Consider the following 72,089-nt stretch of genomic DNA (forward strand, 5'->3'; position numbering starts at 1 on the left):
GACCAGTATCAGGAATCGGACAACAAACCAACACATGAGCTCATGGCCTGTATAGGATTAGGCATGCATCATACTTGTTTGTTCATATTTATTTGTGAGTGTGTTTCCTATGATTGTGCTAAATGACTGTTTGAATTCTGTGTTCTATAATTGTTGAATTGGATTGTCCCTTATTGACTGTTATTGCTAATCATGTATATATAAAATGAACTAAACTTCTAACCCTGATCCTACTTAGAACTCCCCAGTTCTTACCCCTTATTTCCACCCCCTTTCAGCTACAGGTGCGAAGGTTTAGTGCGGAACTACAGGAGCATAGCAGATTATATTCACAAGTTGAGTTATTAGAATTTATTTTTCCCTCATCGTTTATTGTTTTTAGTTTTTAGAGGGGTAGGATTTGTAATTGAGGTTCTTTGATGTAAGTCTATGTATATAAAGCTATGTGAACATATACTTTTATGGTTAAGTGATTTAAAATAAAGTCTCCTTTCGAGTTCTTAATTAAAGTATCAGTTCGTATTTGCGAAGGTTCAATATTAAATAAAGATAGTATAGAATAAAAAAATTTAGAGGTACATGACGCCTAGGCTTTTAGTACGATCTTGAGGTGCTAAAAGTTAGGATGTTACAAGTGTCATCATAGCTTTGATATTTATAACTGTTAGTTGTTATCCTTGTGAATCTCTAAATATTTTTTAATCTTTGACCATTTTAAAATTATTATTTTTGCTTTTGAGTAATGGTGCTATTTTAGAAGGTAAAAGTAAGGTTGAAAAGACTGAACTTGCACACATGAGAGACAGAGCCACAATTCAGTAGGTAAAGAAGGGTCATCAAACCATGGTACTTGAACCCAGAGATTGGATTTTGATTCTTTGGAGGGAAGAAAAGATTCCCATTCTGAGAAAAATAGCACTAGTTGTTAGAGAAGATGGTCCATTTCAAGTGTTACAGATTATTAAGGACAATTCCAACAATAATAATTTTCTTGGTAGGTATGATAGTCTAATTGTGTTTACTATCTCTAATTTTTCTCCTTTTGATATATATACAAATTTAAGTGCGATTTTTTTTAAGACAGAGAGGATGATACGTGTTCAGGAGGACATTTTCATCATTTTAGAGACAAGGGATAGAATGGTAATTTTGTCATGTTCAAGAATCTGAATACTAGAAGAATTATACTATGCCGGTCTTGGACATCAAAGAGACCAAGAGTTTGTCTCAAAAATAGTGGTACTAAAATGGCGGTAACTCATAAAACTCATTGGGCTAAGAGAGGATAGTAAAGAGCCCAATAGTGTTTTTTGTAACACTCTTACTTTTAACACCTCATGATTGTACTAAAAGTTCAGGCGTTATTTACCTCTAATCCTTTAATTCAATACTATATTTATTTAATATTGAGCCTTCACAAATTTGAACCGGATCTTTAATTATGAAAGCCAAAATTCTTTATTTTAAAATCACATAATCACAAATCATATCCGCGTAATAATAAATACATATACTTATTCGAAACTTCTTAATATATAAGTCTTGTCTCTCTAAAATCTCAAAATGAAAAATGACGAGGGGTAAAATAAAATCTAAGAAGAAATAAAATATAGAAAATGAAAAAAAAAAAAATATATATATATATATATATATATATATATATATATATATATATATATATATATATAAAGATCTGTAGTTCGATCACGGCTTCGTGTCAAAGCTTCCTGAACCTGTCACTAAAAAAGAAATTCTGTAGGGGAGTGAGAACATCATCCTCGAAAGGATTCTCAGTAGAGGGTTTAAGAATTGTTATAAGAAGATATATATAAAGAGAAGAATTGATTTCAAGGCAGTGATTATTATTCGTCCTATGAATCTTTTAAAAAACCAATAACTAATCATCCAAAACCTTTTCAAAGAAAAAATATTTAATTTTCTAGAAATCCAAAATCTTTCTTTTTTTATAAGAAAATTTTAATTAGTTTTCTAGACTATATGAATGACCAATCTGTTCTAAACATAGGTTTATTAAGTCTATGCTGAAATAGCTTAATTTTTCATATTTTACTACTATTCCAATCAGAAACCAATCACAGCCCCTAACCCAAGCAACTCAACCAAATCAGTAATCAAATCATCACATTAGGAAAATAACCCTCAACTTCATCACCATCAGCATGAGAGATCTCTCAGTTGCACACACATACAATACAAACAAAAAAAAAATACAGATAGAATACAAATACAGCAAATAGGCCAAATAGCGTATAAACATAGTTAAATAGATAGGCAAACCAAAACAATGCATACCAAAATAAACAAACAAATTCATATGATGTATGTCTGTCCTATAGCTAATGAGCTCATATGTCAGTTATATAGCCAAACCCGACATGTCCGATAGCGAACCCTAGACAGAACACCAAACACAGAGCAAGTGGGAAAATGCCACAATCCTTGCATCTTACCCGCATACCCGGAGCAGGGGACAACTTCACCCTGCCTCTTACCCAAGTGGTGTTACAGCTCTCAACCCAGAGCAAGCAGCGACAGAACTCAACCCTTGCATCTTACCCAGAGTCTCGAACTCTTATTCGGAGCAAGTGGATAACACCACTGCATCTTACCCGGTCACATATATCTCAATCGAAATTCAATTTCATTTTCAAATCCATTCTCAATATCATTTAATTCAATTTCATAATTCAAACTCAATTTTCATCATTCTTATTCCTTATCTCCTTCCCGGAGAAAGTGGACAACGTCACTGTCTCTTACCCGGGGTCACATGTCTCATTCATTTACAAATTATCATTTCTACACTTCTTCAACCACAATTCATTCTTTTCTAAATAAAGAAAAACTCAAAACGTAATTCTTTTATGAATAACTAAAAATCAAATTATAAAATCCTTTAAAAATCTAAAACGTTCTAATAAGCACTTCAAACGAAATCTCCAATTTTATAAATATTTGGACAGCATCTTCTCTAAAACTGAGACTCTGTCACCCTTCTCGGGTCTCATCCAAACATTCCTCAAACCCTTGTCAATCATTTCCTAATAGCAAATTATTTTCAATAATCAAACCATTTCTAAATATCAAATCCTTTTCAAATTTGTTCTAAACCAAATTCTGATATCAAATCGGGTTCAATATCAAACCAAATTTCATACTAAATTCCTTCTAAATCAAACCAATTTCCAATATTAAATTCTTTCTAAAATCAAATCATATCCAGAATTAAACTAAATTTCGATATTAAATCTTTTCAAAAGTCAACTCATTTTCAATAACGAAACATTTTCAAATCTTAAGAAAAGTAATTCGGCAACTGCCAATTTAACAAAACCAATAACTCACAATATACAACCTTTGCAAACAGTCAATAATTTCACCAGGCATACAATTACAATTATCCAAAGCATCTCAATTCAACCCATAAGACTTACGAAATCACAAAAACATATTTTTCACATTATTATTGACTTATAACAACTCTTGAAAGTACAAATAAGTTTAACAAAAGTGCCCCTACCTCGTTCGCGACTCAAATATGTGACAAACTGGGTTTCTATTCTTATCTCGCAGCAACGACATCAATATTGATCATCCCCACAGCAACCACAGCCTCTAAACACAGCACGCAAGGACCACAGCTCAATCCTAAGATATTAACACTGCGTAAAACTCAATAATCTATAATAGAACAGCGACAAAGATGGGTTTTTGGAGCCAAAATAATTTACCGCACGAAAAGGAACCAAGAGCGATGCAGCGGCAGCTCCGACGGTAACTCCCGGTGGCAAGAGTTACGATGAAAAGCTCCAACAGTGGTAGAAACCCTTCTCCGGCGTCACCTTCGCTTGCTTTCCCCTTTTCGGTGACGGCGACGGCCTCCAACAACATCAGCGATAGCAAATCGATGATGATTAAGGCATGGCAGTGATGAGCTCAACCCTCCTCCACGATTCTCTCTCTCCTCGGGCATTCTTGCTCGACGGCGCTGGGTGGCACGAGTCCGGCGACGACCAAATCTCCAGTGACGGTGATGGCTTCACGTAGCTCCAGTGGTGGCGACGGCTACAGTGTGGTGACGGCGCGACGGTTCCAGGCTCGCGACTTTCGCCCTCCACGTTGCGCTCTCCCTCTCGCTCGTGAACTCTCTCTCTTCGCGACTCAGTTCCACGACAGTGACTCGACAACCGCAGTAACGGGATGGCGGTGGCTCGTGGACGGACTGGCGGCGATGGCAAGGCATGAGACAGCCACGCTCGTCTCTCCCTCCCTCTTGCACCAGCGCTCTCTCCCTTTCTCGGATCTCCTCTCCCCTCCATACACCCTCTTCTCCCTTCCCCTTTCTTTCTTCCTTCCTTTCTTTCTTTTTTTCTGACCATGTAAGTGAGTGAGCGAAGGTGAGGCGGCGAGTGTGAATGGCAGTGAGGAATTAGGGTTAGTGGGTTCCAATTTGGAGATTTAGGGTATAATGTATAAATTTAAAATATAATTTAATCCTTTGAATTTTTTTTAAATATTACTTAATTATCAATTTTTTTAATTGACTTTTAATCAAGTATTCTAATTTAAAATTAGAGATATTATAATTAATTTTCTTTGTTTATAAAAATTAAAGTATAAAATTCTAAAATATCAATTATTTAAACTAAATCATATAAAATTTTTATTCTTTTATAAATGTTAAGTTTTATAATTTAAAGATAAATAATTATTCAATATTATAAGATTAAGTAAAATTTTTAATTTAATTATCAAAACTTGATTTAATTACTTTTAATAAAATAATTTTCTAAAATAAAATCTTTAATGAATAAATAAATTAAAATTAGCCCATAATAAGATTTTTCGAAAATTCTGGATCTTACATTTTTTCAAGTCTAATGAAAAACACAAGTTTAATATTAATCTTTGAAATTATTAAACCTATATTTTAGTTTATTTTGTTGTTAAAGATTTGATTTAGTTCTGATTTGTTTAGTACTACTTTTAGGAATTTTAAATTTAAATTAAATTTGATCTAATTTAATAAGATCAAATCTGATTTAAATTAATTATCTCATCTTTAGAATTTTAAAATTTAAATCAAATCTGATTTAATCCAATAAGATCAAATCTGATTTAAATTAGTTATCTTATCGTTAGGAGATTTAAATTAAGTTATCTTATCTTATCTTTTAGCTAGTTTGTTGGGGACCTATTTAAACACTTTTGGTGATACAATTTATACAACTTTTAGTGAATAAAATTTTTAGTTGCTTTTATATACGTTTTTATTGTGTGATTAAGTAAGGTGAGTGGTTTTCTTCGCTCGTTACATGAAGAAAATTGAAGGATTCAATCTAAGATAATTCTTTAGTGTTAGTTCTTTCAATTTTATTCCCTCTGGCCTAAGTTGTCAAGGACATGTTCTTTGAAGGTCTAATAGGAAAAATTCCTTTCGCTGACCTAAGTTGCGAAGAACAAGTTTTTGAGAGGTCTAGTAGAAAAATCCTTCTAGTGACCTAGGTTGTTAAGAATAGGTTTCTTAGAAGTATAATAAAAAAAAAATTTCCTTTATCTATCTTTTTATGTTTTCGCTATGTTTTTTTATATCGTATTTTTTCTTATTCTTTCGTTTTTGTCCCTATTTTTTTTTTATCATTTTTCTTTTCAATTCTTCTACTGGAACTTTAATATTTTTCTTTATTAAACTCCCTAAATCACATATTATCTTATCAAAAATAGTATTAATCAGTTAAAAAAATTATTACGACATAATAAAATAATATTAACTAAATTAAATTAAATCAGTTAAATTTTGAATTTATTAATCATTTATGACTGATCCTTTATTGATTAGTTATCATTTCTTATTTCTTATCCAATGAAAGAGAAAGAAAACAATGATGATGGAATTGGAGGATTTGCCTTAATTTTTTATTTGATAATGCTAAAAAAATAAAAAATAAAAAATTTATTTTATTTATTATTTATTAATTATTATTAAAATTAATAAATATTAAATAAAATAAATTTTAATTTTTTTTAGTTAAATTTTGTTTGTTATTAAATATTTTCATTTTGATTTGGACTATAAAACATATATTTTACTGAATTGTCATGTGTTTATATCGGACACATTTAAGATACTCATCAACATTCGTCTGACACGTGTCTGCTGTATCCAATTGTGTCTTAATAAGAAATAAAAAAAATTTTGGACACACCTAAATACTATAATGTATTTAACGTGTCTAGCCTTATTCTTAACGTATATTTTTAAAATGAGTTTAAAAATAATATATATTATTATTTATTAAAATAAAAAATATTTTAAATACTTTTAATAATTAAAAAATATTATAAAAATAATTTTAAAATATTTATATTTTAATATTAATAAAATATTAAAACATCATTATAATTTATCTAAAAGAATTTTACATTTTATATATATGTTATATTTTTATATCTTATAAAATTTTAAAATTTGCATATCTATATATTTTATATCGTGTCGTATTTTAAATCCGTTTCAAGTGTCCGTGCAATCATAAAATTTAAAGACTGAAAGATACGTATGTAAATTTATCTCAAAGAAACGAGTGAAGATAGGCCTCACGTGGGCAATGAAAAGACTTAAAAATTTATCAAAAAATATTTTTTATATTTTTAATATATTAAATACATAAAAAAATTAATTATTTTATCCATATACTATTAAAATATATTTTTTTAAAAACACAAAATATTTAAATTCTAAGAAGAATTTTTAAAATTTATATATTCAGTATAATTTAAAATAAAGTATGTCTTTTTATTTTTAATGTTTGTAATTTTTTTAAAAAATATTTAAACGTTTAATTGTATTTAATTTTATTTTTACCATTTTCAGTTTATATTAGAATTAGAGTAAATACCTAATTTAGTCTATATCCATTTTCACGAAGGACAAAACGATCTCTGTAAAAAAAGGATACTTTAACCCTCAACCTTTTTATTTTGGTATAATACGATCCCTCAATAATAACAAAAATTAATTTTGTGGGATTTTAGTTGTATTTTGTGGGGGTTTTAAATCTACACAAACTATTAATAAATTTGTTTTTGAAAACTTTCTTTACCAATGGGGTTAAGCAAAAAAAAAAAAATCATTGATAAAAATGATACCACAAAGAAAAAATAATTGTAGTATAAATTAAATACCTTTTAAAAGAAAAAAATAACATCTAATAAAAAAGAAAAGAAGAAAACTTTAATGTTGATAATATTGGTATTGGTGATGATGATGGTAGAAAAGATAATGATGATAAAGTAATAAAAATAATAGAGATTGAAGTAATAATAATGAGGATGAAGAAAGTAGTGGTAGTAATTGGTTACATTATTGAAAAGAATTTTGTGGAGGTTTAAAACTCCCATAAAATACAAATAAAATCCTCATAAAATTAATTTTTATTATTTTTTAACAGAGGAATTGTATTGTCCCAAAATAAAAAGGTTGAGAAGCGAAGTGTCTGTTTTTTTTTTTTTGGACAGGGATCGTATTGTCTTTCGTAAAAATGGATAAGGACTGAATTGGATCTTTACTCTTAAAATTATCTTTAAATGTTAATTCTATCTAAAATATTAGAGACAAAATTAAAAACGTTTAAAGATAATTTTAAAACAAATAAAAAATATTAAAAATATAATTAAATAAATAAAAAATATTAAAGATAAAATTGAATAAATTAAATAAGAGAGATATTTAAAAAAATTATAAATTTTAGACAAAAAAAAATATATTTATTCGTAAATTTATTTGATGTGGGCGACGCTCCTTTCGATTCCCACGTGTGGAGTATGTACCATCGTCCTTGCATGATTGCATCCTCTTTCTTCCCTGTTAATCAATCAATTTACAATTCATTATTATTACACCATTTGGATTGGATTAGATCGGATGCTTCCCATTTTCTTCCCAAGAATAAATTCTCTCATTAATCATGTTAACTAAGTACTGCATAAATTTTATATATCACTAATGTTATAACTTTGTTATACCCAGTGGCGGAACTTGAAACAAAATTTTGGGGGCCAGATAGAAAATAATTGTCAAAATATTTTTGATATGGACCCATTTAAGATAAGCTCGTCTAATCTCATCTCTTTGGTTTGGGTAATATTGCCAAATTTAAAGTCGTTTTTCAAGATTTCGTTCCAAAAAGTTAAGGTTAAAGTCATCAGATATAATTTTTTAAACTTTTGAAGGTTATATCTCACTTTCTTCGTGATTCATTAAAGTAGAAGAACTATCTACAAGTGTTAATATTGTAAAAGTTATATGTTCTCCTTCTTAAATATTAGCCTTCCTCTTAAAAAATGTATCAATTTTTTTATTTTTTATTATTATTTTATATAAAAATTTGAACATATATCCTCTAAAATATGTAAAGAAGAAGTTAGAAAGACAAATATTAAAATTTATAATATTTATTAAATTTTTTTATCAATTTATACAAATACAATAATATTAATACTTATTGAATATTTTATTATTTTTTATCATATAAAAAATTAAATTAAATAAATAGTAAAATATAAAATAATATTAAATTAAATAAATAAAAAATATCTAATTTTTTATATTTGAACTTAAAGATAGAGAGAGTGTTGTTTATTGAACTTATTAGATACTTTAAGTCATAGTAAAGTATTTAAGTTAATTGAATTATTTTTTATCTTTTTGAAAAAGTACTACTAAATTTTTTATAAAAAGTTTGGGGGGCCATGGCCCCCCCTTATCTGAACTAAGCTCCGCTACTGATTATATGTATCCTTAATTGATCTTATAAATCAATATGGCAACAATGTACTTATGACAAGCTTAATTAATTGTTTTACTAAGAGAATTTACTCTCATTATTATAAAGTGACAAACTAAAAAAAATCAATTATTTTTTAATTAATATTTTTATTGGACAGATAGACGAATTTAGAGGTGGACAAATAGTGATTTCAGTTTCTCAAAATTTTAAAAAATTATATTTATATATTAGATATGTGTTTAAAAAAATATTATATAATTTAATAATTTTATATGTATTATTTTTTATTATGTAATAGATTTACGTCTTAATTATTTAATTCATTATATTTTTCTTTAACAAATTTCATATCATACTCTCAAGTCTTTGTATATTTTAAATTAATTTTTATATAATAATTTTTATATTTATTTAAAAAAATTGTTTGTTTTTTATATTAACATATTTAATATTTATATTATTGTATAGAATATTAATAATGACTTACGTAGTTATATTTTGGTAATCACATTATGTACTTTATGTAAGTTTCTAGATTTTTTTTAAATTAAATAAATAAGTTATTTTATAATTTATTTTTTATATTGATTGGAAAATTTTTAGTATTCAAAATTTAAAACTTTAGCAATTGAAAAATAATACAAATTTTATATAATTTAATTTAAAATAATTGAGATTTTGGAATTTAATATTTTAAAAAAAAGCAGTCGCCTCGGCTGTTTCCGCCACCGTTGGTCTCATTGCATGCATTGTCGTCTGAGGAGCGCCACCGACCCATCATCGCTGCTGCTGGGTTGTCGTCATCGTCGACTTTGCCGGGATGAGAAGACGCGCGAGGGAGAGGAGACGTCGAGGGAGAAGCAGGTCACACAGAGGAGGAAACCTGCACTGCTGTCGAGCTACTGGAGGCTGCGCCACCATGCCTCTAGCCATTGGAGAGCATCACTAATGTCGCCGTTTTGCTGCTGCCGCCGCTGCCGGAGTTTCTGGACAATGGGTATGGCGCTATTTTTGCTAGAACCACCGCTAGAGTTGCTATTGCTCGGCTCAGTCGATTCTTTTCAGTTTCAGTAAGCGTTTTTGTTCCAAAAACCCTTTTAGTAACTGTTTCGTTATATATGAGGTTTTTTGTGGCATTATTGCGATAGAGTTGAGTTACGGTTATTGCATGTCGCGATTGAAGTTGGTGTTGTTGCCGCGAAAGTGGTTTGGAGCTGTGGTTGTGGCTACCGCTGTTGCAGACCAAGAGAAAAGGGAGTTCATCGCGTAGTTAAGTCGCGATCGAGGTAGGAGCGCTTTTTTTAAACTTATTTTACTTTCAAGAATTGTTATAAGTTGATATGCGAAAAATGTATTTTTATGATTACATAAGTCTTATGGATTGAATTGAATTATTTTGGACGAATAAAATTATTTGCTAGATTGGAGCTATTGATTGGTTGAGGTGGTTGACAATTGTAATTCTTAATTGATTATGTGGAAGTTAGTTTAAATTGTGATTTACTAGATTGGTTGGTTGAATTCTGGATTTTGTTAATTTTCTTGAGTTGAGTTGTTGTTGTGATAATAGTATATGAAAATTGATTTGATTTTGGAAGTGATTTGAGATTTTGAAAATGATTTGGTTTTGAAATTGTTTGGATGGGATCCTTAAAGGGTGGCAAAGTCTAAGTTTTAGGCGAGGTGCTGCCGAAATTTTTACAAGTATTCAAGAATAACAATTTTGAGCCTTTGAGAAAAACTTTCGAGCTTGAAAAGGGTTGATTTATTCAATTGAAACATTCTGTTTTGAGGAGTTAAAGTATTTAGAACTTGATTTAGTTAAAATGAAATGGATTTCGAGACTTTTAAAATGTCTTAAACTTGAAATAGTTTTGAAGTAGTTTGGGTTGGGTTGAATAAAAATGAGAATTTAACTTACTTTTCAAAAAAATAAATTTGGTTTGGTTAATTACAAAAAGAATTATGTTTTGGGTACTTGATTGAACGAAAATGAGTTTTATTGAAATGATATGAATTAAAACGTTATGATTTAAGAATTTTAATGAATTTAAAAAAATGAGAATTGGTTGTCGTTCCCCTAAAGTTTAGAGACTTTGCCGTAGAGTTCAATTTAATAAATTTTGATCTAAGGTAATTTAATCTAATTAATAACTTATTTTAGCTTGGATTGATTTTAAGAAAAGAATTATGTTTTGGGACCTTGGGAAAAGGCTTTTGAAAGTTTTTAGTGGTTTTCAAAAGCAATTAAATTCAAATATTTAAACTTGAGATGAATTACTAAAGTTAATTTGAGACTTTCAATTTGGTGAAAAATATGGGATTTTGAAAGAGATATACAAGGTACTCAACCTTGCGAGGTGTACAGCACACTCACCCTCCGAGTATACAGGCAATTCTGCTTATGAGGTGCATAGGGCACTCAACCCTACGAGGTGCACAAGGTACTTAATCATGTGAAGGCCTCCTTGATGGTGAGGTGTACAGGGCACTCACCTTTTGAGTATACAAAAAATTTTGCCTATAAAGTGTACAGGACACTCAACCTGCAAGGCATATAGTGTACATATATGCGAGAAACCTCAGAGGAAAAATATCTGAGTTAGTTATCGGATGTGTCGGGTTATGGCAGTTTAACCGACATGTGAGCTCATGGCCAGTAGGACAGGCATGCATCATACTGCATTTGTTTGCTATATTTGGGTGTGCTTAAGGGTTTTTGTTTGCCTATTTGATTAATCCTGTTTAACTGTTAATTGTGGTACTTACTGTAACTATTCTTTGACTATGTTTGCCTTGTATTGTTTGCGCCTGTGATTGATTCTATTTTGAGATTGAGTGAAGATTGTTTGTATGTTGGGTCAGAGGCCGAGATTTGTTTATATGTTGGGCTGGAGGCCGAGATTTATTTATATGTTGGGGCAGAGGCCAAGATTTGTATATATGTTGGGCGGGAGGCCGAGAATCATTTATATGTTAGGCTGGAGGCCGAGAGTTGTTTGTATGTTGGGCTGGAAGTCATGAGTTGATTTTTTATTTGACTAGAGACCGTGCTTGATTATGTTATGGGATATTATTTGAGCTTTGAAATTCTTATGTTAAAGAAGAGAACTTTGAATCTTTGATAAGTAAATGTTGTGGCTTTGAAAAGGTTCATAAGACGAACGATGATCTGTGCTTTTAAAATCCATCCTTCTTTTTATACATATCATCTTATGATAATTCTTAAACCCTGTACTGAGAACCTGCGAGGATGATATTCTCACCCCCTACAGACTTCTCTTTTAAGGACGGACGAGAAAACTTACGGAGTTTTTCTAAGTTCTTAGCTATGCTATTTCTTTTTGTATACATATGTTATAGATTTCCCTCGCCTTTATTATTATATTCTTGTAAGAGGGATAGGAGTCGTGATTGCAATGATATATATGTATATGATATTTGTAAGTTACTTGTGTAAGATGTCTTGTATGTCTGTATATGCATGATTGTAAGAAGAAAAAATAACTTTTGGTTTTTCAAAGAAAAATAGTGATGCGGATTAGAGTTAAAGACTCCTATTTTAATATTAAATATATGTAGAAGTCGTCGTAATATCCTCGCTATCAGAGTGGCGCAGGCGGAAGCATGACATTCTGATAGTAAGGATATTACATTATGGTATCAGAGTAATCTTTCTTGTAGAGCCTGAGAAATGGACTGAGTATGCTTCAATTGCATACTCTGAGCGTCAGTCATGTTGTAGGTCTTGTTTGGATGATGAGAATTAGAGTTTTATGCACATAACAGTCTATTAATTAATGCCATTAGTCTATTATTGTATACTTCATGGTATTAAGTTTGGCCAGTTTAACACTAATGGTTTATGCATATGAGAATACTAATGGATTATCATAGACGATAAACGAGTTATAGGTAACGCAAATCGTGGGTTTTAGAAATGTTAGAAGTTGTTTCTCAAGGTTACTCAGTTATGTGTCTTGAACTCTGCTGGTGTCATGTGACTTGTTCTTTCATGGTTTGTCTTGAAGCTCTTGTTTGAATTTTCTTTTTGAAAAGTAAATTGATTATTTTTTTTAACCCTATTCTTTTGTTCATGCATTCTCGTTTGATCTTAACTGCATATGTCCACTTATATTCCTAGGAATATCTGCCTTATCTATTTAAACTCTTTTTCTTGACTCATACACTCTTTTATGTAACTTTGAACTTGTTTGAAGCATCAAGGTAATCTTTGAAATCTTTAAAAAATTTCTATTGATTGAGTTGCCTTTTTTAATGGGTTTTGTTTTTCTTTAGATTAGCTGAAAAATTGTTTGACTTGTCATGCTTTGCGAATCTTAATCAAATTCCTTTTATTTAAGCTTCTTTCTCAAAATGTGAATTTATTTCCTTCTTTAGCATATCTCAATACTCTTGAATATCTTTATAGGGTTGTAATTTTAAGTATTCTCTCTGAGTTTTGTTTTAAGCCTTTTTAAAGAAATTTGGTTTATTCTTATACAATGTTATCCTTGACTTTGCATTACTTTATCTGAGCTGTGTGACTCATTGTTGTGTTTTGGATTCGTTTTGATGCAACGCATCATCCCTTGTAATTTTGTTTTAAAGTTCTTGTATTGGATTCTTTTTTAAGAAATTTTAACTCAATTCTTATCTTGCCTAACTATATCCACAACTATTTGAATTTTTTATAGAATTGCTTTACTTTTGCATGCACTTCTTTATACGAACTTTGAAAACTCATGTATTTTAGAATCTTACCTCAGATTTTCTTTTTTTTTAACAAAATGTGATTCCCTTCCAACCTTGCCGTGATTTCACCACATACCTTTATTTGATTAAGTGTCTAAATGTCTTTTGAGATTTCGAGAGTAATATTTTTTATCCTTAGCTCAATTCATTTTCATTTTACAAACCTCACGCGTTCTATCTTTAACTTGGAAAGTATTTGGTGTAATGCAACTTAATAGGGGTGTACGCGGATCAGATATGGCCGAAAATTCGATCCGATCCGCACAATTCCCATTGGATCGGATCGGATATGATATCCGCGTTTTTTTATGTCGAATCCGATCCGATCCGATCCAATCCGAAAATGTGTGGATCGGATCGGATCGGATATCGGATATATTCGCATAATTGAACCTTCTCTTTTTAATCATATTTCTATGTAAAAAATTCAATAAAATATTTCTTTCACACTTTTAAACTTATTTATCCTAAAATATTTTTAATCAAACTTTTCCTAAATAACAAAAATAAAATAATACAATATATGAATAATAATTACTAACTAAAATATACAAACAAGTAAATATAATACCAAACATATATATATTTATTTACTTTTAATTATTATTGTGCGGATCGGATATACGGATGTAGAGCAGATATCCACGATCCGATCCGTAAAGGGTGCGGATTGAATCGTATCCACAATTTTCGGATCGGATGCGAATATTTATCACGGATCTGCGGATACGATCCGATCCATGAACACCCCTACAACTTAATCTATTTCCAGCCATATTGCAGCCTTAACACATGTTTTTATTTAATTATACACCTAAACATCTTTCAAGATATTTAAGAAAAAAATTTTGCTTTTAGCCAAAGTAATTTTCATTTTTCAACCTTTGCATAATCTATTTCAACTTGAATTTGTATTAAAGTAATGCCACATTTATGTTTTTGTCATTCTTTTACAAAATATTTGTTGTACACTTTTTCGAGATGTGAAATAATTTTTCCTTAAATTTTTCATTCTTTATATATAGTGTATTAGAAGATGTTTCTAATCATACTTTTAAACTTTGTAATCATTAGCATTGACTTTAGTTATTCTGCATCTATAAATTTCATACTCCTCGACTCAACTTGAAATTATTTCAAACTAATGCACTATTTTTTTCTTATTATTTCTATTGAAATTCTTTGATTCGAGATCCTTTATTAAACCTGTGATTTGATTTTTCTTCCAGCACTCTTCATTGTTTATGCATCCTTATTTACCTGTAATATCTTTCATTCTTTCAAACTCTTGCAAACACTGTCTTTATCGCTTGTTCTTTTTTTCAGAGATCTTATGTCCTTTTGAAAAAACTCGAGATCTGTTTTAGTGTCACGTGCGACCTTTAGATATAGCAAGTGATATGTTAGTTCTATGAGACACGGTTCGTGGACGCAGAAGATAAAGTTTGCAAGTGTGTGACGTCACAGGAAGTAGTGACGCTTTGTTTCTCGCAAAATAGTTTGTGGATGTTAGGCTTGTGACCGGTTATGGGATTGCGAAGTGATTGATGAGGTGGGAATGGTGAAGATATGTCATGATAGAGTTGGAAAGTTGCAGCTCTAAAGTTGGTACGAGATCAGTGTACGGATGTTATACCCGTCGTTTTAATATCAGCATGCTTTGTAACCTTTTGTCACATTAACTACCGCTTTGCTTTTGCGAACGCCTATCTTGAAAAACTTATACCGTATTCTGTTTCTCCAAGTTTTGGTAAAGTCTTAAAATCATGTAACATTTTTGCATCGAGCCTATCTTGTATCCTCTGTTTTGTACCACACTTTTTCCCTTATATGTATACTCAAGTCATAAGGCTTATCCGGTATTTTCTTACTTTTTCTAAAGTATTCAAAAGTAAAGTAATAGAAATATGCAATGTTTTGTGTATTACATTAATATTCGAAGACAAAAATTTTTATAAGTGGGGTAAGATGTAAGATCCCAAATTTTTTTGAAATTAAATAATAAGTTATTTTATGATTTATTATATTTACTCAAAATTATATTTTAAAGAGATTTTTATATTGATTGAAAAATTTTAGTATTCAAAATTTAAAACTTTAGCAATTGAAAAATAATAAGAATTTTATATGATTTGATTTAAAAAAATTGAGATTTTGAAATTTAATACTTTAAGTTTTACGAATAAAAAAAATTAATTATGTTATCTTATATTTTAAATTAGAGTACTTGATTGAAACCCAATTAGTAAATTGATAAATAATAGTATTCTTAAAGTAATTTTAAAGATTAAATTAGGTTTCAAATTAATACTCTATCCCCTAATTTTATTAAAATTACCCTAACTCTAACCCTAACCCTACTCTAACCCTAACCCTAAGTCTATTACACACACACTTCCCCCAAACCCTAGCCACCCATTTCCCCCTTTCCCAAACACAACACAGCAACAGCAGAAAAAAACAAAGAAAAGAGAACCAAAGAGAGAATAGAGGGAGCTACGATCAGAAGAGAGGAGCAGTCACACTGGTGTCGTTGTCCAGCCTGCCACGCTGCCGCTGTCGCATCACCGTCGAGCCATCGCGTGCGCGCGTGCGCGAGAGAGAGAGAGAGAGAGAGAGAGCTGCTACGAGCTCGCCAATAGGGGAACCCGCGTCGCCATCGCCTCGACTGTTTCTACTGTCGTAGGGCCCATCACATGCATCGTCGTCTGAGGAGTGCCACCGACCCATCATCGCTGCTGCTGGGTTGTTGTCACCATCAACTTTGCCGGGAGGAGAAGACGCGTGAGGGAGAGGAGACGTTAAGGGAGAAGCAGGTCGCGCGGAGGAGGAAACCTGAACTACCGTCGAGCTGCTAGAGGCTGTGCCGCCGCTGCTGTCGGAGTTTTTGGGCGCTGGGTATGGCGCTGTTGTCGCCGGAACCACCGCTGGAGTAGCTACTGCACGGCTCAGTCGTTTCTTCTTAGTTACGGAAAGCGTTTTCGTTCTGAAAATCCTTTTAGTCGCTATTCTGTTATATGTTGCTGAGGTTTTTGCGGCGTTATTGCGTTAAGGTTAAGTTGCGGTTATTGCATGTCGCAATTAAAATCGTTGTTGTTGCTGCGAAAGTGGTCTGGAGCTGTGGTTGTGGCTGTCACTGTTGCGGGCCGAGAGAAGAGAGACTTTGTCACGTAGTTAAGTCGCGATTGGGGTAGGGGCGCTTTTCTTAAACTTATTTTACTTTCAAGAATTGTTACAAGTCGATATTAATGCGAAAAATATATTTTTATGATTATGTAAGTCTTATGGATTGAATTGAATTATTTTGGATGAATGTAATTGTTTTCTCAATTGAGTTATTGATTGGTTGAGGTGGATGGAAATTGTGATTCTTAATTGATTATGTGAAAGTTGGTTTAAATTGGATTTACTGGATTGGTTGGTTGAATTTTAGATTTTGTTGATTTTCTTGAGTTGAGTTGCTATTGTTGTGATAATGATTTATGGGAAATGATTTGATATTGAAAATAATTTGATTTTGGAAATGATTTTAGATTTTGGAAATGATTTGATTTTGAACTCGTTAGAAAGGGTTGAGAAATGGTTTGGTTGGGACTCTTAAAGGGTGGCAAAGTCTAAGTTTTAGGGGAGGTATTGCCGAAATCATTTGTAAATCTTACTACTTTAATCTAATTTGAAGGGGATTAGATTCACTTGTGTAGAATTTAATTTAATAAATCTTGATTTAAGGTAATTTAATCTAAATTAATAATTTATTTTGGCTTGAATTGATTTTAAGAAAAGAATTATGTTTTGGGACCTTGAAAAAATACTTTGAAAGTTTTTAGTGATTTTTCAAAAGCAATTGAATTCAAATGTTTAAACTTGAGATGGATTATTGAAGTTAATTTGAGATTTTCGAGCTGGTGAAAAATATGGGTTTTTGTAAAAGATATACAGGGTACTCAATCCTGCGAGGTGTACAGGGCACTCACCCTGCGAATATACAGACAATTCTGCCTGCGAGGTGCATAGGGCACTTAACCTTGCAAGGTGCATAAAGTACTCAATCCTATGAGGGTCTCTCTAATGACAAGGTGTACAGGATACTCATCCTGCGAGTATACAGGAAATTCTGTTTGCGAGATGTACAGTGGTCAACCCTGCGAGGTATATAGTGTACATATATGTGAGAAACCTCAGAGAAAAAATGTCTAGATTAGCTGCCGGATGTGTCGGGTTCTGGAAGTTTAACCGACACGTAAGCTCATGGCCAGTAGGACAAACATGCATCATATTACATTTGTTTGCTATTGTGTTGGGTGTGCTTAAGTGTTTTGGTTTGTCTATCTGATGAATCATGTTTAACTGTTAGTTATGGTACTTGCTGTAACTGTTCTTTGATTGTGTTTGCCTTGTATTGTTTGTGCTTGTGATTGATTCTATTTTGAGACCGTGCGGAGATTTGTTTGTATGTTGGGCCGAAGGCCGAGATTTGTTACATGTTGGGCCGGAGGCCAAGATTTGTATATATGTTGGGTCAAAGGCCGAGAGTCGTTTGTATGTTGGGCCGGAAGCTGTGACTTGATTTTGTATTAGACCGGAGGCCGTACTTGATTATGTTATGAGATATTATTTGACCTTTGAAATTCTTATATTAAAAAAGAGATTTGAATCTTGGATAAGTAAATGTCGGGACTTTGAAAAGGTTCATAAGACGAACGATGATCTTTGCTTTTGAAATTCATTCTTCTTTTCATACATATCATCTTATGACAATTCTTAAACCCTCTACTGAGAACCTGCGATGACGATGTTCTCACCCCTACAGACTTCTCTTTTCAGGACAAACGAAGAAGCTTACGAAATTTTGCTAAGTTCTTAGCTATGTGTTTCTGTTTATTTACATGTGTTACATATTTTCCTCGCCTTTATTATTATATTCTTGTAAGAGGGATATGAGTCGTTATTGTAATGATATGTATGTATATGATATTTGTAAGTTATTTGTGTAAGAAGTTTTGTATGTCTGTATATGCATGTTTGTAAGAAAGAAAAAGAACTTTCGATTTTTCAAAGAAAAACAGTGATATGATTTAAAGTTAAAAGCTCTTATTTTAATATTAAATATATATAGAAATCGTCATAATATTCTCGCTATTAGAGTGGCACAGCCGAAAACATGACATTCAAATAGTAAGGATGTTACACTTTAGATATTCTTTTTTTGTAAAAAATGTTAATTTTTCTTTTAAATTTATGTTATTAAAAAAAATTTATAAAAATATCTTATATCTTGTATTCTATAAGGATACTGTATCTTTTAAATAATTAATAATTTATTTTTAAATTTTTTAAAATTTTAAAAGAATTAATTTTAATTAATAAGATACGTGATAATTTTTAACTAAACACATTATAAATTATTAATATTTTATAAATTTATAATATTCTATTGATATTCTTTTTTTATATAACTGTGATATTAAAAATAAAATTATAAAAAAAATTTTATAACTTATAATTTATATTAATAATTTTTTTAAAAAATTAATTCAAATAATTATATATTAATTATTTTTATAGAATAGAAAATCTAATAAAAATTAATAAAAAAATTCATCTAAAATTGGATCCCTTTATATTAAAATTTCCGAATCTATCTTTATTTGGGCATAAATTCTACCAAAATGCATTTTAATCAATTTAATTACATTACACTGTTGACAGATTAGGCAACAATCTTTCTATAATTTTACATGAAGATTGTCCCTGTAGGCTCTCTAGCTACCTGAACGTAAGGGGATAGGCATTTGGCAAGAACAAAAATGGAAAGGGCAAAGAAAAAAAAGGAAAAAAAATGTATAAGACAAACTAAGATAGAGATTTATATATAACGATTTTCAACCAATAATTTTATAAGAGAAATAAAAAAAATAGTCAGAATTTATTTTATTTAGTATTCATTAATTATTATAATAATTAATAAATATTAAATAAGGTAAATTTTGACTATTTTTACTTTTTAACTAATTTTTTTTAATTATCAAATATTTCTATAAAAAATATAAATAAATAAATCTTAAAAATTTTTTTTATCAAAATTGCCATATGATTTTATTCCATCCTTGCAATTTCAGTTTTATATATGCAGATGAAAACTCTGAAGGATTAATAATTAAATTAATTTTTAAAAAATAGGAGGTTTTTTGCCAAATTGCCTTGTGTTTTATTGAATAGCATATCAATTATATATACAGTACTCTACCTAACAATTAGCTACCTGATTTTCTAATTATGGTAATGCAAGATATTTACAGCTAATAAAACGGGATACACCAAATCAACTAAAAACTGAAAGGAATTTGTTTTCTAATAATTCCTAATATTTAGCCGTGACATATGTGGCTTGATATGCATCAGATTTCATTACCCCCCCTCAAGTTGGGGCATGTAAGTTACTAATGCCCAACTTGTCCAACATTGATGCGAATGAATGGGAGCTCAGAGCTTTAGTCAAGATATCGGCAACCTGAGATTTTGTTGGGACATAGGAGGGAAGGATGAGGCCCTGGATGACAGCATCACGAACAAGATGACAATCAACCTCAATATGCTTAGTACGCTCATGAAAAACAGGGTTCTTAGCAATATGAAGTGCTGCCTGGCTATCGCATGAGAGAGGTATGGGTTGTGTGTGGGAGATCCCGAGACTCAAGAGCAGTTCCTTTAACCATTTGAGTTCACAAGTGGTATTAGCCATGGAGCGATACTCGGCTTCTGCAGAGGACCGTGACACTGTATGCTGTTTCTTTGTTTTCCATGAAATTGGTGAGTTGCCAAGGAGAATAACCCAGCCAGTGAGAGACCGACGAGTAAGAGGGCAACCCGCCCAATCAGAATCACACCAAGCATGCAAGGTAAAATCGTTTTCCCGGCGCAATAAAACACCTTGCCCAGGCCGGCCTTTTAGATAGCGAACAACTCGTAAGGCAGCCTGCCAGTGTTCTTCATGAGGCTGGTGCATGAACTGAGAAAGAATGTGAACACTGTATGAGAGTTCCGGGCGAGTGAAGCACAAATAAATGAGACGACCAACCAAACGACGATACTGGGCTGCATCAGAGAGCAAAGGTCCTTCAGCCAATGCAAGACGATGATTTTCTTCAATAGGTGTAGACACAGGCCGAGAGCCAAGCATGCCAGTCTCCATGATAATATCTAACACGTATTTGCGTTGGTTAAGAAAAATGCCAGTAGGAGAGCGAGCCACTTCCACCCCTAGAAAGTATTTTAGTTTCCCCAAGTCTTTCATGTGGAAGCATTGATTTAAGTAGTCCTTGAACTGGCGAATAGCAAGAGAATTATTACCAGCCACGATAAGGTCATCAACATAAACGAGCACCACAAGTTGAATATTGTGATGACGAGAGACAAACAATGAGTGATCGGAGGCACACTGCTGAAACCCGTATTGAAGGAGGGCAACAGAAAGTTTAGAGAACCAGCAGCGCGGAGCTTGGCGGAGTCCGTAGAGGGATTTTTGAAGTTTGCACACCATGCCAGGAGTGCTTAGATGCTCTTGCGGAGGCTGCAAGTGTGACATTGGGTCACGATTAGATAAGAGAAGGGAAGAAGAAAAGGTGCATCAATTTCTAATGGGGTTAGAAGACGTAAGCTATAGCACAGTGCGATCTAATATTCTCGCAACGGATCCTCTACCTTCTCTCAACAGGGTGTATGCAACTTTGGTACAGGAAGAGAGAATGAAGATGATCAGCAGAACCAAGGAAGACAAAGGAAGCTTAATGGGACTGGCAGTACACACTGGGTACAAGCACAAAAGCCGAAATGAAATAAAGCCACTCATATGTTCTCACTGCGGAAGAACAGGACACGAGATCAAGGGGTGCTTTCAACTGATTGGGTATCCGGAATGGTGGGGAGATCGATCTCGAGACGAAAAGGGAAGCAACACCAAGACCTCGCATAAGCAGGGAGGACGCTTGCGAGGGGGGGCTGTCATACGTGCCAACACAGCACAAGCCACAACAGAAAAATCAAGTAACCATGAAGAAGAAATAGGAGGAAGCGCAGTGACTGGACTTAGCCAAAAACAATGGCAGACGCTGTTAGAGATGCTAAATGGCAACAACGGAAGTAGAACTGAAAGCATGACTGGTAAGGAAGGATATGTTGTGTGGATTATAGATAGTGGAGCCTCTAACCATATGACAGGGAATTCAAGAGATCTAAGGGGTCTAGAGCGTATTGAAGGATGCACGGTGGGGCTACCAAACGGAGAAGAAGTTCTTGCTAATACAAAGGGAACGGTGACTCTTGATGGAGGACTTAAATTGACCAATGTTTTATATGTGCCAAAACTAAGATGCAATTTGATTTCAGTATCACAATTAACAAAGGATGCAAATTGTACTGTACTATTTACTCATGAGCTTTGTGCTATGCAGGACCTCATTTCGAGGATGCTGATTGGAGCGGGTGAACAAAGAGATGGGCTCTACATGTACCGTGGTGTTCGCAAATTCACAGCATGTCAAACCCAAGAGAAGAGTAGTATTGATCTTTGGCACAAGCGAATGGGACATCCTTCCTATAAAGTGGTACAAATGTTGCCGAATTTGAATGGTGGTTGTAAATCTGAAGAGAATAATAAATTATGTGAAGTTTGTGAAAAATCTAAACAAACACGAGATAAATTTCCATCAAGTGATTTTCATGCAACACATCCTTTTGATTTAATACATTGTGATTTATGGGGACCTTATCGTACCCCCTCTTCTTGCGGAGCATCTTATTTTTTAACAATTGTTGATGATTATTCAAGAGCAGTTTGGATCTATTTGTTGTGTGAAAAGCGGGAAGTGTCAAGTGTGATGATTAATTTCTTTGCTCTTATTGAAAGACAGTTTAATAAACAAGTCAAAGAAGTACGCAGTGATAATGGGACCGAGTTCATCTGTATGCGTCCATATTTTTTGCAGCATGGAATTGTTCATCAAACATCTTGCGCTGGGACACCCCAACAAAATGGAAGGGTGGAGAGAAAACATAGACATATCCTTAATGTAGCTCGTGCACTGAGATTTCAAGGATCTTTGCCCATTCGATTCTGGGGAGAATGTGTTTTATCTGCGGGACACTTGATCAACCTAACACCATCATCTGTTCTTAACGGGAAAACTCCTTTTGAAATGATACATGGAAAACCACCTGACTATAATCATCTTAGAGTTTTTGGCTCATTGTGTTATGCGCACAATCAACAAACCATGGGTGATAAATTTGCCAGCCGAACTCGTACATGCACATTTGTGGGATACCCATTTGGAAAGAAAGGATGGAAACTTTATGATATGGAAAGAAATATTTTCTTTATATCTCGTGATGTCAAATTTGTAGAAACCGAGTTCCCGTTTGCGTGTTTGGCCCAAGAAAATTTGGTTTCCACTTCTTTAGTGCATGAGGAGAAATTTTTGGAGCCCGTTAATAATAAGTCCACACTTGATCACAAGGAGGTCCTTCCTCAGACTAATTCCAATGACGAGTCCATTGTTGTTGTTGGGGGAGGTGAATCTCCACATACAGACCCAACAAGGACAGCTTGTACCCAGTGTGTACTGCCAGTCCCATTAAGCTTCCTTTGTCTTCCTTGGTTCTGCTGATCATCTTCATTCTCTCTTCCTGTACCAAAGTTGCATACACCCTGTTGAGAGAAGGTAGAGGATCCGTTGCGAGAATATTAGATCGCACTGTGCTATAGCTTACGTCTTCTAACCCCATTAGAAATTGATGCACCTTTTCTTCTTCCCTTCTCTTATCTAATCGTGACCCAATGTCACACTTGCAGCCTCCGCAAGAGCATCTAAGCACTGGTTCATGGTTTGCCAACTCATCCCAAAGAGTCTTCAGTTTTCCATAGTATTCCACCATAGCCAGTCCTTGTTGTTTGCACTCGGCAAGTTCAGCTTTCAATTGTTGAATTCTAGGACCATTCACGATGGAAAATCGCTCCTTGATTTCTTCCCAGAGATCCTTTGCATCTTCAGCGTATGAGATGGTGGAGCGCAGCCGTGGCTCAATCGTATTCATCACCCATGAGACAAGCATGGATTGAACCGTCCACCAATCCTCCATTTCAGATGCCCCTTCTTGTGGCTTCTTGTGAGTTCCATCTAGAAACCCCCATTTTCTCCTAGCACGTAGCGACACCTTCACAGCTCGAGCCCATTCTTCGTAGTTCTCTCCTCGTAATTGCACTTGTGTGATTACGTTTCCAGGATTGTCGCTAACGCTCAGATCATAAGGCGATGGTCCTTTGTTGGATCCATCTTCGTCCTTTTTTGAATCCTCTCTTTTTGGAGGAGTCACACCTACTCCAGCCATTTCAGCGGCGGAGGTTTCTTTTGTGTGATGATTATCAGAGCCAACTTAGCTCTGATACCATGCCAAATTGCCTTGTGTTTTATTGAATAGCATATCAATTATATATACAGTACTCTACCTAACAATTAGCTACCTGATTTCCTAATTATGGTAATGCAAGATATTTACAGCTAATAAAACGGGATACACCAAATCAACTAAAAACTGAAAGAAATTTGTTTTCTAATAATTCCTAATATTTAGCCGTGACATATGTGGCTTGATATGCATCAGATTTCATTATTTTTTAAATTTATTTTTAAAAATTTTTTTAATTTAATTAATTTTTAAAATATTACAAATTAATTATATTTATTCTTCAGTTTAATAATTTTTATCAATAATTGAAGATGTAAAACGTTAATTGAAAATTAAACACTTACTAAATATATTTATAAAAATATATTAATTTAGTTAATTTCTTCAATTATATAAATTATAAAATTATAAAGAATTTTATTTTTAACACTTAAAAATTAAAATCATAAAACAATCTGTAAATTCACACCCTTCCCTTCTTCTGGTACTACACTGTACCATTGCATTTTGTCGACATATCCTTGTTCTTCAGTTTTGGACCCCCCCCTCTCTCTTTTCTCTTCTCTCTCCTCTTTTCATTTTCTTTTTTATTTCTCATGTCACACTTCTCACTGTAAAAAAAATTATTTTAAGGTGTTGTTTAATTTACTTTTGCCTGTCAAATATGTGTTGATAAATATCTGTTGACTACAAACTGAAGACTGTATTATGGAATGAATCTTAGTGCATGAAAATATTTTCTCAACAAAAAATACACATAAACAAAAAAAAACTGAAAATGGTATTTAGTTTATTCGAATAATAAGCAATTTATAATAATTCTTTTATTTATGAAATGAGTTGTACACTTTTAGTTTCCTTTCTTTCCGTTAATACTCAATATTTTTTATTAAAATTAGTAAATCTAATTTTGTTTAAATTTTAAAAATAATTTATAAAATTAAAATCAATATATACATATAAATATTTTAAAATATTAATATTTTAAATAATTTTAATTATTAATTTCAATTAATATATATCATATATATTTTTTATAATTAAAATTATGGACTAACATCACTAGAATAACTGTTTTTAGAATATTTGAAATTCTTTCCATAGATATAAGGTGGGACCCGAAAAGCGACTGCATGGTATTGCAAAGGCGAGGTTGTAACTTGTAAGGCTGTATGCTTCGTTTTCCGACATATCTAGTTGGCCCATTGGCCCACGTGTCAAATATTTAACAAGCGCGTGTGTTTCTGAATTCTGATAGCTCTCACAACCACACCAATCTTCCAATCAGCACAACCACCCTTCCTATTTCAACTTCTTGCTTTAAACCTGCTAGTTTTCTTTTTTTTTTTTTTTAAGGGTATTTTTCGTCAAACCTCAAAACTAATCTTTTTCATTTATAGCCACCTCAATATCAAGATAGTTAGGTCAAAAGTTTTAAGATTTTTTTATATTTAAAATGTAGTTTAAACCTTTAATATTTTGTTATATATATATTCTTTTATTTAATTATGTCTTTTTTAATCTATCATATTCTATAGTCTAACAAATTAAAATTTAATTCGTCAGGAATTTAAATTTTATTTAAAATTTTTTTATTAATTAATAAATTATTGTATATATAAAAAAATTTTATTTCTGACATTTAATTAAACGAATGAATAAACTTCTCAACCATGTCATCTAATTATAATGCTACCGGCTGCTGTTTCTTCTAAGTTCTAATACTTTAATTTCGTCGAATCAAATTCTATATTTACTTTTGGGTCAAACCACCCCATAATTCCATATGCGCCTGTCACACTTCAATAACATATGCTTTCGTTGTGTTGATCCAACTATATAGCAACTACTTCCAATTATATTCCACGGATCAATATCATACGATTCCCTGTCCTTTTTTCTTTTCATATTTTCAAAAGGGGCATAACTACTTTCCGTGATTGATTTTTCTTGCTACGTTTTTGTTCTGTCTACGTTGTTTCACTTGCTGAAGGAACAAGACTATTGGAATTTGGAACACTAGCTTTTACCCTTATTTAATTTCTTACCGTGGATCATATATGGGGTGGTTCAAAACTAAAAAAGCATACCTTTACTTACAGGATTCCTAGGGGAATATCCCGAATAATAATAATTGCTGGGTAATTTAATTAACCGTGCCCTATGTATGTGCTTTCATAGCTACACAAGCATCGAAAGTTACAAAGAATCTTACTAAAGATATTGGTTATTAAGGTTATTATTTATGTGTCTTAACATTAGCAAAACTCAATTATATATTTAAATCTAGTGACAGATTAGAGGGACTAAAAGTGTTTCCAACTCTTTCAGAGATGTGTAACCCAGACAATGGAACAAGAAACAGACAGCAGATGAACACAAATAAAATAAAAATAGAAAGAAATTATAAAGAAAGAGGAAAACAAAAAGCAACATTAATTATGCGCAAACTATTAAGTCTGAGTCTCTGAGCTATGAAAGTACCACTGATAATATAATGGGTGATGAGTATTTAATATAGCAACTAGGAGGAGGTTTCCTTTGTGCTTCAAAATTACTATATACATGTACATATTAAATGCTACTACATTGTTTCCTCCAGATTCTTTGCTATTTTAATTTCATCACTATGTATATTCAAATCAAAGAATTGTGTTCAAAACTCTCTTTTCTTATCCAAATGTGTCCCCCCCCAATTCATATTTCAAAGTGTTTACATTGATAAAGGAAATATCATAAATAAATGTTTTTCCCTCTCATGCAAAGGGACACACACAAAAAGTTAAAGTGCACATGTAACCTTGATATATACATTTAAACGGAATGAGAACCCTTGTTATATACATATTATTAGTACGGGTAATTTATTTAAAATATTTGTCTTCGTCTACTACTGGATACCATACTTTGCAGTTGAATTTTTATTTATTTGTATGTTGATGTGTATATTAGTAGATGGCCACTAGAGGGGCACATTGTCCCAGTCACAGAGAAAGTAATTATTTTACCGCATCTATGATCAATATCACGTGCATTGCACGACATTCATGGAAACAACAGACAAAATGTATTCATTTACTTCTTTTATTTTTTATTTTGTTAATCAGAAATGAGAAATTACTCATGAGTTGGAGATTCTTGGTAATTATTATGAAAAATACTAAATTCGTGTGTAAAAGGTTTGCAATTATGACTCTTGGGACCCTTTTTTTCAACCCTCATAAGTGTTGTTGGTACTACTGGATACTGTAGTAAGTGTGGGGAAGTTGTGAGCTTCTTAATCTGTTGTTATTATGTTATTGTGGTCCGAACTGTTAACAAATTAATCATCCAAAAATCCTATGACAATAATTACCACAGCATTCTGTTTGCATAGGTCAAGGTTTGGTCCAGCACTCTCATGCTTTCATCTTTTCATAACTTACTTTTTGGTTCTAATCTTTTTTCTTTTAAGAAATACTTGAGTGGCTTATTTTACGATATCTTGTTAATTTATAATTACATTTATCAAATTATTGCCGATGCGGCATAACTTGGGAGTATATTTTAGTTTAAAAAATAAAAGAATATCTTTTGTAATTTTCTCTCAAGTTGCAAAAAGCAGGGGTTATCTAGCATTTAATTTTGGGGTTGATCCAAGAAACGTGCACGCTTAAAAGAAAGACACGGATGGCTAAACCGAATGACCTTCGTAGCAGCAATTTCTAAATTCAATTGGCATATCTAATCTACCTGTTCTTTTTGTTTTGGAGTGAAGAAAATTCACGAATGAAAAAAAAAATGATGTGAAAGTAACAGTTGTATAGTACTAGTAGCACGCAGATAGATGCTACAATAAATATGGACAGCCTATAATGTTGACTCCTAAGATGCGTGAAATTAGTTAGGCCAAAATTATTTAATCGAACTCAAGAAGATTACTATTACTGTTAATTAGCATAGAGTGATGCTTTTTCCCTATAGAGTCCTTTAACTAGCAAACAAAACAAGAAGCGTCAGAAGGGTCAGAATAATATTTGAAAAGCGCAGGGAATGAATTTTCGCCATTAAGAAAAATGATGTTATGTATGTTCATTTTAAAGAAATGTTATGTAATCTCATATTGGAGCAAAATTTGGTTTTGATCAAATAGGGGAAAAACAAAACGAACAGAGGCTAAAAGAAAGGGCCAAAAGATCCTCCACTTAGTCACCATCACTCACTGATGTCTCAGATTCAAACAGAAACCTTTTTCAGGGTTTATATCCGAATAAGAATTGAGAAAGTACTTGCAAAATAGAAAGAAAAGAAAGAAAGAAACATAGGTGGTAATAACAGGTAACAACTGAAAATGTTTATATACAAGTTAAACAACTGTTTATACGTATAAAAAATAACGAGACTACATACATCAAAAGATCCCAGAAAATCCAAGTCTATTATCTGAAAATGAATTGAATGAGGTTAAGAAGAAGGAAAAGGAAAAACTTTTGAAGGGGCTGAGTTCTGTGGTATCATCCTCATCATCATCTCCTGCTTCTTTCTTTCTTCTTTCCTTTTGTTTGTTCCAACAAAGATAAAAGATTAAAGACTCCAGAATCTTGTTTTTGCTGCCTTGCCTAGTGCCTAATACAATCCAATTCTCATGGTGCTTCTTTAATGCTCATTTCTACCATTTCAATTGTACTGAAACTTTCATCATCTGTGACTATTGTGGACTGTGAATCAACCCCTGAACCTGCTTGAATCTCCTTGAACATCGCCATGACCTGAATCATTGTTGGTCTTCTCCAAGGCCTATCATCCAAACAAGCACATGCAACCTTCAAGTGCTGAAGAAGCTCAATCTCTAGGCTTGGCTCTTCCTTCATCAACTCAGGGTCAAAAACATCACTTATCTTCAACTTTGCATGCTGTTTCACCCACCCCACAAGATTATTATCACCAAAATCAGCTGAATCTGTTGGCCTTTTCCCTGTTAGAAGCTCCAACAAAACCACGCCATAACTATAGACATCACCTTTAGTTGAGCATCTAAAGCTTTGATAGTACTCTGGAGGCACATAACCCGGTGTCCCTGCCAGTGTGCTAACACTCAAATGTGTATCCATTGCACTCATTAGTCTTGCCATTCCGAAATCGGAGACTCTTGCTTCGAGATTCTCATCTAGCAACACATTGCTTGACTTCATGTCTCTATGAATGATGTGAGGGATGCAATTGTGGTGAAGGAAAGCCAATCCCCTAGCCGCGCCAATTGCGATTTTTCTCCTCACTGCCCAATTCAACTTGATGCCGGCTTTCTTCTGATCGTGCAGAACATCTTCAAGGCTTCCATATTTCATGTAGTCATATACCAAGAGCCTTTCTTCCCCAACCTTGCAGTATCCAAGAAGAGGAACAAGGTTCCTGTGCTTGATTTTCCCAATGGTTTCCATTTCAGCAGTGAATTCTCTATCTCCTTGTCCACTTACATGAATCAGTTTCTTGATGGCAACAAGGCTTCCATCCTTCAACTGAGCCTTATACACATCACCAAACCCTCCAGAGCCAATAAGACTATCATTGTGGAACCCGTTGGTGGCTTCGAGAAGATCTCCAAATGTAAGCTTCCTTAGAGGCTTCTCGAATGTGGCGAGGTTTATACTCAGAGCTTCCCGGGCACTGGTCAATTTCCAGCCACCATTGGCAGTGCCGGAATGCGAATTTCCTTCCACATAGGCCTCGAGCGCCGCTTCCTTTTTCTTCCTCCTCTTCCTAGCCTCAATGGCAATAATCATCAGACCAAATATGCAGAAGAGGGAGAATAGCAAGCCCATGGCCACACTCCCTGCAAGAGACGCCTGCTTCTTGTTATTAGACTTCTGATTCTGAGCACCACCGAGACCTGAGTCGGCAGTGCAGGGAGGAAGAGGCACTCCACAGAGACCAGAATTGTTCTGAAATCTTGTTGCCGGAAAGGTGTCGAATTGACCGGACTCCGGAATTAACCCGGCCAAGAAGTTGTTAGAAAAATCAATCTCTGTTAACAGGGAGAGACTAGTCAAGCTCTGTGGAATGGAGCCTTGGAGCCTATTGTGGGAGAGATCAAGAATGTTGAGGTTCTTCATGCTGCCAAGCTCTTGAGGAATGCTACCAGAAATGTTATTATGCCCCAAATTGAGAATGTAGAGATAGTACATTACACCAATCTCCTTAGGAATAGTACCAGACAACATGTTGTGGGAAATATCCAAGAAGATCATGGAACCATTATGGTTAAACGTTGGCTGAAGCTTACCTCCATAGACCCTGGTGAAGTTGCAGGGGTTCCTTGTTGAAATCCTGTTGAGCTGCTTCTGGTTGATCCCCGCGAACTCCAGCAAGTTCCCGGCGCCATGGCACTCCTTGCTCCCATCATTCTTTATGTAAACATAAGTCTTCCCACTGATGAAATTCACCGCAATCTTCCCCGACTGCTTGAAAAGCTCGGGCGGGATTGCTCCCGTCAGCTTATTGGTGTTGAGATCCAACCAAATCAAGCTGTGGCAGTCGCCCAGCTCCGGCGGAATGCTGCCGGAGAATGAGTTGTTGCTAAGCTTCAAGATCGCCAAATTCGAAAGCTTTCCAATCCAGGAAGGGATCTCTCCCGTGAGCCTGTTGTTTGAAAGGGAAATCCAATTCAATTGCGTGCAGTTGCTTAAACCGGCAGGGATGCTTCCTGTTAACTCATTGAAGTCCAAGATCAAATTCTGCAGCGTCTTTATGTTACCCAGTTCCTGCGGAATCTCACCGGTCAGCTGGTTCAACCATATGATCAAGTCTCGGAGGTTGGAGAGTGACCCCAAGGTGGAAGGGATACTTCCATTCAGGTAGTTGAAGCTCAAATCCAATCCCACTAGGTTGGAACAGTTGCTGAGAGTGGACGGGATAGAACCCGTGAAGTGATTATTCTGTAGGAACAGTTCCTTCAAACGATTCCTAGGATCTTGACACAGCCACTTTGGAATTGTACCATAGAAATTGTTCGAACTCAGATCCAAGGATTCTAAACTCACCATCTCCGTCAATGACTCTGGGAGCAACCCTTCGAACTGGTTAAACCCAACAGAAAGCTCCCTCAGCCCCTCCATTTTCACAAAAATCTCAATCGGTAACTCACCGGTAAATCTGTTAGACGATATATCCAACGAGATGAGAGACGAGCACAACGTGAACTCGTCGGGAACTGGACCCGTGAGGTTATTAGACGAGAGATCGAGTTCGACAAGCGTAGAGCAGAGACCGTCCCCCATGGCCACCGGAATCTGACCGGTAAAGTGATTGCCGGAGAGGTAAAGAAACTGGAGCGAACCAGTGGGGAGTGAGGGAACCGGGCCGGAGAACTGGTTACCGGAGACGTTGAGATAAACAAGTTCGGTGCAGGAGGAGACGACACGTGTAATGTCGCCGAAGTACTTGTTGGCAGAGAGGTCGAGGTGTTGGAGGGAGGAGCAATCGCCGAGGGAGGGAATGGCGACGGAGAAGTTGTTGGAGGAGAGGTCTAAATGCTGGAGGCTCCGGCAACTGGAGAAGTCGGTTACCCCGGTGAGCTTGTTGGACTTGAGGTTGAGCGTGCGGAGACCTGTACAGCCGGTGGAGAGGATCCAAGGGAGGACGTTGGGGCCGGTGAGTTTGTTATAGGAGAGGTCTACTACTTTGAGGTAGTTACCGGTTCGGAGTGTCCATTTGGGAGAACCGTTAGCGGGGAACTCGAGGAGGTTGTTGGAGAGGTTCAGGGATTGGAGCGCGTTGCACGACGACAGGAACGACATGTCGCTTAGGGAGCCTGAGATTGCGTTTTGAGAGAGATCTATGGTGGTTAGGGAGGAGGAGCACGAGTTTGAAGGGGAGGGAATGGGGCCAGTAAGGTTGGCGGATTTCAGGGACAGCACCTGCAGGTGGTCCAGTGGCAGGAGGAAGGTTGCCACGGCGGTGAGGTTGGTGGTGAGTGGGACGGAGGACAGGTCTATGCTTGTCACTGAGGCGCCGGCGCCGGCGGTAGTGGTGCAGGTGATGCCGGTGAAGGAACATGGGTTGGTGTTGGGGAGCCAGTTGGAAAGGAGGGAAGGGTTTGGGAGAGTGGCTTTGAAGCTGAGGAGTTGATGAGTTGGGTCTCGCGGAGGAGAAGAGGGTGAAGACGATGCCGCTGCCACTTGTACGGAAAGCACTCCGATGAGGAAAACAAAGAGAGAGACAGAGAGAGAGGTGTTGCGAGTATAGTGTGTAGGTTTCATGTTTTTTGTTGAGCTTGAGAGATAGAGAGGGAAGTTTGTGTGTATTGTGTATGGGCTTAGCTAGGTAGCTGGGATTAGGGTCTGAGCTCTGCCATTAGCGAGAGAAAGAGCTCCCAGAAGCTCTGGTCTAAGAGAGAGAGAGTGTGTGTTGGGAGATTTGAGATGTGAATATTAGAGAAAGAAAGAGAGTCAAAAGTCTAAGTAAGGATGGTGAGAAGGGTATTTATCAAGTTGAGGAGTGGACAGTGGACACACACAGCTGTTGCTCACATGCCATATGCCATGTGACGCTCTCTCTCTCTCTCTCACTTGTCTCAATATTTTTTTTGAAAAGTAATTTTATCAAATTTTAGTTAGTATATAATCAGTAAAAAAAAAATAAATTATTATATAAAATTTCATATCAATCTTATACTATTAAAATCATTATTGATGATTATAAATCATAAAAATTATTGGCTCTAACACTTTTTTTTTTTATTACCACACCCAGTCACCCACACCGGCACCCGCACCGCACCTTCTCTTTTTTAGTGGTTTCCATTCTTTGCTGTTTCCACATACTCACAACTACAGTATACAACTGATGGTTTGCTGATAAAAAAATTCCAAAATATTAGCAACACTGCAACAAATTTATTTTTAAAAGTTTAAAAATACGATAAAAATAATTAAATATATATTTTAAAAATAAAATTTTGATATAAATTTTTATAATTATTATTAAAAAAATAATATTTTTTACTCTTAAAATTTTAAATAATTTTATGTTAAATAATTTTTTTTAAAATTTATAAATAAATATATTTTTAAATAAATAAAAAATATAAAAATTAATTTTTATTTTAAATTTTTTATATATTTTTTAAATATTTATTTAAATATTATAAAAAAATCAAATTAAAAGAATAAATCATTTATTAAATACAATATTAATTATTTTTATTACACTTTTAGATTATTAGAGAATATTTTATTGATAATATTTTCACAGACTTTTTGATCTTTTGTGTAACAGATTGGTAGCTAATCCCTCACATTTACTATCATTAATCATTAATAATACTACTAATGTTACGTGTTCTAATTTAATGACTAATAATGTTTAATGCTTGAGCTTACTTAAAACCGGCGCTAGTAAAGCTCTAGTAGGAAACAGTGTAGTACTAGCAGTAATATTATTTTGACTAACTAAGAAAGACACATTTAAGTTAACATCATCATAAAAATACACAAGCGTGCATTGCCATGCCTACTTGTTCTACCTACTTAAGGATCCTGTCAAGTCAATTCGTTATTATTGATTTTATCATTTTATCTCCGTTGGTTTTCCTCTTATCCTCCTTAAAATTTATCAAATGTACCAAAGCATTTACCTTTAATTATATTTTTGTTTTAGTTTTATTTTATAAAATTTTATATTAATGAGTGTTTTATAATAAATTTTTTTTGTTGAAAATATGACGCAGGAAAAATTATACTAGTCATCGTGTAATAATATAGTATATAGTGTGAGGTTGGAGAAAATTCATTCACATATAATTGTAAGAGTTGAGAATTTTAATTAAGTTTGAAGTTTTTTCTAAAAAGCTTTTTCTGTTGATTTATATATTTTGTAAAAGAATGTTTCAAGAAAGAAATTTTCATATTATTCATTCTTTTCTAAAATTTGTATAAAAAATTGATTATAATATAATTTTCTTTTTTTTTATTATTTCTAACTCTCTCTTTGTAAGTTTTTCATTCATTTAACTTTTTTTCTCATAATTATCTAATTAGTTAATTTTTTAAATAATTAAAAATCTTAACTCATTCTTTTAATTATTTATCTAATTTTTAAGTAAAAGAATTGAATTTTTTATATTTTTTAAAGTATATATATATATATATATATACTTAAAAGAAGAAAAATTTATATATATAAATTAAAATTAAATAATTAAAAACTTAATTCATCTTTTTAATTATCATCCTAATACTTTATATATAAAAATTAAAATTAAATAACTAAGAATCTTAATTCATCTTTTTAATTATGATCCTAATACTCAAAAGAGTATATATATTAAATTTTAATTATTTTAATTTTTTATAAATAATATAATTAATTTTTTATTTATTCTATTATACCTTGAACAACTAATTGTGTTACCAAAATTGATCATCTACCAAAATTAAAAACTATTATTATGAAATTAAGGAATATTATATATATTGAGTGCACTTGTAATACAACATACTCCCTTCAAAGTACTTTTTCATTAGTAAATTAATAGTACTAATATGTTATTAATTCACCTTTATTTTTATTGAATAATAATAATAAAATATATGATTTTAAACATTTTGATAAAACAGAAAATACGTGGTATTATATAAAAGACCCGATATTATAAAGAGTACGTAATGCATATTTTTTATATTTATTTTTATTATTCATTTTTTTGTAACAAATTTCTTTTTGTGATGTTGAGTGTTTTTTTAATTAATTTTTTAATTAATAATTTTAAATTTAAATATATAAAAAATATTTTAAATATACAATAACTAAAATAACCAATTTAAGTATAATATATAATCAAAATTGAGTATAACTAATTTTTCAAAAAACTAGAATAAATTGACGATGGTAGTAACTAAAATAGAAAAGAAATTGAGTAGGCATATAAAACCTCGTGATGGCAGTAGAATAGAGAATGATCAGTTTTTACAGTTATTTATTGGATCTTTTTAATTTTCCATTCACTTGCAAACAGTCTCCTAGCAATTGTTGCGTGGATTCTACACTCATTTTTCTTTGGTCTAGGTTTTACAGTTTTGGTTAGTCATCCCTACACTACTTAACATCCCCGTCTTAACTTGCTCTTTTATTCTATCAACTTCCACAAACTCACACTTGTTACCTGATCACACTCACTCTAATTTACTACTGTTTATTTTATTTTTAAACAAAATTTTTTTAAACTAAAATATTAGTAGGTTGCATAAAATAGTTTCTTAATATAACCAAAATCATATGAATTTTTTTTTTTCATGAAAACATGATAAATATTTTTATTAAATATTTTATCATTTTAAACTAACTAAATTTACTGTAGAAACACACTTAAAAAATATTAAGGAATTATCATTTTTCTTCAATTAATACTAATTAATTTTTATTTTTATTAAAAATAATATTTTCACGTAAATTAATTTATCTAAAGTTTAGAAAAAGTTTGTTGTTGTTGAATAAGGTTAAGGGTGAAGCGGTGTCAGGGTGTCAGTTTGTGACTGTCTTCTCTTTCTTATTTCAGCAAAAATGAATTGGCACTTGGCAGATGAAACTATAAACACAAACACAATAAAATAAACAAAAGAGAAAAATCTTTACACACTCAGCTCGCTCCGTTTGCAGTTAAAGAGGTCCACACTCTACACCCCAAACAGGGATGGATTCACAAGATGGGGCCCATACTCGATGGTTTGCATGAATAAATGGGCACTGAAAATTGGGAAGAAAAGTTCGAGCTTGTTCCATGAAACAACAAAAGAAAAGAAAACCCAAATAACAATTATTATTATTTGAAAAAAAATTATGATGAAGGTGATGATTATGATGTGGCGGGGTCTCAGGCTGCGATCAACACGTGCTTCTGTCCAGTGTGATGACGTGGCCCCCTTGCCATAATATTTATCCGCCCCGTTTCTTCTTTTCTATTTGACTGCTCCGTCACCGACACGTTGGCGAACTTCACACTCTTCCTCTTTCCACTTTTGTTAGTTTATCAGTCTCAACTTCTTGTATTGGGTGAGAAAAATAATGTGAGATTATTGTTTCCTAAAATATAAATACATAATATACCAAAATTAATATATAATATTTTAAATTATTTAATATTTATAATATATACACTTATTTATAATACATTTAAAACATTCAAATTCTGTAATTTTTTTTATAAAAAATCATATATATTTTAATATATCTTTTTAAGTTTGATAGATTAAAGGTATATTTGACAAACACGTTCAAAACAAAAAATACATTCAATCTTTTTAAACGCCTTAATTTTTATTTGGTTAACATTTTTTATTTAAATGCAAATATGATTATGGGTTTGAACTCCCGTTTACCAGAAGTAACAAATGGTAACTTTTGTATTTAACTTTTGCGTTTAATTGATAAATTAAAAAATTAATTAACATTCTATCAATATTGTGTTCAATCTCATTTATCATGAGAGATACCAAAAACAATCATCAGAGTTTTTCAATTTTTTTTCATGATTATACTTTACAAATAAATATTTTTTTTAATGTTATTATTAGTACACTTTGTTAAGTTTTAATTTTAATCAATTTTTTATTTATTTTCCTTGTTAATAGTATAGATATTTTTGTTTAATTTTTTTATGTTCACTTATGTATATTATTGTATTTTTTGATAGAATTTTTAGTATTCATTGTTCATATAAATTTTTTTAATTATTTTTATTAATACATATTTTTATTTGATTTTGTATATTTTTTATTATGTGTTTTTAAATTAGTATATATTTTATTTATTATCGTTAATTTTTATAATATAAATTTGATTAAAAGATATAATTAACACAAAAAGAATATTAAAAAAGAGTACTAACAAATTATAACTAAAAAAGTACTAAATTTTAATACATAAATTTAAATTCTTTTTCAAATAAATTATAGTCAAAGAACCGTAAAATAATATAATTTTGAATGATATAAATTTATTTTATTATAATCTATTTTAATATAAAATTACTAAATATAAATCACATTAACACCAATTCACTTTTTTTTAAAATTAAATTTATAAAATCAATTTTATACAAATTTTCGTTTACAAACTCTAATCCAAACACATATTAATTAAACTAATCCACTAATATAAATTTCTCCTGTTAATGAACAGATATTTTTGAAAATCTAGGGAACCTATTTTGCAGTAGACCAAATTAATCAATCAGATAAATACAAAGCTGATTTTAATGGTTACTTGAGCTATGTTTTAGATTGTGTTTGGATACTACGTTCAAATATATATTTTTCTTTTTGGCTAACTTTTCAAATATAATTATATAAGCAAAGAATACAAATTTATTTTATCATGAAAATAAAATAATACAGGATACTTTAGTTCATTTTTCATTTACTGTGACAAAGGCTTATATTTATAAACCATTTCGGTACTTAATTTCTTAGTTACCGTAAAAGGATAAACACATTTTGATGAAATGCAAATAGTCATATTTTGTATTAATATAATTATTTTTTATATTCGTTTTTTTAAATAATTATTAATATCTTATAATTAAATATATATATATATATACAAAATTATTTTAAATTGACAGTATCAAACTTAAATTCTAGTAATAATTGAGTAATTGGTATCGTGGTGGGGGTGTGTGTGAAAGTATGTGAGTATGTGTAATTGTGTATGGGTGTTGCATTCTGCTAATTAATAGGGGAAAAGAATGATCAATGTGAGAGAAAGAGAGAGAAGACACCACACGTGCACAAGCACGCGCATAAAAATAATTGAAGTGTTGGAGGGTCCCACTTGAAAGGACTATGCGGGGCCAAGTATACCTTACTTATTAGAAGCACAGAAATGTTCTTCAGTTAAATTCATCATTTCATTATCATAAAATTACAATAAAACTAGATTTTATTCTACGATAACAAGTCTGAAATAATTAAATATGTGGAAAAAGTTATTCCTTGAATATTTAAGTGTAATAAGTGGATGAAGATAGCTTAGCTAAGTGATCATTGTGGGTAGAGAAGGGAAGGGAACATGGTGATGGATTTAAAGGCCATTTGGTAAAACTTTTACGTTTATAAAGTAATTTAATTAAAAATGATATTTTAAAAGTTATAGTATTTATATTTAATAAATTAAATTAAAAATAATTTTTAATAAGTATAAATAATAATTATATTTAGTAAAATAATTTTAAAATTTAATAGACCTTAATAGATATAAATATAATAATAATTTTGATATTTATTAGCTATAAAATTAATTATATATATATATATATTAGGATATAAAATATACATTGAATATCAGTAGTTAAATAATATATATAAATATAAATATCAATATATAATGATTAGTTTAGTGATTAATTTTTTATGTATATAGTATTTTTATTTAAAAAAAATACTTTTTAAAATACTTTTAAAAAGACTTCTTTATTTTAAAAATTGCAAACACATATAATTAATTTTTTTATTTAAAAAATACAAAATAAAGTATTTATATTTTTAAAAAATACAACTCTACAAATACTTCTGGAAAAACTTTACCAAATTAAGTTGTAGATTGAAAGAGATTATTTGTTTCACTATGTTTTATTAATTAATAAAAGTTGAATATATATTTATTTAAAGTCTTATTTATTATTAATCTAATAATTTGATAACTTTATTAGAATTAAATTTTCCTGTACTAATAATGCAAAAGAGTTTACTTATATATTTTTCTTATATAATCATATCATCTAAAAGTAATTAATTTTTAAATTTATTATTTAAAAATTATATAAATATATCATTTTAATTAAATAATTACATAAAACACTTTGTACCGTCAATATTTAAAATTAAATTCATTTCGTTGATAGGATATGAATAAAAATATAATAATAATAGGATATATATGTATGTGATCGCAATTGGATGGGTGGGGTAATGGATTACATGGGCGTGCGCATTGAGTGAGAGTGAAAGTGTCCAAGTCTTATATAATAAAGTTGAATAAATTAAAAAGGGGGATGCATGTATGTTAATGAAAGTTGTATGATTATTATGGAGTGCTTTTATCATCGGCTATGGATAGATAGATCAAAGGGTGAGAGAAGGGAAGGGTATGTATGTGTGGGTCTCACACTCTTTTTGGTCTTTCTTTGCATCAAATATATATAACAAGTACAAAAGAGAAATGAGAATGAAAATCAATGCCACACGAGAGCCATGACCTTTTGAGAGCGACCCTACCCAATTATTTTGGCATGAATTGAACAATATATATGTAAATCCCATAGTCGTCATGAGGAGATAATACCTTTTATCATCACTAATCAACTTTGGTTACATTAGAAAGTAACTTAGTGCTTGAATTAGCAATTGTAATTATGCATGTGATTTAAACATACTTGTGTTTTTACTATCTTTAGTTTTTTTTTTTTTATAAATGATCCCAAAGGTGACCAAATACTTTTCCTGTCCCACCCTCTATATATATGTATGCCGGGAGATTATTTTATTATTGTAAGCATAGGGAAGGAAAAAAATTTTAAAATTTTCACAATACACATGAAACGTTTTTTTTTGTCTATATATAAAAAAAAGAAAAAAGAAAAAAGAAAACAGAGAAGCTAAGTCAATTAGCTTAGTTCCGATTTAAATATATAAAATGAAGTTCATTTTAAGACTGCATACCATAAAATCAACTATATATATAATTAATTGTCCGTTGAATTAAGGTGATATAAATTTTTTAATTCTAATTTAGAATTTTTTGAAAGGCTATATATGTCATGAGTAGACATGTAGTAGCATGAAAATATTAATTATAGAAATTTTATCTCTTGTAACATCTTTCAAAGATAATCAATTTTACACGTGATGAAAAAAGACTAAAACTTTATGAAGTTGAAATGAAACTAATGAATGTGTGGCAGACTAAGCTAGCAGTAGCAACTACTAGCAAGTGTGTTATTATTCTAAGTTTTACAATAATTAGGATGGTCTAATTTCCATTTTCCACCGAATTGTTTGGCCAGGAAGGTTTATTTGATCACTCAAACACAGATAGATTCAATAAAGTGGGACCTTGTAGCAGCTGTATTAGAACCTAACTTTTGGCATATTATGAGCTGATTTCTCGGAATATTTTTTCTTAATGATCTTTCCCTTTAATTTATGCCCAGAGTATTTTGCATATATGCCTCAACTTAATTAAAATTAAATCGCTATCGTTGGAGCTGCGCTTGTACTATATCTAACACCGTACACGGAAGAAAACATTATGAATCGGGAACACGTCTTGCATTGCTTAAAGTCATATAATAACACTATCGATATATGATGCTTCTCATCGTTTTTTAATGGAGAATTTTGCGACATCTATATATCATTTATAGTCCATCTATCTTATTAATTTTAAGAATTGAACCTATGAATTTTTAGTTTTAGTACAACTATTTATTATCTCAGCTAAAATCAAATTTATTATTATTTGTTCATACCCTGGCCCAATAAATAGGGCCCAGGATCCAAGCAAAGAAGCCCAATCCAAAGGGGTTGGCCCTCTCCCAGTACCAGCCTTCATCCCCAGAAGTCGGTATTGAACACGACCTGCTCCAAAGAAGTCGGATACGAGGGTTAGCTAGCAGATAACACTTATTCGAATGAGTAACTGCCCCTAGAAACTCTCTAACCACTTCATAGAGCCATATCTTAACCTCCCTAAGATATGGGAACGGTTATCCACCTAAAAAGGTGGCACTACTTCAGCGGTGGTTATTGGTTCACCACTATAAATACCCTGACATCCCTCAGGTATCACTAAGTCCAATACATTCTCAACTTGCTCACACTCTTGCTAACTTAGGCATTGGAGTGTCTTTGCAGGTACCACCCCCATTCTTCCACACGCACAAGTCGGACGGAGGAACACCGAGTTTCAGGTTCACTCGATAGTCACCTCCCTCACGCGTTTGGGCCAACCAACGTCATCCGGCCCACTAATCTCTGGTTACCCACCGTAACATTGGCGCCGTTGCCGGGGAACCGAGAGATTAACCAGTGATGGCGGAAAGATCCCCTGAAAAAGGTCATGTGGAGACAGATTCTGATCAAGAGAATTTGAACACTGGAAACAATGAAGCAGATCAGAACCTCCACCAGGAAGCCAATGATCAAAATAAGGAAGGCACCTCCGGAATCAAAAATCCGAAGGTGAACTCCTCGGAGGGGCGCGAGTCAGAAAAAGAAGGACCACCTCTCGCTAGCGAGCTTATGGGACTAATCCATAGCCGCCTCGAGCAGCTAGAACAGGAGCGGGAACGACAAAGGGAAGCTGAAAGGAACCTAAAAGAGGAGATGGAGCGACGAAAAGAGTTAGAAAGAAAACTCTTAAAGTTAGAATCCTCCCTCAAAGGTCGGAATTCCCACGACGATAGAGAAGATTCTCCCTTAGGAGAGAAAGATCCGTTTAGCGAGGACATAATGAGGGCAAAAGTTTCGAGAAACTTTAGAAGCCCCGATATGGACCTCTACGATGGAACCACCGATCCAAAGCATCATCTGAGCAACTTTAAAAGTCGGATGTATCTGACCGACGCTTCTGACGCTACGCGATGCAAAGCTTTCCCGACAACCTTGTCAAAAACAGCGATGAAGTGGTTCGACAGTCTCCCTCCGAAGTCAATTACTAGTTTTGAAGACCTCTCAAGAAAATTCTTAATGAGGTTCTCCATCCAGAAGGACAAAGTAAAACATGCACCAAGCCTCCTGGGAATAAAACAGGAGGTCGGGGAATCCTTACGGGCCTATATGGAAAGATTCAACAAAGCATGTTTGGAGATTCAGGACCTGCCCACCGAGGCAGTCATCATGGGGCTAGTCAATGGTCTTCGAGAAGGACCCTTCTCACAGTCCATATCAAAAAGACACCCCGCCTCTTTAAATGATGTACAGGAAAGAGCTGAAAAGTACATCAATATGGAAGAAAACGCCAGACTAAGAGACCCGAGTTTGCGACTCGGACACCCTCCCTCAACGAAAGAGAGGGAGAGAGAAGCTAAGAAGAAGAAAGAACTCGGCCTCGATAGGCCAAGAAAATATCACTCTTATACTCCACTGAAAATTCCTGTAGTGGATGTATACAGAGAAATTTGCAATACCGAAAGGCTGCCTCCCCCCAGACCTATTAAAAATAAAAAAGGGGGGAGCCGCGGTGATTACTGTGAGTACCATAAGATATATGGGCACTCCACAAACGACTGTTACGACCTTAAAAATGTGATAGAAAAGTTGGCCAGAGAAGGTCGGCTTGACAGATATCTCATAAAAAGGTCGGACGGTCATGGAAAAAGAAAGCGAGAAGATACGGATAGAAGAGACCCACCACCACAAACTCCGGAGAGACATATCCATATGATCTCAGGAGGATTTGCGGGAGGAGGACTCACAAAATCCTCTCGTAAAAGACATCTCAAGAGAGTCTACCAGGTCAAAGAGGGGTCCTCCGACCTTCCGACCATTTCATTCACAGAGGAAGACGGGCGAGGAGTAATCCCTGGGCACGATGACCCAGTGGTAATTACCATGATCCTGGCAAATGCCCATCTACACAGAACACTAGTAGACCAAGGAAGCTCAGCAGACATCCTCTTTAAGCCCGCTTTCGACAAACTAGGTTTAGATGAGAAAGAGTTAAGAGCCTACCCCGACACCTTGTACGGATTAGGTGACACGCCAATAAAGCCACTAGGATTTTTACCCCTCCACACCACCTTTGGAAAGGGGGAAAAATCAAAGACTCTGAGTATAGACTTCATAGTCATCGATGTGGGGTCGGCCTATAATGCTTTAATCGGCAGAGCTACCCTTAATCGACTCGGAGCGGTGGTATCGACGCCCCACCTCTGCATGAAGTTCCCGACCTCGTCGGGGATAGCAACGGTGAGGGGAGATCAGAAGCTGGCAAGGAAGTGCTACAATGAAAGCCTAAACCTGAGAGGAAAAGGCAAAGAAGTCCACACAATAGAACTCGGGGGAGCAAGGGTTAAAGAAGAGCTGCGACCACAGCCCGGGGGAAAAACTAAGGAGATTCAGGTCGGCGAAGAGGAAGGGAAAAACACTCACATAGGAGCCAACCTAGGGGAAACCCTAAGACAAGGGTTGACTAAGCTCCTAAGAGATAACTCCGATCTCTTCGCCTGGAAGGCCTCCGACATGCCTGGGATAGATCCCGAGCTCATGTCTCACAAGCTCTCGGTCTACTCGGGGTCCCGACCTGTACAACAAAGAAGACGCAAGCTCGGCCCAGAGCGAGCCCTAGTAGTAGAAGAGCAAGTGCAGGCGCTCCTAGAAGCCGGTTTCATCAGAGAAGTCAAATATCCAACATGGCTAGCCAATGTAGTGCTAGTCAAAAAACAAAACGGTAAATGGAGAATGTGCGTCGACTACACCGACTTAAATAAGGCATGTCCCAAGGACCCTTATCCACTACCAAGTATTGACGCCCTAGTGGACTCTAGCTCGGGGTATCAATACCTGTCATTCATGGACGCTTACTCAGGATATAACCAAATCTCGATGTATGAACCAGACCAGGAAAAAACATCATTCATCACGCCCAGAGCCAACTATTACTACGTGGTCATGCCATTTGGATTGAAAAATGCAGGAGCCACATATCAGAGGCTGATGAATAAGGTGTTTGCCCCACACTTAGGGAGCTTAATGGAAGCATATGTCGACGATATGTTGGTAAAAACCAAGGAGGAAGTTGACCTCCTATCCGACCTCTCACAAGTCTTTGACACCCTAAGGTCGCACGGGATGAGACTAAATCCTGCAAAGTGCGCCTTCGCAGTGGAGGCAGGAAAATTTCTAGGATTCATGCTGACACAAAGAGGGATCGAAGCCAATCCTGACAAGTGTAGAGCTATCCTAGAGATGAAGAGCCCGACTTGTTTGAGAGAGGTCCAACAGCTGAATGGCCGACTAGCAGCTCTCTCCAGATTTTTGGCAAGATCAGCATTAAGATCCCTTCCACTGTTCTCCCTACTGAAAAAGGGGCACCAGTTTGAGTGGACTCCCGAATGCGAGGAGGCGTTCCAGGAGTTCAAAAAGTTTTTGAGCCAACCTCCTATCTTGACCCGACCTATAGCCGGAAAAGACCTCGTCCTATACCTATCTGTGGCAGACAAGGCTGTCTCAGCAGCCTTGATAAGAGAAGACGAGGTCAGTCAACACCCAATCTATTTCATCAGTAAAGTACTACAGGGCCCTGAGCTAAGGTATCACAAATTAGAAAAGTTTTCCTACTCCTTAGTAATAGCCTCTCGAAGGCTACGGCCTTACTTTCAGGCTCACACAATAAGAGTCCGCACGAACCAACCCATGAAGCAAATCCTCCAAAAGACGGATATTGCGGGAAGAATGGTCCAATGGGCAATAGAGCTCTCTGAGTTCGACTTGAAATACGAAACTCGGACGGCGATTAAAGCCCAGTGCCTCGCCGACTTCATTGCAGAATACGCAGGGGATCAAGAGGACAAACCGACTACCTGGGAACTCTACGTGGATGGATCCTCCAATAAAACAGGAAGCGGTGCAGGCATAATACTGGTAGATGAAAGGGGAACCCAGATAGAGGTTTCCCTCAAGTTTGAATTCCCAGCTTCAAATAATCAGGCAGAATACGAAGCCTTGATCGCAGGATTGAAGCTGGCAGAAGAAGTCGGTGCTACGAAGGTGAAGGTATACAGCGACTCCCAAGTGGTGACCTCCCAAATAAGTGGGGAATATCAAGCAAAAGACCCAACTATGAAAAGGTACTTGGAGAAAGCCTCGGAGCTCCTGGGGCGCTTTGCAGAAACCGAGGTAAAACACATAACTCGGGATCTAAACAGCAGAGCAGACGCCCTATCCAAGCTAGCAAGTACCAAGCCAGGAGGAAATAACAGAAGCTTGATCCAAGAGACTCTCCAGGAACCTTCGGTGGTAAAAACGGAAGACACACTAGAAGTCCTTGAAGTGGTCGGATTAAACCTCGGATGGATGAACCCCTTAGTCGAATACCTAAAATTCGACATCCTCCCTAAGGAGGAAAAAGAAGCCCAGAAAATCCGAAGGGAAGCACAACACTATACCTTGGTGAAAAATGTTCTCTACAGAAGGGGGATATCAACACCATTGTTAAAGTGTGTACCAACCTCAAAAACCACCGAGGTGTTGGATGAGGTACATAGTGGAATCTGCGGGAACCATCTCGGAGCCAGGTCATTGGCCAGGAAAGCGATCCGAGCTGGATTCTACTGGCCAACCCTACAGAAAGATGCCACAGAATTTGTGAAAAAGTGTCAGCCATGTCAAATGCATGCAAATTTCCACGTGGCTCCCCCAGAAGAGCTCATTAGTATCACTTCTCCATGGCCCTTTGCAAAATGGGGAATGGATTTGTTAGGTCCTTTTCCCCAGGCGCCAGGACAAGTTAAATACCTAATAGTGGGAATAGATTACTTCACAAAGTGGATAGAAGCAGAACCACTGGCCACCATCACTGCACAAAGAAGCCGGAGGTTCCTCTACAAAAATATAATCACAAGGTATGGGATACCTTATTCCATTACCACAGATAACGGAACCCAGTTCACCGACTCCACCTTTAGAAGCCTGGTAGCCAGTATGAAAATTAAACACCAGTTCACCTCGGTGGAACACCCACAAGCCAATGGGCAAGCCGAAGTAGCCAACAAAGTCATTCTGGCAGGGCTGAAGAAAAGGTTACAAGAGGCGAAAGGAGCTTGGGCTGAAGAGCTCCAACAAGTACTATGGGCTTACAGAACAACCCCCCAATCCGCCACTGGAGAAACACCCTTCCGACTAGTCTATGGCGTAGAAGCCATGATCTCAATAGAGGTCAATGAGCAAAGCCCAAGAGTGATTTTCCACGACGAGATCAGGAATATACAGGGGCACAAAGAAGAGCTCGACTTGCTCCCTGAAGTCCGAGAAGAAGCTCAGATAAGAGAAGCAGCGTTGAAACAAAGGATGACTACAAGGTACAACAAAAAAGTCATTCGAAGGAGTTTCACCCCTGACGACTTAGTCTTAATCAGAAACGACATTGGAATCAACAAATCGGGGGAGGGAAAACTCGCTGCTAATTGGAAAGGACCATACAAAGTCAAGGAGGTCTTAGGAAAAGGCTATTATAAGGTGACCGACTTAGGCGGCACCGAGTTACCAAGGTCATGGCATGCTTGTAATATGAAAAGGTACTACAGTTAAAAGCGAACTCTACTCCCTGATGTACTCTTTTCCCAGCTTCATGATTTTTTCCCAGAATCAAAGGGTTTTTTCTGAAGAAGGGTTTTTAACGAGGCATCATAGTAGGGACTAAGGGAAATAAATTATCAAAAGCCCTTAGTAGCAACAAGGTACCTCCTCGATTAATAAAGATCTTTTTTCATCTTAAATATCTCTTTTAAATTCCCTTTTTTATTTTCTTTCTACGAAACGCGCCGATTTAAGCTCGACAAAACGTGAAAATCCCATGAACCGACCTAGATGGTCGTCAGGATAAAACGACGAGGTACAAGTCAGGGTAAAGAGGCTATAGAAGTCGATCATGATAAACTCGGGAGCAGTCCGACTCATAAGTCAGAATGCGAAACCGAGTAAAATTAAAATGAATCGCAGAAGTAGCCTAAGTCACAAAAAGCTCGATAAAACGAAATTGAGTACTAGGAATAACAAAAAGAGATAGGAGAAACTAAGAAAAATTGTAAGGCTGCCTTGAAGATCAAGGAGATTCAGAAAGGCAGGCAAGCCCCAAGGAAAGGTTTTTCTAGAAAAGATCAAAGAGTCAAAGGAACCACGAAAAGCATGCGCGCATAAGGTAACTCAAAACCCTTATCCAAAAGGGCATTTATTTAACGCTAAATTAAACCCTTATTAAAAAAGGGCATTACTGTTTTGTTTACGGCCTTAAAAGTCCAAAAAATCGTTCAAAACACCAACAAATAAATATAAAGAGTTTAAAAAGAGGGGCCCACAGGCCGGGCCCCAATAGCCAAAATCACTTTTTTAGAAGATCACCACCAGCAGAGTCAGGGGGAACGCCAGGAGCAGGAGTTGAAGAGGAAGTCGGGAGGATGGTAGAAGAACTCGGAGCGTCCTTAGAGCGAGGAGGGGACTCTACGATCCTCTGCCCCCGAGTCTTTAAATCAGACTCAGACTCCACTATGGGGACAGGAGGATCCACGATGGCACCATCAATAACAATCTTATCAGGGTCCAAAGGAGAAAGGTCCAAGTCAGGAGCAATAACTCCGACCTGTTCTTTGAAAATCCTCCAGGCCTCGTCAGCACCATCCGCAATAGAGTCCTCCAACTCGGTATAGGCCTTCCGAGCGTTCAGCAAGTCATTCTTTACAGACACAAGATCAGCAAACAAACTGTTGTAGCTGGCTTGCGCTGCTTTCCTCAAATCCATCTCCATGTTGCATTGGGCTTGCAACTTCTTCCCCTTCTCTCTGAGGCTGTCCCTCTCCTCCGTCAGTTTGGCGACTTTCCCCTCCAACTCCTTCTCATGCTCCTGATATATACGAAGCCTACCCTCCAGCTCCTCGACCCTCGAGGTCGTCCCTAAAGAGCTGATGGGAGTCTTCTCAAATATATCCAAGAGTTTGCCACAAACCCCCGCCGTCTTGAGACTCTCCTCAACCACAGTAGTGAGGTAGTGCCGAACAGAAACATCATCCATACTCATACGAGCATGAGGATAGATGTTCTTTCGGACGAACGCAAGAGCGTCCGCCTCACCAGAAGCGCCAGACTCTAAGGTCTTGCGCTTCTTTGGCTCTGGTTCGGGAATAGGTCGGACGGGAGGGGGTGGCAGAGAGGAAGCAGAGGAAGAAATTACAATAGGTTGAGAGGGAGTCCCAACGTTCCGAGGAGGAGGAGGGGGAGAGACAACCGTCCTAACACCTCCAGACCTGGCTCGAGACTTTGCCTTGGCTTCCTGAACCCTCTGGTAAGACTCTTGAGCGTTTTTCTTTGCCATCTCTGCAAAAACAAATTGGTAGCTAAAATCAGACAAAGTCGGTAAAAGAAATTGCAAGTCGGAAATAAGCGAGAAACGCAAAAAGCTACCTAATTGTGACTGGACAAAGGTCGGCGACCCCTGGAGAAATTTTTTAGTATCCAAGTATGGGGCCCTCCCCCACGCTTCTCGGAGGAACCCCACAATGGCTGCTTCTACCTCATTTAAGTCATCCAGACCATATTTCTCGCAAGGGGAGGCCTCCAGCCAATATAAAGAAAATCGGGGAGAAGAATGATCATCCAGGAAAAAGGGGTGGTGACCCTCTACAGCTTGCACTTTGAAAAAGTAGTTCTTGAAGTCATGAAAGGACTCGTCAAAAAGGGTAAAAAGTCTCCGACCTTGTATGGCTCGGAACGACACCCACTGTTGTTTATTGTTTAGCCCACTGAAGGGTTTTGTCATATGAAAAAGATGGAAAAAAATCTTTAAAGAAGTCGGGAACTCTAAAGCCTGGCTGATAAATTGATAAATTTTCAAAAAACCCCAAGAGTTGGGGTGAAGCTGGGTGGGAGCGACTCGACAGTGACGCAAAACAGATATCTCAAAATTTGAAAAAGGAAGAAAAACACCCAAACGGGTGATCATGCATTCATACATAAAGAAAAAATGAGGGGCCGCCTCATCGACTCTTCCAAAACAAACCCGGTCTTCAGGACCCGGGACTACCAATTCGTATTTTGGTTCGTCATCCTCAGAAGTACAAATTCTGTGATGAGTGCGAAGGTTGGTAATGAACTCAGAATCGACTGACGGCTCCTCCCCTAAGACCGTGACATCAACCCAGTGAGAGAGAGCATCTACAGAAGCCATTTCTTTTTATAAAAAAGGGGGTAACAAAACCTACAAGGGGAAAAGAAAAATCACCAACACGGTCTCTAAAGGGAGGAGGATGCGAAACTAAAGTCTACAAATCAAATTTATCTACAAAGGCATATTAAAGAACTAACCTTTATCCGGAAATAAGGGTTGGAAGCAAAAGCCTTCGAAAACGCAAGAACGCAGCACGAACGAATGCAAGGAAAATTTGAAAGATCGCAGAAACGAAACAACGAAAGAGAGGGAAAATATTTATAAGAACGTTAGGGGCATAATGGTAAAATCGGGGCAATCATTAATGAAGATGCACCGTTACCAAGGCTATTAAATCCCTACGCACACCCCTAACAGACACGACGCTTGATTGGACGTAACTGTCAGAACCAAAAGGTCACGAAAAATCACGTCGGTTTTCAAACCATCACGTCGGTCCTCTTACAAATCGGCTATGACCCCGAGTTGAATACTCGAACCCAACTCTTAAAAATAAATTGGGCTCGAGTAGGGGCACTGTTCATACCCTGGCCCAATAAATAGGGCCCAGGATCCAAGCAAAGAAGCCCAACCCAAAGGGGTTGGCCCTCCCCCAGTACCAGCCTTCATCCCCAGAAGTCGGTACTCAACACGACCTGCTCCAAAGAAGTCGGATACGAGGGTTAGCTGGCAGATAACACTCATTCGAATGAGTAACTGCCCCTAGAAACTCTCTAACCACTTCATAGAGCCATATCTTAACCTCCCTAAGATATGGGAACGGTTATCCACCTAAAAAGGTGGCACTACTTCAGCGGTGGTTATTGGTTCACCACTATAAATACCCTGACATCCCTCAGGTATCACTAAGTCCAATACATTCTCAACTTGCTCACACTCTTGCTAACTTAGGCATTGGAGTGTCTTTGCAGGTACCACCCCCCATTCTTCCACACGCACAAGTCGGACGGAGGAACACCGAGTTTCAGGTTCACTCGATAGTCACCTCCCTCACGCGTTTGGGCCAACCAACGTCATCCGGCCCACTAATCTCTGGTTACCCACCGTAACATTATTATTATTATTATTATCCATATTTAATTTATAAAAGGTAGGTTAATAAATATATTAGTATCTATTCATAATAAAAAAATCTAAGAAACCAGCACTTTTATTAAAATTTGACCAGTATTTAATCATTAAAAAAAAAATAATCCTACACTATTAGATATCATCTTATACCATTAAAAATATTGATGATGGCTAATTGATAACTACACATCACAAATTCTATCATCTCTAGTACTCTTCATTAATAAATTAGTGGTAATAACGGAAAAAACCGTTTGTGAATTGTGACTGCTAGAGTATTTAATCTTCTTCTATCTAATATATTGGTGATTTGGGATAAGTTGGTGTCCAATTATTTTATTTTATTTTTAACCCTAAACTCTCCCACCAACTAATTATGCAATTTTCTCTTTCAATAAATAACTTACTAATAACAGTGCAAGCATTTACGAAATTCTGCTTTGAGTGCTATCTATTATTTTGACGACTCTATAATATAAAGTAATTCTTACTTCAACACAAAACGGTGCATTAATCTTAAGTTCTTGAAATCAGGGTCATATAAATTTATTATGGAATTATCTGTTGAACAATATATAATTTATCAAAGGATTTAGTTAAAATATGTCTTTAGGATATATAATAAATTTATTAGAAGTAAAAAATTTTAACTATTTTTATTTAATAAATATAAAATAAATATATTAAAAATTTAAATTTTTTTATATTTTCAATGAAAACTTTCTTATTTTATAATCTGTTTCGAGGATTATCTGAAACGTTGATTTTGGGCCTGAATGTGAAGTTTAGATTCCTTCTGAGGCAGCGTCCGAGTCGTTCTTACACCGAGGTACTACCGTCCGAGTTTCTCGTGAAGAGGTGGGAGTACCTGCAAGAAACTCCGATACTTAAGTTAACAAGAATTTTAGATAAATTTTTAATAGATTAAAATGTAAATTATACCTGAGGACATCAGTATACTTATAATAGATTTCATAATCATTTTTTTGTTAGAGTAATTCCACCTTTTTCATTTATTTTGAAAATGTGCTTTAAGGACACATGATAGTAGACCCTTTATTAAAACGTATTTTTCAATCTTTTCCTATTTAAAAATGTTTTACTCTTCTGAATTATAAATTACTTGAATAAAATTGTAAAAAATAAGTTGGAAATACAATATTATTATCATTCTCCTATTTTGAGTTATCAATGTCCTAAATTTATTATTTTTAATAGTGAGGAGTGTATTTATAAAGACTCTAATGTTTAAATTAACATGAGTTATAAGAAAAACTAAAATAAAAATCATACTTAAATACACGTATTTAGAATAATAATGCATATGATTGAGTTCAGTTTATTCTAGGATGTAGAGTTGCTTTTGTTATGAGCTACCTTGTTTTTTGGTAATTTGTTATGAGCTACCTTTTATTTGAAACACTTTTTCATGAGGTATCTTTGTATGATATGTTCTTATTTCATATTATATTTTATTTATGATTTTAGGTCTATATATAATTAATAATTTAATATTTATTTTAGAGTTATGTTAAGGTAACTAAAATATTTTAGACAATAAATAAAAATACATAATCAATAATATTTGTATTTATAAGAGAGTGTGAACTGTAACGACCCAATTCTCAATAAGTCATGATCATACCAGAAATTAAGTGTCACCAACTTATTCACATGAAACTTTTACTATGTATTATTAAGCCTGTAATCGGATTAGCGTACTATCGAGTTTTGGAAAAACTTTTATAAGAAAACTTGCAAGGACAACTAATTAAACATACACAAGCCGGCATTATATACAATCACAACACATAGCATAGGCCACGCATAAGCATACAGGTACTGTCGTACACATATATGGAGGATGCCGCTGAAACTTCTTTTTCTCAGTCAGGAGAGGTACGAAGCCACTCGCTTCGCGTCCTCGCCGCTTCTTTCTGGCGACTAGCTTCTAAAGTGGGTAGCCTGGTAAGCAAGCTACGTTCAGCATCGGTAAAATTCCTATCCATAATAAATAGGAAAAATGGTATATATATATATCCTGAGTTAGCATACAACCCTTCAGAAATACTACTATGTACAACCCAACATTCCGGGCCCTGGTCCATATAGAAAACCCCAAAACTAGCACCTGAACTAGTCTAGTCCACTATGTACACCCTACTCTCTCAGTGAATCTGACCAAAAGTGAGAGATTAACACAAAGGCTAGGCTAACACAAAAAAAAAATATCAAAAGGCACAACCGCAGCTCCCAGGACTCGGCTGTCATCGTAAGAGGAGATCACAACCACATCAGAACACTCCTCAGGATCCTCGTCTTCGTCATCGAAAATCTCTATAATCTCGGGAGGGGCACTAGCACTCGTGCTACTGGTCTGACCAGCACTCGTCGGTCCACTAATAGAGGCGGTGAGCGGCTCCTCAGAAGATGACTCGGATGAAGATACTGAGATCTGCTCCACGGGGATGTCCTCCTCCGGTACAGGCTCTGGAATGAAAATGCTCCTCCATGGGCTCAGGCTCAGGGTCCGCCTGATCCGCAGGCTGATCGGGATGCTGGTGAGGCATCGGCCCATCATGAAACGGGTGAAATGGAGCATCCGGGTGGAGCCACTGCAGTGGGAACTCATAGGGCATGTCGGGGTTAAACTGTGGAGTGTCAATCGGGTGATGGAAAGGATGATCACGCAGAATGTACATACGAGTCCTAATCTCCGCAGCTACTACATAAAACATATGCTGTACAATATCCTCGTATATATAGGGAGGGTCCATCTCGTAAAATATAACTCCGGTCTCCATTTGAAGGGGAGGAAGAGAAGGGGTAAGAACTGGGGGGTTCTTAGTAGGGTCGAGGGTGGTTAATTTAGTCAGGATTACCACAGTTCAAGTAATTCACAACGAAATATACAAGTGTCACAAAGAAATATCTAGTCACCACTATTCAGAATAACATTAAGGAATGTATAAACACAAGAAGACAATCACAAACAATTTCACAATGTCAAGTAAAATGCAAATGCGCAACAAGAATGATGCATGTCTATTCCTAACGCAGGCCATGAGCTCATGTGTCGGTTGCCTACCCGCTCCCGACATTACCCGGGCACGAGTCCCAGATATGGTTTTCCAGATGCATCAGTGTGCTTATAAGTCGTACGGCTAGGCCGCATACAATGTGACTTTCCAAATCAATAAGCGTACATCTGGAAAACAGTTCTCAGTGTGTGGGCGTCCCCACTTTACATTTGGTACTAAGGCCCAAACAATGTCACATCTGCTCTCCTGTGGCAGTAATTTTGAATAAAAACTCAAAATAGCATTTTCCTTTCAAAACTTAGTTTATAATAATAAACATAACCTCAGTCTTTTATAAAAATATAATGACATCCTTTAAAATAAAATTTCCAAACTAATATCTTGTCCTTCAACGAGACCGAAAACCTGTTTTATTTTTTTATCAAAATATTAACTTAAAAATTTATTCATTCTCGAGCTGACTAAAATACAACTTCATCAAAATATCAATATATCAACAAAATTCAACATGAAATGCAATCAAATTTCAATAACACTCAATCCAAACATCAATTTACTTATCAAATATCATTCGAAACTCTAGAGAAACTTTCTGACCGTGCTGCTGAAGGGAAAAACGTCCGGAATCCTCCGTGTCTCCTAGAACTCCAGTTGGCCAAGCTCAAGGGGTAGGGGAGCTACGTCACCGTTGATTTCTACCGGACAAAAGTAACGCCAACACGTAGAGGAGGAAGATACGAACACTTTTACCGGATTAGATTTTTTATTGGAGTTATGGATCGCAAGAAATCGAGGCCGGAAGGTTAGAGGGTTTTACGGTTCTCTCATATAGCTTCGATCTCTCTCTCTGTTCTTTCTTTTTCCTTAGGCTTAGTGAATGAAAATGAAAAGTTAAGCAAGGAATATAATTGATGATGATTCTTACATTCCTATATTAAAGCCACGTTTCCCCTTTTCTTTGCCTTTCATTCCATGTATACACGCAATGCATACAAAAGATATATGTATAAAAGAAACATTAGTAAGAATTATATATATGTACATAGTTAAGCATGCAAGCCACGTTTTGGCTTTCTTTATCTTAATTCCCTTAAGGCTTCGGCCAAAGGGAAATAAATATATAAATATGATAATATAGTAAAGATAATAATAATAGTAATAATAATAATAATAATAATAATAATAATAATAATAATAATTTTCTTTAAATAAAATAATAAATCACAAATAACTCATTATTTAATTTTTCAAAAATTTGGGGTCTTACATCCTACCCCACTTATAAAAATTTTCGTCCTCGAAAATTGCTATAAACGAAAATTTTCATCCTAAAGAAAAATTTTGCCCTCAAAATTTCCTTTACCTGTAAGCAGGTGCGAGTAAACGGTTCTTATCTTATTTTCTAGTCCTCAGGTATGTTGTATGTCCTCATCTCGTCTCAACTTACGTATAGCAGTTAAAGAAATACAAGAATGTGACGCACCAGAAACATAAAGTGCAGTTAAGGAGCGAGTCTTAACACAATACTGACCTTGGGTCAGGGAGTTCGAGTACGAGCATCTTCAGTCATCATTGTAAATACTCTTCCTGGATGCTGAGATTTAGCTGAATCTTGAGCAATCTTCTTCTCACAATTCCTCGCTATGTGTCCAGGCATACCACAAAAATAACAAATGCTCGAACCCAATCGACATGGATTCCTACCATGGTCCTTCCCACACTGATTACAAACAAGGTTTGTTAGTGCTGGCTATGGTCGCTTTCCAGTATCTCGTCCTTGCCTATCGATATTGTCACGAGCAGGAAGATTACTAACTTGCTGATTCCCATAAAAAAGTGTCCTATTCATTTTAAAGTTCCTTCCCTGAGGGGCTATATACCGATTAAAATTTTTCGGAGGTAATTCTTGACGACTCATCTTTGCTGCCGCCACCTTCTTGGTACAGTCTTCCACCAACTGACTCCTATTGACAAGCTCTGCAAAATTTCGTATTTGCAGTGGTACCAACGAGTGCATTAGTTCTTCGCGGAGTCCTCCTTCGTACTTCAAACACTTCCATTCCTCAAAATCATCTGGGTTTCCCTGACAGATCTTAGAGAATCGACACAAATCCTCAAATTTTCGAGTATATTCTGCTACTGACATATTCCCCTGCGTCAACTGCATCAGTTCCATTTCTTTAGCATCACGAACAGTTCTAGGGAAGTACTTTTTGTAAAATTCCTCCTTAAAAGTATCCCAGTCAATCTCTTCCACCACCTGCCTTAACAAGCATTGCACTCCCTGCCACCAGTGTTCAGCTTCTCCCTCCAACATATAGGTCGCAAATTCCACGTACTGTCTTTCTGTTACATGTTGCGCTCGCAATGACTTCTCGATACCACGGAACCAATTGTCAGCTTCAGTTGCAACAAGCGTCCCCTTAAACTTGGGCGGATTTACCTTCAGAAAGGTTGCCAGTGTCATAGGGTTATCGTGGTTTCTGGCACCTTCATTATCATTACCGTCTCCACCACGCTCACCATTGCGTCCTCCGTTACGATCTCCGTTTCTCTCCCCTAAACGGTCAATTGCTCGCGTAGTAGCAGTTGCCGTTTCACGCACAGCCTCAGCCATGGTGTTCATTGCAGCTATAAAAGCATCTGCACCCCTCGTCGGTTCCTCTGCATGGTTTGCACCACGCCTACCATGTCCTCGTCCCCGTGCAGCCATCAAGATTCTGTGCACACCCAACATGTAATATTAAGGTGATCAGTCTTAATATTTAAGGCAAAGTGTGAATAGTCTCTAAAATGGAAACACAGTGACAATCATGCAATTCATATCACAACGATATCCTATATGCATGAGACACAACTCAGAGAACGCAATGAAGCATGATTCAGTCCATATCTCCAGGCTTTAATAGGAACGAACTGCTCTGATACCAAGTTGTAACGACCCAATTCCCAGTAAGTCATGATCATACCAGAAATCAAGTGTCACCAACTTGTTCACATGAAACCTTTACTATGTATTATTAAGCCTGTAATCGGGTTAGCGTACTATCGAGTTTTGGAAAAACTTTTATAAGAAAACTTGCAAGGACAACTAATTAAACATACACAAGCCGGCATTATATACGATCACAACACATAGCATAGGCCACGCATAAGCATACAGGTACTGTCGTACATATATGTATATATCCTGAGTTAGCATACAACCCTTCAGAAATACTACTATGTACAACCCAAAACTCCGGTCCCTGGTCCATATAGAAAACCCCTAAACTGACACCCGAACTAGCCTAGTCCACTATGTACACCCTACTCTCTCAGTGAGTCTGACCAAAAGTGAGAGATTAACACAAAGGCTAGGCTAACACAAAAAAAACTATCAAAAGGCACAACCGCAGCTCCCAGGACTCGGCTGTCATCGTCAGAGGAGATCACAACCACATCAGAACACTCCTCAGGATCCTCGTCCTCGTCATCGAAAATCTCTATAATCTCGGGAGGGGGCACTGGCACTCATGCTACTGGTCTGACCAGCACTCGCCGGTCCACTAATAGAGGCGGTGAGCGGCTCCTCAGAAGATGGCTCGGATGAAGATACTGAGATCTGCTCCACGGGGATGTCCTCCTCCGGTACAGGCTCTGGAAAATGCTCCTCCATGGGCTCAGGCTCAGGGTCCGCCTGATCCGCAGGCTGATCGGAATGCTGGTGAGGCACCGGCCCATCATGAAACGGGTGAAATGGAGCATCCGGGTGGAGCCACTGCAGTGAGAACTCATAGGACATGTCGGGGTTAAACTGTGGAGTGTCAATCGGGTGATGGAAAGGATGATCACGTAGAATGTACATATGAGTCCTAATCTCCGCAGCTACTACATAAAACCTATGCTGTACAATATCCTCGTATATATAGGGAGGGTCCATCTCGTAAAATATAACTCCGATCTCCATCTGAAGGGGAGGAAGAGAAGGGGTAAGAACTGGGGGGTTCTTAGTAGGGTCGAGGGTGGTTAGTTTAGTCAGGATTACCACAGTTCAAGTAATTCACAACAAAATATACAAGTGTCACAAAGAAATATCTAGTCACCACTATTAAGAATAACATTAAGGAATGTATAAACACAAGAAGACAATCACAAACAATTTCACAATGTCAAGCAAAGTGCAAATGCGCAACAAGAATGATGCATGTCTATTCCTAACGCAGGCCATGAGCTCATGTGTCGGTTGCCTACCCGCTCCCGACATTACTCGGGCACGAGTCGCAGATATGGTTTTCCAGATGCATCAGTGTGCTTATAAGTCGTACGGCTAGGCCGCATACAATGTGACTTTCCAAATCAATAAGCGTACATCTAGAAAACAGTTCTCAGTATGTGGGCGTCCCCACTTTACATTTGGCACTAATGCCCAAACAATGTCACATCTGCTCTCCTGTGGCAGTAATTTTGAATAAAAACTCAAAATAGCATTTTCCTTTCAAAACTTAGTTTATAATAATAAACATAACCTCAGTCTTTTATAAAAATATAATGACATCCTTTAAAATAAAATTTCCAAACTAATATCTTGTCCTTCAACGAGACCGAAAACCTGTTTTATTTTTTTATCAAAATATTAACTTAAAAATTTATTCATTCTCGAGCTTACTAAAACACAACTTCATCAAAATATCAATATATCAACAAAATTCAACATGAAATGCAATCAAATTTCAATAACACTCAATCCAAATATCAATTTACTTATCAAATATCATTTAGTTGGTGAAAATTTATCAAAACCCTACCTCCGTGCGTAATCGAAATACTCGAAACTCTAGAGAAACTTTCTGACCGTGCTGCTGAAGGGAAAAACGTTCGGAATCCTCCGTGTCTCCTAGAACTCCAGTTGGCCAAGCTCAAGGGGTAGAGGAGCTACGTCACCGTCGATTTTCACCGGACAAAAGTAACGCCAACACGTAGAGGAGGAAGATACGAACACTTTTACCGGATTAGATTTTTTATTGGAGTTACGGATCGCAAGAAATCGAGGCCGGAAGGTTAGAGGGTTTTACGGTTCTCTCATAAAGCTTCGATCTCTCTCTTTGTTCTTTCTTTTTCCTTAGGCTTAGTGAATGAAAATAAAAAGTTAAGCAAGGAATGTAATTGATGATGATTAAGGCTTAATGAGTTGTCAAGTTCTTATCTTACATTCCTATATTAAAGTCACGTTTCCCTTTTCTTTGCCTTTCATTCCATATATATATGTATAAAAGAAACATTAGTAAGAATTATATATATGTACATAGTTAAATATGCAAGCCATGTTTTGACTTTCTTTATCTTAATTCCCTTAAGGTTTCGGCCAAAGGGAAATAAATATATAAATATTATAAATATATAAATATGATAATATAGTAAAGATAATAATAATAGTAATAATAATAATAATAATTTTTTTTAAATAAAATAATAAATCACAAATAACTCATTATTTAATTTTTCAAAAATTTGGGGTCTTACATGAACCATTTTTCAGATTTAATTGACATAATTAATTTTTTTATAATTATCTTTTCTCATTTAATTATACTAAAAGTTAATTTTAAATTTAATATAAATTAAATATAAAAAATACTCTTTTATTATTATTACCTTTATAATTCTATATATTTTTTAAATAAAAAATTTAAATTTGATATTTTTAATCCTAAAAAAATCTCAAATCACCTCAATACATTTTATAAACAATAAAAAATATCTTATATTTGATTAGTCTCTATTTATTAAAAACGTCCAAAAGTATTAGTTTTTAACCTACAAAATAAAATAATAAATTAACACTAATTCATTAATTATAGATATTATGCGTTTAAAATTATAGATGTTACACATAAAATTATGAATGTTAAATTAACAAATTTTAACAACTACTATACAATTCATATTTTACATATGAACTATTAAAAAATAAAAAATAGAAAATAAAATATAAAAAAATTAAGAAATAAATTTTTAAAAGTAATTATTAACTCATTATATTAAAATGAATAAATAAGCATACATATGAATATTAAATAAAAAAATATTAAAATAATTAAAATTATGATCTATTAGTGTACATATGAGATAAGAATTTAAAAAATAAAATAAGACACGTAATTTAAAATTTGATAAAAATTATTAATTATGAATATTATATGTATGAAATTATAAATGCTATGAGTATAAAATTATGGATGTTATTAATATGAAATTATAGATGTTATGTGTATGAACTTATGGATGTTATGAGTAAATTTATCAATTGAATAAATTAATTTAAATATTTGATATTTTTTAAATCTAATCATGATAAAATTTGAAAATATTTGTGTTAACAAATCAGAATAAATTATTATTCCACTTTAAAAAATATGAAACAAATATTATGTAAATGAGATAACAAATTAGTGATTATAAAAAAATTAATTAAAATGAATGATAATTAAAATTTAGATTATTTTAAACCTCTACAATATTATGTAGGTGCAGTGAAACCGCAAGAAAAAAATAAATTAGTGGTTACAAAAAAAATTAATTAACATTAATGACATTCAAAGTATATTATTATGATTAGTCTTTAATGCAATAGTATATATAAAAATCAAATTATAAAAAATCTCATGAATATATGATATGTTACATCCTAATAGTTAGGGATATAATGTATAAGTTGAGTGATAAGAGAGTGAAATAAAAAAAATTAAAATATAAAAAAATTATATAAATGAAGTTAAATTAAAAAATTTTTAGCTAGTTATGGCTGAATTATTTTTATTTTCAAATTTTTTTTATTTTAATAATAGAATGATGGTTATAATGTAATAATTAAACTAATAAAATTGAATTATTAGACACTAAAATAAATTATGAAAAATTAATATTCTCTTTATAACATTTTTTTTTAAATTTAAAAAAATAATTGATCATAACTGATCTTTAAAACTTCTCATATTTTTTTTAACACAGTTCTTAATATTGGCCTAGAAGAACAGTCCAAAACATTTTCCTTTATCTAAAATATGATTTTTTTTTTTAAATGCTTGCCAATTGATGTTAACAGCATTTTCCAAGATTTTACGTACTCAGAGATACTTCATTTAAAAATAAAAGCAAAATAATCGGTCTTCGAAATTTGGGAGAGAGTTTTGTTTTATTAATTTATTCTGAAAGTTGTCCGATGATGGAGAAATTCTTTGGTTGCAGAGAACAAGAGGGAGGAATCACTGAACTGAAGTGAAGTGTTGTTAATAATAGTTACAGAATGAGATCACCAATGATAACGCCTATGCTTGCTGGGCTTTTACATATCATTCTATAGCTTTAGATTCTACTGCCTCTTGAATCTGTATTGCCACTATAAATACGTTCCTACATGTCTAAACTATCATAGTTGTTAATTTGATTAAAACACCCTAAATTTTATTCAAATTACTTTGTTAGTAGTAGAATAAAAAATTATTCCCTTAATGACAAAATAGTTTAGCCAAACTAAAAATTATTCCCGAAATGTGAATTTTAAGTTCTAAAATTATTTGTGCAACGAAGAAAACAAACGGGAAATTGAATTATTATGTAAGTAGTACTAGCAAATATTGTAATTCACAATTTCACATGGCAGACTCAAAAGAAAACAAAAGAGAATGGTGAAAAGATTTTTTAACTCTGGACAGGACCAGGTGCTGATGACCTGCTGCTACAGAAATGGTGGTACATGACGCCTTAAATGTCAAATTTTTAACCTAATTTTTACTGTGTTGCATGAATGCGTCATTCCCCATGTCTCAGAAAATCAGGCCTTTATTACAGGCCCTGCTTTTTTCCATTGTCTCTAAAGTGTTATGTTAAATATGCAGATCTAGCTGTTGTTGGGACCATAGTCAAGTGAATCTTAAGAAAACCTTCCAGAAAGGAACTTCAATTATTCAGGATTACACTACCCCCAATCCCACCTAACATAATGTTAGGCATTTATTAGGCTCTTTATTCAACTTTGGCCATCGCCAGAACCTGATTAGTATACATACCATACATTGTCATAATGTAATGGGGTATATAGATTTCACTTCGATTAGATACCTGATAAAGCACACGAGTTACCTTACCTCATCCTCTTTAGTAAGTTAAAACCATGAACAATTAAAGCTTCATTTAATTTAGTGCATAGAATCCAAGGCCCGCATATATCAGTGATATCAAAAAATTTCATTTCTGCCATGTTAAGCATGTCCATCCCTGGAAGGTCAGGCCACATACACACATTCCTTGTATTTTTGATTTATTTGTTTTTTGTCAATTATATTAAACATTATAGTACATTACTATGAAAGTAGCTGTAACATTTTTTGTATATATAAAAAAAGAAATTGGGAACACAATGTAAAATATTTTCCCTCCGTTTAACAAATAACTGTAATCTCGCCCCCTCCCTCCAAAACAAAATAACACAAAAGCAAATATTAAATGATTATGATCCATAAATAATTCAGCATTTCCTTGACCAGTAAATAAAATTAATCAACTGACCTAAAAGGACACCTGAATTTTCCGAACTTCATCAAAAGATTCACTACTGAATACTCTCTCTCTTCTTGTGAACTTATACTATAATTTTTCCTATTTTCTATACCTTCTCATCTGGTTCAGAGGATACAGGTAGTGAACTATAATCTTGAGTTTTAGGAAGGGAAAAGCTACGGCGCTCCTTCCCCCCTGGCTTAGAAGAAGCATTGCCATACCAGATCATTCCCGCTATTGCAATGACCATACCTAGAATTACTTGTAGATTGAGACCTTCTTTTCCAAAGAAGATGAATCCTAAGATCAGGACCAGAATTGTCTTCATATGGCCGAGGACTTGGAATGATACAGCTGTAAACCTACCAATGCATATGAACTGGCTGAGGTTTGTCCCTACCGCGATAGAGCAAGACAAAATGATGAACAACTGCAGACAAGAAGACCGGCTCAGTTTAATAATGGTGTTCCATGTGTATATAAATTTGGAAGATTCACAAACTTGACATTGTTTACATATTTGGAATTTGGATACTCTCCTTTTACTTAGAAAATGATAGCCGCATTTCCAAAGAAATAATTGTCCATGCACAAGAAAGAGTTGGTCCAACTATAGAATAAGTTGTTTGTTTCAAAAAGAGAGAGTAATTTTCTGGAGGAAATGTTGGGATCCAAATTAATCTAATAATAACTGGAAAGATAACTAGAATCAAATTTGGATATGATGCAAATCAAGTATGGGACCATCAGAAAATGTGTATATTGAAATTGAAAGTTTCATGTGTATAAATCTTCAAGCATTCACTATTATTACATATATAAATTAGGACTTTTTTGAGCCTACCAGTCAGAGATGAAGGAGGTTGAGAATCATCATTGGCAAATCAGGGTAGATAAAACACAGAACTCATGAATATAAAAAATTACTGTACATCGAATAAGAGATGGAGAAAAAATAAAAAATAAGAGAGAGAGAGAGAGAGAGAGAGAGAGAGAGAGAGAGAGAGAGAGAGAGAGAGAGAGAGAGAGAGAAAAGATTTTCTGCAGAAACATAATTGTATAGATATAATTAAGTCTTGAAGCTTTACAATAAACTTATAATAGAACAATGCTCCTTTAGAGTGAGCTTGTTTCTAGAGTGAGAAAACTGATGGAGCATCCACCTTGGAATCATTTTGTGAGTTATGAATATGATTAATATAAATAGCATTGTTCTAACATCTAAGAGAAACTACCATTAGCTTATGCACTTTAGAGACATGTTTCTTTTACTGAAGTCTTATCTAGAATTCTAGATTCCAAAGGATAGTCTTATGAACCAACAAATTTGCAGAAAGATCCTTGTAGAATTTCGGATTGCAAGCAATGCTTACTAGGCTTAAAACAGATGGTTGAGAAGCATTGTAAATGAGTTAAGATTTAGCCATAGTCAACCAAGGGTTTTATATCTACTTGATACTAAATATAGGCAGTAGAGCTTGGCAAGCGGTTTTTCATAATACGCAACAGGTAGAATGTGATAATCTATAATGAGCAGGAGAATCTTAATGTAAGTGATACGCACTTACGCACTGCATGGCTAGTTCCTTGGTGCTAGAGTATCCACCAGAAAAATATGACAGGGCCAACCTGATATAAATAACTTTCACTAGCTTCTGCTTACCTCCCTCCTCACAGCAAAAAATTTAGAAGAAACGGAAAGACATGAAACTTACAATGGATGTCAAACTATAGCCATAGGCATCAACTCGTTTGCTTGTCAACCAATAGTCCAGAAAGGGGCCTACTAGCAGTAAACTAGCTGCCTGTGCTGGTGCAGTCTGGCCCAACAAGTTAAATGATCCAATAGAATACTTTCTTTGAAGGTAATGTACATACTGCATAAAAGGTAATGTAAAATATCAGCTCAAAAAATCAAGATCATGAGACCCAGATATAACAGGAAGAGTAAGAATTGTAATCAACTAAAATAAGTTATCTGGGTCTTCCAAAGAAGCATCCAAGAATACTGTTTGTGAAAAAACCCTAGATAAACAAACAAATTGTTGTAGGTCATCCAATTCATCATGTTTAGATCTACAACAAGCTGGTTATTTCTTAATACATGAATGTTACCAACAAGCATTGTGAATCTGAAAGTGAACATTTTATCTATTTAGAATTTCCTTCTTATGACAGGAATTTACTTTGACGAGATTTTATTTTCCAACCAAGACTGAGGGTTTTGTAAAGTTTTAGCGTGTTACTTACATATTGCTGCAGTGCTGTGCTCCAAACTCCTACTACAGCAGCTATGAAACCCTTAGCATTGACGCTGACATCAGTTACTGTACAAACAGCGACACCAAGCAGAACCAAAAGAATACTAAGCTTTGTGTCTCTTGAATATCTCACATTGTCAAAAACAACTTCCAGGAAACAAGATACTGGGATCATACTCAGCTTGGCAATCTGACAATTTCATTTCAAAGGAAACAATAATTATAAATACTTATCTCCAATGCAAGAAGTGATTATTATAAGCCCAAAAGACTGACTTTGATTTTATTTTATTTTGTTTTGCACAAAGAGGATTTTGAAAGAAGTCCAGAAGGTACCTGATAGAAACCAACAGAGTTCCACATTAAACTCACATTCATTCCCACAATGGAGAAATTTGCAAATAAAACAAATTTGATGATATCAGATGATTGAAGATGAGCGCTTTGGATATATCCAAGTGATTTAAGAATGGTAGTCAACAAAGTTGTTGTGACAAAATGCAGACCAGTCAAAGTTGTAGCTGCAAAGTAGCATAATTAGCATTTTCTGGCGCAGCCACGTTAAGACCAACACTAGGGCAAAACTTCAGTAGTTTACAACATCAGAAGAAACCAAAACCAAATTCCACTTAGCTGTGCTACCTAGAAGAGGTTTTTAATTGGTCATCCGATGTTATTCTCATTATTTTAAGACTTTCAATAAATGACAGTACTGTGATTATCAGTCTCAGAACGAAAATGGTGCAGATGAAGCAGTAGTTTCAAGAAAGTTTTCCTAATCAAAACTAAATTTAATGCTTATCTTCAATGTGGTGACAGGTTTTTTGGATTTCAAAGAAACTTAATGTAGTGTATTCTTTCTTTCATTCCCTCCATATGATGTTTTAAAGAGCAATGGTCGTGCTTTGAACGCCACAACAACAATAATAACAACAACAAAGGCTTATCTCCATAGGTAGGGTTCAGTTACATGGATCAAATGACGTAATTGTATCATATGTCATGTTTAAGTGAAAGTGTTTACACATAGATCTCTTTTGACTGCCTCTTGTAGTCTTGTATGATCCTTTTAGGTTTTCCTCTATCTTTCGTCACGTCTATCTTCCATTTGAGCTACCCTTCTAATTGAATGTTCTAATGATATTCTCCCCACATGTCCAAACCACCTAAGAAGAGATTCTACAATCTTTTCAACGGTAGGCGCTACTCCAACTTTCTCTCTTATGTCCTCATTCCTTATTTTGTCTTGTTTGGCTGCTCATTCATCTAGGTATCCTCATCTCTACCACACTAAACTTAAGCTCATGCTCACTCCTTGTTGTCCGACACTCTGTTTCATATAACAGTTGGTCTATTTTTTTTTCTCCAATTTTCACTTCTCTATTAGTGTTTCTCTCCTATATATTCCATTTTACTATGACTTGTACACAAATCAATTACCTCTTAAAGCTTCTTTCTACAAATCTAGCTTCTGGTTTAAATCTTCCTTTGATTCTCACATAAAGATGATATCATCAGCAAAAAACACACTCCATGGTACGGATTCTTGGATATGCTTAGTAAACACTTCCAAAACCAATGTGAATGCCATATCAAACAAAGAACAAGTCCTTGGTTTAGCTGTCCTTTATTGTGAATAAAAAGTCCAATAAGCTTGTGAGGTTACAATTTCAGCATATAGGGTGAAAGAATAACATTAACGACCCATTTGCCCAGATTTTTTTTTGATGTCTGTTGTTAACTATACCTAAGTTTGATGTTTACAAGCATCTTCAATGCCAAATTGTAACCTATTCAGCTAGAACTACCAAGAAACCAACCCTCTCTTATATATTCTCTTTTATTGCAATGAAATTTCTATTTCATAATAATAAATATAAAAGAAAGACACCTCCAAAATTGCAGTTTAGAATAGTTTCTAACCCAGTTCCATGCTAACATTAAATTTACAAGTCTATCATCAGGTCATTTATATACCTAGGTCAAATTGCTAAAGTTGTACAATCTAAATTAAGCTACCTGATAATATTAGAGTGAAACACACATGAAACATCAAGTTTAGAATAGAAGCACATGATAGAATCTTTCTTCTTTACACCTTCACACACACATGGACACATATTTCATGGCAAAAATATACACAAAAGTTGGTAGTTAATGAAATAACACAAACATAATGAGCATGGAAACTTCTAATTTAGTAAATTAAAGGCATGACCAAAAAAAAAAAATAGTAGAAGAAAATAATCATGATGGAGCCATACCAAAACTGAAACCATAAGTAGCCATCAATGCTTTATTCACAAGGATTATTCCTACAGATGTGACTACATTGAACAACCATGATGCTGCATCAAGGGTAGCCTTCCTGTCGCCCTTGCTTGCAGAAGACATATTAAACTATAGCTTCCAACTCAAAAACCGGTTATCTCACCAGTCACGGCTTCACTTTCATATGAAGGAATGTATCACTAAGTTTGGAATCCCAAAATTTTATCTGTATTAAACGAAAAATAGGTCACCAGAACTGAAACACATATTGTATAAATAAAGTAGAATTTCATACGGCTTCACAGATACCCCCATCCAGAGGATTAGACACACCTTCTTTGGCCAAAACATAACGGAAAAAGGGGGAAACATAAATAAAAATGTTAAAGTCATTAAATTACCTCATAACATCCTAATTGTAACTTGAAAAATGATAGAGGATCTATATATACAGGCCTAACAGCTTTGTCTTTCTTTGTTTTTTTTTTTATTTAACTAATTGAACCATATCACATCAAGTTAATAAATGTTCCTATTATTAATTACTAATTAGCATATTCACTCTTTACCTATTTACTTAAAATCAATTGTTTAAACAAAAAAAGGAAAAATGAAAATACATAATAGAGCTGCAATCATGAACTATGATCTAACTACAATCATGATCCAACATTCTCAGGGACACAATTCATCTAAGGAAAACCAATTTAACCGTGAAATTAAACCAGAATTAGACAGTTCATTCCAGATCCGTTACTCTCTTCACATACGCAGTAAATTCGAAGCTGATTTGAACTCTAAGGTGAACACAAATCAGGAAACCATTATAAAAGCAGAAATAACTTGAGCAATAAGTTAAGCTAAAACCGAATCAAGAAACACGGATCCGCGATCCCTAAACAAGTACTGATCCAGTAAGAAACCACAGCAAAAGTTCTCAAAACGAAATGAGAAAAAAAAGAAAGTAGCATAGAACACAATAATAAACGAAGCAAGTTGAATCAAGTTTTGTTGAATTGTGAAGGGAATAAACGACGCACCGTTTTGGTGGATGGGGAGATGAGAAGAGGTGAAGGAAAGTAGTAGTAGCTGCAGAAATGTGAAGAGCAGTGTCGTCGGAGAGAAAAACCAAAGAACGCAGCGCAACGCAGCGTTTTGGGGTTCTTTGGTTCTCTCTCTCTTTTCTGTGTTGTGTTTGATGTTAGAGTTTTAGGGGTTGTGCGAGTGTGAGTTTGGTTTTTAAATTGGAAAATGCAGCTGCTTTTGTAACGTCCAGATTCAGTGATCGACGAAAGGAAAGGTGAGGTGAGGTGAGTTGCCAGGAAAGCTTCTACAACTGAGTAAACGGAATTTCGTCAAATCATTAACTCAAAGATAATTTGGTCAACAAGTCTACACCCGTGATAATTATTACCATTTTGTGATAATTAATTATTTATTAAAATATCTTTAACAATTTTTTTTTATTAATATCTTTGAACAATGTATTTAATAAAAGGTGAGTTTTATGGTGTCTTCGTTATGGTATCTAAATTGCCTAACTTCCCTTTTAAAATAAAAAATAAAATGTTTAAAATAAAAGTAAATCATATAAAATTTATTAAATATTATTTATTCACTTTTTTTAGTAACTTAGATATAAAGTGATAGACACCATAGCATTTTCCTTAATAAAATTAGAAAAAATTTTATTTTATTAATTTAATCTAATAGAAATTAATTCTGTAAAACCTGCGCACGTTTTAAACAAATTATATTTAGGACAATTCACCTCATTAAACCAAATGCATATCAATATTACTTGAATGTTTTAAATTAAAAAATGTAACGTTAAAGTCTCAAAGCATATTTCTATATAAATCGAATTGATTAAATTCGATTGATTGAAACACAAAGTAAATCCAATCCAATGGATTCGAATTAGGTGAAAAATGTTACTGAACAAAAATCGAATCAAGTGGATTCGATTTAAGTACATGATTAAAATGGTAGCAAATGGAATGAATTTGTTTCGATTTATAAGTAAGAGTGAATCGAATTCAATAGATTCGATTTAGCCAACTGTAAAAACGTTCAAGGTAATCCGAAACCAATAGATTCGATTTGATGGTTTTATAAATCAACACCCATTGTTTCGATTTACTAATTGTTTTCATGTCTCATACTTCGATTTATATATTATTGACATTTTTTTCTTCCATTTTATCATTATTTCACATACAATTTTTATAAGTACACTTTTTTTTTATCTATTATTTCATCAAATTGCATTGAGTGTCTATTATGTACATCTTTATATTTTATATATAATATTTTATATATAGTATTTTTACTTTATATCAATTTTAAATTTATAGATTTTCTAATTTATAAAAAATAGTGAGAATAAGTAGAAATAGTATCATTTATATAAATAATTAGAATAAAAAAGTTAAGTTAAAAGTATAATTTAGATTTTAAAATAAGTTAAACAATATTTATATATAATTGCATAACGATTAATTTAGTATTTAATTTTTGATATATATATATATATATATAATATTTTTACTAAAAATATGAGTAGTAATAGTACAAAAATGTCAAAAATCTCTAAAACAAGAAGTACATAAAATACCAAAAATTTATAATAATAAAAATTTAAAAGTATTACATTTTTTGTTTTTTTTTTATATTGTTAATACTTTTGAGTTTTTATTATTATACATCTTTGGTATTTTGTGTACCCCTATAAATCGAAGTATGGGACATGGAAACAACTAGTAAATCGAAACAATGAGTGTCTATTTACAAAACCATCAAATCTATTGAATTCCTTTGGAGTTTTTTCAGTTGGCTAAATCGAATCTATTAAATTCGATTTACTCTTACTTATAAATCGAAACAAATTCATTCGATTTGCTACCATTTTAACTATGCATTTAAATCGAATTCACTTAATTCGATTTTTATTCAGCAACATTTTTCACCTAATTCAAATCCATTGAATTCGATTTACTTCGTGTTTCAATAAATCGAATTTAATCAATTCGATTTATATAAAAATATGCTTTGAAATTTTGACGTTGCATTTTTTGGTGTGATATTCAAGTAATATTGATATGTATTTGATTTAATGAGGTAAATTGACCTTATATTTATAAAGGTTTAACTATTATGTATTTTAAAGATATAATTATTAATAAAAAATTTTAAATTTTTTATTCTAGTAAATGCACGATAATAACATCGGAAACCAACTTTTTTTTTATATATTTCAAGCAACAAAAAATGATTAATAATTTAACGTTTAAAGAGACTAAATGTTAAGTGTATTTGGGAATAAATTCTTTTAATTGTTAAAAAAAATTGAGAGAATAAAGTATGATCTCTAACTCTTTATTATTCTTTTTTTTTTATATATTTTTTTTAATTTTACTTATAAAATTAATGGTGAGAGATTACATTTTATTTTCTTAATTATTAAAAAATACTGAGAGGATCCATTCTCTATAGTTAATTACTTATACACACATCCCATATAAATAATAGATAGAGACAAATTAAATTGGACACAATGATATATAATTTAAATATCACCACTCGGCTAATTGATACCTTGGATTACTTATTGACATTGTTATGTTAGTCCGGGGAATGATGTTAGCAGCCCACCCGAAATATAAATTCCATAGGCCATTTAAGTGCGAGTTATAGGTATAATTTTCTTTATATGTTTGGTGTCAAATTTTGCTTTTGATGTCATTTTCTCATTCATTTCATTGGTGTGAGTGAAATAATCCCATGCCTTTCGTTCTTGTCCATGTGGTGTTTATTATGAAGAAGAAATTATGCCGTCCTTCTTCTTTTTCCCACATCAATCAAAGATGTTTGATTGTTTCGGCAAGTTTTGTTAAGAATGATGTTGAGTATAACTCGTTTCGGCAAGTTTTGTTATGAACGAAATAAAGTGATAATATTAGGTGTAATAAGTGTATAATTATAAATATTACGTATATAAAATTATACGTGTTAAGTTTAATAAATAACTTTATTATCTCTTTAGTATTGATTATTATTAATTCATACTATTAATAATCTTTTATTATGATCAAAGTCATAACCCCAATTCAAGTAAACAACAATTGTTATATGGTTATAGAGCTTTATAAAGTTTATAAAAACATTTTTTCTATTAATATGAATAAGTTATGGCTGCTCCGTAAATATTTTTATTAAGTCAAAAGTTGCACTTTTTGTTAATTAAATATATCTGAAAATTTTATTTATTATATTATATTATATATATATATATATATATATATATATATATATATATATATATAATTTTGATTTAGAATTAAGCAATTATGACCACAAATACATTAATTATTGTCGAATTTATCATAAAAAAATTCGACTATAATTGCTCAATTTAATTTTTTACAAAATATTATCTTCGGATTACAATTTTCAACGCTAAATTCGTCGCAATAATGCGGTACAAAACATGTTTAAATATCGTGAAATATTACCATCATATTTTTCGTGAAAATAATCCGATAGTAAGGTGTTTAATTGAAATTTACTGTTTTCATCAAAAAGATTTATCACTACTATAACACTACAAGATACACGAAAAATTACAGCGGTTTTTGTTGGAGATTTACGACAGTTTTTAACCGCCGCAAAATAACATGCCAGCGGTTCGATAACCAAAGTTGATAAATTTGTTGTAAATCCAATCCAAAATTCGAAACCATCTTCTTCCCCTTTTACTTCTACACGCAGTGTCTTCTTGATGCAGACACAACCAAAGTTGATCATGGGATGAGCATTGACAACAAAATTGAGTTTGATATCCAAGATTCTAAAAACCGATTCGAATCGGTTGGTTAGACCGATCAGATAAAAAACTGTTAATATTTTCAATTTGGATTACAAGTAAAATTGCTGAAGTTTAAAGCTGATATAAAATAAAAAAATCAGTAAAAAATTGATCAGTCGAATCGAATAAAAAATCGGTCAATTTTTATTAAAGCCAATAAATGACACCATTTATTCTCCATCTCTCGACTGAGCTTCCTTTTTTTTCCGTTGTCGTCTTTAGCCCATCGAGAGAGAGAGAGAGAGAGAGAGAGAGAGAGAGAGAGAGAGAGAGAGAGAGAGAGAGAGAGAGAGAGAGAGAGAGAGAGAGAGAGCACCGACTGCAATATTTTTTAACCAATTGCTATAAATGACGAGATGTGCACTATGATTATAGAGGCTAGAGACCTATATTTGAGTATTGAGCTAAATTTGAAGTTCAAACATTAAACTTTTTTTTCTCCTTATAAAATATTTTTGGAGAGAGAGCGCATATGAGTTGCTGCACCGACTGTAATATTTTTTAACCAATTACTATAAGGTAGTGTTTGGTGGAGAGACAGAGACGGAAAGACTAAGACTGAGAGATAAAGACTAAGAGACAGAGATTTAAATAAATCTCAGTATTCTGTTTGGTGCAAAGTGGGAGATAGAAATTGAAATAAGAATGAAATTCTAATTTAATTTGTACAAAGGATAAAATTGAAATTAATTAATTGAAATGAAGGTATTTTAGGTATAAAATGTTATTAAAGTTTCAGTCTCCATCTCTAAAAAATTTAGTCCCATGTGTCCCCATTTTTTGGAGGTACTGAAATACTGAAATTTTGGAGACAGAGACAGAAATTTTAGTACCAGTCTCTGAACCAACAAACATGATACTGAGTCTCAATCTCCTAGTCTCTGTCTCAATACCTCAAAACAAACGCTACCTAAATGACGAGATGTGCTATATTTGAGCATTGGACTAAATTTAAAATCCAAAAATTAAACATTTTTCTCCTCATTTATAAGACATATTTTTTGAGAAGTAGCAGATTTTAATAAGTATGAATGAAACTGTGAGAGCTTTCATAAATAATAACTATTTACTATTTAGTATATAGATGTATTTAGACATAGTTATA

General features: G+C 34.0%; 3 protein-coding genes and 1 long non-coding RNA gene across 5 annotated transcripts; all 4 read right to left on the reverse strand.

The window, feature by feature from the left end:
• Positions 1-3,548: 3,548 nt before the first annotated feature.
• LOC140182568 (uncharacterized) lies at positions 3,549-4,478 on the reverse strand. Its single transcript, XR_011878421.1, has 2 exons — positions 3,753-4,478; positions 3,549-3,669 (listed from the first exon to the last, which is right to left on the reverse strand). It is a non-coding gene; the product is annotated as an uncharacterized lncRNA (long non-coding RNA).
• An 18,758-nt stretch (positions 4,479-23,236) lies between these two features.
• Positions 23,237-23,951, reverse strand: LOC140183141 (uncharacterized). Its single transcript, XM_072231162.1, has 2 exons — positions 23,344-23,951; positions 23,237-23,249 (listed from the first exon to the last, which is right to left on the reverse strand). The coding sequence occupies exons 1-2, from the start codon at positions 23,949-23,951 to the stop codon at positions 23,237-23,239; spliced, it is 621 nt and encodes a 206-aa protein (XP_072087263.1).
• Positions 23,952-28,340: 4,389 nt separating this feature from the next.
• LOC112783810 (brassinosteroid LRR receptor kinase) lies at positions 28,341-32,493 on the reverse strand. The gene has a single exon (XM_025826884.3). It carries the CDS (start codon positions 32,261-32,263, stop codon positions 28,652-28,654), a length of 3,612 nt encoding a protein of 1,203 aa, XP_025682669.1. The 5' UTR covers positions 32,264-32,493; the 3' UTR covers positions 28,341-28,651.
• A 28,905-nt stretch (positions 32,494-61,398) lies between these two features.
• On the reverse strand, positions 61,399-67,505 carry LOC112782812 (UDP-rhamnose/UDP-galactose transporter 4). Of its 2 annotated transcripts, none has more exons than XM_025825416.3 (6): positions 67,158-67,505; positions 66,111-66,343; positions 64,183-64,367; positions 63,836-64,036; positions 63,301-63,462; positions 61,399-62,015 (listed from the first exon to the last, which is right to left on the reverse strand). In XM_025825416.3, exons 2-6 carry the CDS (start codon positions 66,238-66,240, stop codon positions 61,692-61,694), a joined length of 1,002 nt encoding a protein of 333 aa, XP_025681201.1. In that variant the 5' UTR covers positions 66,241-66,343; positions 67,158-67,505; the 3' UTR covers positions 61,399-61,691. The 2 variants fall into 2 exon arrangements, 1 of the variants encoding a protein (XP_025681201.1); XR_011878255.1 differs by having other exon boundaries at positions 61,511-62,015; positions 63,150-63,462.
• Between the last annotated feature and the right edge of the window lie 4,584 nt (positions 67,506-72,089).

The sequence above is a fragment of the Arachis hypogaea genome, chromosome 20 (assembly GCF_003086295.3).
Source record: "Arachis hypogaea cultivar Tifrunner chromosome 20, arahy.Tifrunner.gnm2.J5K5, whole genome shotgun sequence".
Lineage (NCBI taxonomy): Eukaryota > Viridiplantae > Streptophyta > Magnoliopsida > Fabales > Fabaceae > Arachis > Arachis hypogaea.

Bases quoted from the DNA above. Each gene is read 5' to 3' on its own strand.
- LOC112782812 (XM_025825416.3), bottom strand. From the start codon at position 66,240: ATGTCTTCTGCAAGCAAGGGCGACAGGAAGGCTACCCTTGATGCAGCA. The intron at 64,368-66,110 runs GTATGGCTCCAT...GCTACTTTGCAG, and splicing joins TACTTATGGTTTCAGTTTTG to CTACAACTTTGACTGGTCTG. The intron at 62,016-63,300 runs GTAAGTTTCATG...TCTTGTCTGCAG, and splicing joins GCTATAGTTTGACATCCATT to TTGTTCATCATTTTGTCTTG.
- LOC140183141 (XM_072231162.1), bottom strand. From the start codon at position 23,951: ATGGCTGGAGTAGGTGTGACTCCTCCAAAAAGAGAGGATTCAAAAAAG.
- LOC112783810 (XM_025826884.3), bottom strand. From the start codon at position 32,263: ATGAAACCTACACACTATACTCGCAACACCTCTCTCTCTGTCTCTCTC.